At 37.6% G+C, this 54,905-nt stretch overlaps 3 protein-coding genes and 1 pseudogene across 6 annotated transcripts; 2 read left to right on the top strand and 2 right to left on the bottom strand.

Moving 5' to 3' along the window:
- Positions 1 to 15,491: 15,491 nt before the first annotated feature.
- Positions 15,492 to 24,016, top strand: LOC113347412 (K(+) efflux antiporter 3, chloroplastic-like). The gene is made up of 19 exons (XM_026591060.1): positions 15,492 to 15,742; positions 16,782 to 17,174; positions 17,484 to 17,585; positions 17,754 to 17,834; positions 18,170 to 18,271; positions 18,838 to 18,915; positions 19,340 to 19,408; positions 19,544 to 19,594; positions 20,259 to 20,372; positions 20,462 to 20,563; positions 20,649 to 20,783; positions 21,403 to 21,584; positions 21,691 to 21,826; positions 21,990 to 22,058; positions 22,150 to 22,251; positions 22,489 to 22,650; positions 22,888 to 22,977; positions 23,070 to 23,231; positions 23,445 to 24,016. The coding sequence occupies exons 1-19, from the start codon at positions 15,707 to 15,709 to the stop codon at positions 23,739 to 23,741; spliced, it is 2,463 nt and encodes an 820-aa protein (XP_026446845.1). The 5' UTR covers positions 15,492 to 15,706; the 3' UTR covers positions 23,742 to 24,016.
- A 296-nt stretch (positions 24,017 to 24,312) lies between these two features.
- On the bottom strand, positions 24,313 to 26,218 carry LOC113347411 (ubiquitin-fold modifier-conjugating enzyme 1). Its single transcript, XM_026591059.1, has 3 exons — positions 25,730 to 26,218; positions 25,567 to 25,628; positions 24,313 to 24,619 (listed from the first exon to the last, which is right to left on the bottom strand). The coding sequence occupies exons 1-3, from the start codon at positions 26,060 to 26,062 to the stop codon at positions 24,490 to 24,492; spliced, it is 525 nt and encodes a 174-aa protein (XP_026446844.1). The 5' UTR covers positions 26,063 to 26,218; the 3' UTR covers positions 24,313 to 24,489.
- A 3,909-nt stretch (positions 26,219 to 30,127) lies between these two features.
- Positions 30,128 to 34,687, bottom strand: LOC113347410. Of its 4 annotated transcripts, XM_026591058.1 has the most exons (9): positions 34,440 to 34,687; positions 33,915 to 33,977; positions 33,662 to 33,824; positions 33,286 to 33,353; positions 33,058 to 33,198; positions 32,485 to 32,526; positions 32,093 to 32,232; positions 31,083 to 31,184; positions 30,128 to 30,582 (listed from the first exon to the last, which is right to left on the bottom strand). In XM_026591058.1, the coding sequence occupies exons 4-9, from the start codon at positions 33,347 to 33,349 to the stop codon at positions 30,451 to 30,453; spliced, it is 621 nt and encodes a 206-aa protein (XP_026446843.1). In that variant the 5' UTR covers positions 33,350 to 33,353; positions 33,662 to 33,824; positions 33,915 to 33,977; positions 34,440 to 34,687; the 3' UTR covers positions 30,128 to 30,450. The 4 variants fall into 4 exon arrangements, with proteins under 4 accessions (XP_026446843.1, XP_026446841.1, XP_026446840.1 ...); XM_026591056.1 differs by lacking the exon at positions 33,662 to 33,824 and having other exon boundaries at positions 33,883 to 33,977; positions 34,385 to 34,687; XM_026591055.1 differs by lacking the exon at positions 33,662 to 33,824 and having other exon boundaries at positions 33,883 to 33,977.
- Positions 34,688 to 46,382: 11,695 nt separating this feature from the next.
- On the top strand, positions 46,383 to 46,482 carry LOC113354607 (annotated as a pseudogene).
- The last annotated feature ends 8,423 nt before the right edge of the window (positions 46,483 to 54,905 follow it).

The following is a 54,905-nucleotide window of genomic DNA, read 5'->3' as shown; positions in this document are numbered from 1 at the left end:
TCCTTGAGTGTACGGGGTTCTCCCATTGTTTCTGGTTGTTGATCTGGACTGTCTCCCTCAGAACTTAGAATTTTGATAGGTTCGTCTGGGTTAATTCTAACAAGTCTGTTTGTTTGGTCTCTGTAGGTCACAATCATGTCCTAGCAGGTACCTTAACTAACATTTTAGTCAGAGCAATCGGAAACAATTTTGGACCACAAAAAAGGCCCAATATTTTGGTTTAAAATGGGTTTTGATGATTTGGTTTTGAGTGGGTTTTGGTTTTAATAAGGGATTTTGTTTTTGGTTTAAAATTGGGCTTTGGAATTTTTTTTTTTTTTTTTGAACTAAACCTAGCATAAATTAGCACAACCCAAAAGAAAATAAAAACAATAATAATAATTAAGACAAGCCCATAAAAGAAAAGAAAAAAAAAAAGAAAAAAAGAAAAATAAAGACAAAAAAATAATTACAATCCCAAATAAAAAAAAAGAAAAAGAAAATAAAGGAAAATAAAAATTATTACAATCCCAAATAAATAATTAAATTAATTATTACAAGCCCGAATTTGAATTTAAATGAGGCCCAAGTGGGTTAACTCATGGGTTAGGCTTACTTGATTTTTGGAGGGAAGCCCAAAAATAGGCTTTTGGTCCCCTTTTAGTTGCACAGCCCAGTTGGGATTTAGGATCGTCCTAAGTAGCTCACGCCCAAGCCCAGCAACAGTTGGAGTTGGTTCAGCAACACGAGCCCAGGAGGATCAGCTGCGAAGCCCAGGAGCAGAAGATCACGAGCCCAGCAACAGAAAAAGGCAGAGCCCAGCAGCAGCAGGTGACTAAGCCCAGTTGCAAAGTTTGGCGAAGCCCAGCTCAGGTGGCCAGCAACACAGCTCTGCAGCAACTCAGTGGCACCTGCAATGATAGTGAAGAAGCTCAGACAACTCAGTGCAATGATCACAGTGCAATCATTGTAGTGCAATGATAGCAAGGCAGAACTGCAATGATTGCACAAGCAGTGTGCAATGATAGTGAAGAGGCTAAACAGAAGTTGCAATCATTGCAGTGCAATGATTGCAGAGGTTATGCTGCAATGATCTGGTGCAAGTATGCAATGATTTGCTGCAATGATTGCAGGTCAGGACAGCAAAGGAAATCAGCAGCAGCAAGCACCGCTCCCCGGCAGCGGCGCCAAAAACTTGGTGTGCTTGGGAACGACACACAAAAGACTTGCAAGTATACAAGGTCAAGTTTTAGTATAGAAAGTAAGAATGGGATCAGTCCACAGGGAGTGGGAGCATACAAGAAATTATCCTAAGCTATCAATGGGTGCAAAGCACTATGGCAGTGAGCAAGGCAAGGTAATATGGCAGATGCAAAGAACCAAAACAGTTAACAAACCAAAGCAGTTAACACAAGATGGCAAAACAGCAAAGATTAAATGGCAGAGGATATAAAATAAAAATAGCAGGGAACCAAGGCTGTAAGCCAAGGGCAGTGGGAGTTTGTGCACTGATTTCAGTGCACAACAGCTTCAAAATGCAAGAAAAACAGTGAAGGAAAGTAAATTTAGCAAGGAACAAAATAGAACTGAAAGTATAAGTGATTGTAAAGGATTTGTGGTTAAGCCAAGGCTTAGAATCCACCTTGTGTCCTAATCAAACAACATATTTCTAGGTTGAGTTGAATATCCTATGCATACATCTAGAAATGGAAGAGAACTAACTTGCTCATTAGTTTTCCCCTAGTATTGACTGTCTTTTGACAGAACAGTCAATCACAGGCACTATGAGCATTAGTTTCTTCCAATTTCTCAAGCAAAACAGGGCATGGAGTTAACTATCCTAGCAACTTGTCATTTGACAGTGCATAAGGCTTCAACTGAGCCTTAGATTAATGCTACTTAGCTCATGCTCAACATATTACATACACAAGCATTCATCATACAAGATAATTCAAACACAACACACAACATTCAAAAATCAACTGTGATAAAGGGACTGAATTTGAAATTTAATGAAAATTTCTTCAAATGTCTACTGGCTAGTCCAGAGATGCCGAATTTTACAACCCCTAACACCCTTTTATAGTTACAACAAAAAAATTCCAAAATCCCCAAATCAGTGAAATTAGGGTTTTACAAAAAAATCCTTACCTAATCTCTGAAAACGATTGATAGCTCTCACCCATGCTTCCTTGTCGTCTGCTGATGCTACCCATGCCTTCGATTTATCCTCTAACCTCACCTATTTCATCAACTCCTAACCTAGGGTTCCTGTGAGATGAAACGATTAGGAGGTGATGTAATAAGTGGCTAGAAAAGTATGTCTTGGTTGTTAGAAGTGATGATGGCTCGAGTGGTGGTGGTTGAGTGATTTGGGGGGAGAAGATGGTGGTGATTGAGTGATTTGGGGGAGAAGATGGTGGTGATGGAGACAGCGTCGCTGTTGCAGAAGAGGGGAAGAAGGAGATGGCTCAATGGGTTTTGGTCTAGGGTGTGTTTGTTTTGGGTATAGGGTTAGGTTGTTCGAGTATGAGGCGGGTACAACAAATCTTGATGTCTTGCGAAGCTGAGCCGTGGGATAATATCTTCTGGGACGGATCTAACGGCGAGATGGAGACAGATCAAGAGCGACCGTTGGATGCCTGATGCAACGAAACTGACGGCTCAAGATGGAGTTAGGTGTTGTAGTGTTAGACAGGATCTTCAGACTTTGATGTAATGGCGATGCTGCGACCGTAGGATGCTGAGATGATCCAATCTGACGGCTAGAAAGGGAAACGGGTATGGATATAGGAAATGGACTTGGGTGAGGGTTTTGGGCATTGGGTATGCCAAGCCCATATCTTCTTTAAGAACAATTCTTCCTCTTCAAGCCCACTTCTAGCCTTTTGGTCTTGTGCACAACATTCTTCGCGGCTTCCTTGTGTAATTCCTCCCGGCTTTTCACTACTTTTCTGCTCTTTTCGCTCCGCTATTCATCCAAACTTTATTTATTACCTAAAAATGCAAAATTAATTAATAAAAATATTTATTCTTGAAAACAATGAAAATACAGAATATGGGATAAAATGTAGAATTAATGCACAAAAGATGAGTTAAATGCCAAGAAAAATATATAGAAATATGCACTTTTTAGCACTCATCACAAGACGACAGTAACATCGCAAAAATAAATAGCCGAGTACCTGGAACAAAACTATCACGTGGTAAAAGAGGATAATCATTGCCGCGTGAATAACCCATATCCCGGGCACGTCCGGGAATATGCATACCCCAAAGATTACACATCTTCGAAGTTCAAAATGTATGAAGTCCAAGGGAATGCGCGAGAGCACCTCAGCCGATTCCTATAAGCAATGAACGACAAGGATACTGATGGAAAACTATGCCTGAAAGAATTCCCTAAGTCACTCACGGGCATAACGTTCACTTGGTATGACATCCTAAAGGAGGAAAGTGTGGACTCCTGGAAAACTCTGTCTGCGCTCTTTCTCGGGAAGTTTTACTCGGCTAAAAGGAAGATCACGACGATAGATCTGAGCAAGAGTGGGCAACGAATAGGTGAGGAAGTAGGAAAATACATTTCACGGTTCCGACGCTTGATATTGGACTTCCATGAAAAAATCAACGAGGAGGCGCTTGTCGAAATATGCGTATAAGGAATGATCCTAACTTTTAAAGGGATCTTAATCAATTTCAGATTCCATACGTTCGTGGAATTAGAAGAAGAAGCTGAGAGGATCGTCGATTGCATAGAAGAGGCACCCATAGATTCTGCTTGGCGCATTACGGTCAGTACCGCGTCAGGAGCCCCACGCAATGTAATACCTAATATTAGCAAGGAAAATAGAGACCAACCACAGATTGATGGCAGAAGCCGAGGGAGAAACGGGGGAAGTAGACGCGATTATAAAACGCCGCCCCCTCTTCCTTGCGGCAAAGAACGCGCAATTAGATTCTTGAATCAATGGATCGCCGAAGGAGAAATTCAGCTACCCCCGACCAAAGTGGATATCAATAAGATGGATAAAAACTCGGCCAAGTACTGCCACTATCACCGAAGGATGGGGCACCCGACGGAGGAATGTTTCGCCATTCAGAGCATATTCGAACGCAAACGGACAGCTGGAGAACTCGAGACAACAAGACAAACAATTACATACGAACCGTTCCCTCGCCACTAACCCTAAAAAAAAAAGAGAGAAAAGATGCGGAATACGGACCCGCAAGTTGTAAACACTTCTGTTTAGTAAGAAATTCTTCTTTCTCAAATTTTGACGAGCAAATATATCAAAAGGTCCTGGGAACGCCAAAGGCGCCTGGTCGACTGACAAAAGGTCTCGGAAAGCCGAAGGCGCCAGATTGAATGACAAATTCACAAAATCTTCTGGGAATGCCAAAGGCGCCTGGTCGACTGATAAAAGATCTCGGAAAGCCAAAGGCGCCCGATCGACTGACAAATTCACAAAAGGTCCTTTGAATGCCAAAGGCGCCTGGTCGACTGAAAAAAGGTCTCGGAAAGCCAAAGGCGCCCGATCGAATGACAACTTCACAAAAGGTCCTGGGAATGCCAAAGGAGCCTGGTCGTCTGACAAAAAGTCTCGGAAAGCCAAAGGCGCCCGATTGACTGAAAAATTCACAAAGGGTCCTGGGAATGCCAAAGGCGCCTGGTACACTGACAAAAGGTCTCGGAAATCCAAAGGCGCCCGATCGACTGAAAAATTCACAAAAGGTCCCGGGAATGCCAAAGGCGCCTGGTCGACTGACAAAAGGTCTCGGAAAGCCAAAGGCGCCCGATCGACTGACAAATCCACTGGGAATGCCAAAGGTGCCTGGTCGACTGACAAAAGGTCTCGGAAAGCCAAAGGCGCCCGATCGACTGACAAATTCACAAAAGGTCTTGGGAATGCCAAAGGGCGCCTGGTCGACTGACAAAACGTCTCGGAAAGCCAAAGGCGCCCGATCGACTGACAAATTCACAAAAGGTCATGGGAATGCCAAAGGCGCCTAGTCGACTGACAAAAGGTCTCGGAAAGCCAAAGGCGCCCGATCGACTGACAAACTCACAAAAGGTCCTGGGAATTCCAAAGCCGCCCGATTGACTGATAAAAGGTCTCGGAAAGACAAAGGCGCCCGATCGACTGACAAATTCACAAAGGTCCTGGGAATGCCAAAGGTGCCTCGTTGACTGACAAAAGGTCTCGAAAATCAAAAGGCGCCCGATCGACTGACAAATTCACAAAAGGTTTTGGGAATGCCAAAGGCGCTAGGTTGACTAACAAAAGGTCCTGGAAAGCCGAAGGCGCCCAATTAACTGACAAATTCACAAAAGTCCCACATAAGTCTCCGGAACGTCAAAGGCGCCTAGTCGACAGGCGTTGCACAAAGGAACCAAAAGAAGCTGAAGGCCCTCGTATATTTTCTCAACCCCCTTGAACTAAAATAAAAGAATAGGCATGGCTTCTCCTCGCTCGCCCTCTAAAAAACGACTGATCGACCAGTGGATATACAAGGGCCATGGCCATGCCAAAGGCGCCTGATCGACCACCAAACCGTAAGAATCCCTTGAAAACACTCAAGATGGCTAATCGGCTGACAAAGCGCATCTGGATCCCAGGGATACCTGGCGTGTTTCACCGAATAAACAGACGCGTATCGTTCTTACCTACTACGAGCAATACCCCGCTGAGTAAATTGGCAGGGATTAGGTACAATTGACAATGTTTGGCTTACCCGGTTAAACATATATATAAGATCCTAATAATAAATATGATCATGAAGGGAAGAAGTATAATCATCTAACGATCGGCGTACCCAATAAATACGCTAATGAAATAGTCAAATACCATAATATCCCACAACATAAAAGACAGACAAACAACAATCACGGTGCTTTAAGAGCAATCCAAACAAAGGAAGACAAAGAAGTGGCACAGGGATGGAGCGCTTCAAGCTGATCAAAGTCGCTTTAGCTCTTGACGTTTCTCCTCAAGTGCAGCTCGAACAGTTGCCTCAGCGGCTTCTGCCCGCAACACCTCATCAGTAGCCGTTTCGACATCAGCAAGCAATAAATTCAATGCCTCATTCTTGCTTGAAGTTGTCCCTGAGCGACTCTTCAACTCCTCCTCCAACTGAGAAATTTGAATCGTAAGCCGACCACGAGGATCATTCCGGCCCTTCACCAGCAACTCCTCTAACCACTGCACTGGGAACTTAACATTAAGTTCAGATTGCACAACAGCCTCCCAGATGCGTAAGGTTGTTGCGTCAATAGGATCACCGCCCACACGAGTAAGGCAGTCCGCGACCTCCAAGAAGTTTCTAGTCATGTAGCACAAAAAGGGAACAGCCAAGAGACCCTCTTTCGCCATATGACCGCCACCATGCTCAACAATATCCCTGTAAGCGGAAGCATAAAATGTCGGCACCCAAAAGCCGTGAACCAGAGTATGGGTAGCAGGGTCTACCCCAGCCTCGGTAGCGCTCACTACCAAAGGAAAACGAAACCGTACATCCTCGGAATATTCCGTTACAGCAGGAAGTTGGTATATCAATCGTAGGAGCATTGGCATGCTTCTCCGAGTGAATGGACGAGTCGCCGCCATCCACTTTAGTTCGCTTAGTGGATTCCTCGCCGCTGGGGATCACGCGCCTGGTACCATCCATATCGGGCCTTGTGGTTTCTTTTCGTTTCTTACCCATATCATAATACCAGCGACATCATGTCAAAAAAAAGGGGGTGGGGGGAAACGAAAAAAAAAAAGGAAAACCAACCTCGGGAATCGACAAACCCAACGTAGTATCAGCAGCCTTAGGACGAGATTCAGAGGAACTAGAAGACGATTCAGAGCTACCAGCGGAACCTGACAAATGAGAAATGAGCACCATTGCAAAGACAACTTAAATTTATAAGAAAGAAAACGAGAGAAAGGCAAAGAGAGAGTAATACCAAAAACAAACACGTATTAAATAGGGAATCACCTGTAGGATCATCAACAGTTAATGCCACGTGGGATGAGGACCCACCAAAACTGACCGGCTAGATCCAGAAGGGTTCATCGATTGCAACACGTCACTAGGAGATACTGGGGGCTGCCCCCTCCCACGAACGATTTCATCCCTAAGGGGGTGAACTGATGTTACACGAAGGCGCGGCGACACCCAACCGGACCCCGAGGGAAGACTAACCCCTAGACTCCTCAAATGATCCACGAATGAAGGAGTCGGGCTGGCACTCACATCCTCAGGAGGTTGCGACGAGGCTGCAAGGGTGCGGTGTTAGCAGAGGAACAAGGACGTGGGGCAGGCGATTGGTTTTCCTCCCGCCTAGCTTTCTTCTTTCGACTACTTTCATTCCAATCACACTCAGGCATGTTCAAATATTCCTCTATCACATAAGAGAAGGGCTTCCACCCTAGGCGAATGGCAGGGGGAGTCTCCCTTTCACGCCTGTTGTTCTGCCAGTTACTTGGTCCAGTTTGTCTCAACGCTTCTTCGATGAAGCGATTGCTTTCGTAGCGGTGATTCGGCCCACGATCCTTAGTAGCCTGCCTTTCGGGTGATCTATGTCTCCTGTCGCGATCATTCCGACCCTTTCGTGCTCGCCAATCCTCATGTGAAGGTCGTGCATGTTGGTGCGGAGTGACACTTTCTTAATGCTGGGTGCTACTAGTTTGTGGTCTCTTTCAGTAGTGTGTTTTCTTTATCTAACTCTTGCGATCTTTCTCGCAAAGTCAAATCTACGGGTGTTTCCACTGCCCTATCGGCTAGCACAATACGCGAGGCCAAACGAAGGCCCCTATTGGCGAGGGAGTTCGGACGCGAGTTTAGCATATTGGTTTAGGATTGGTTACCACCCCTAGGAGATACATTAAGATTGGCAGCATCACTTAAAGGTGGAGTTTAGATACGTACCCATCGATTTCCTCTACTTATCCCTTGGGGATAAGGGACACCTTGACGCTGTTGTTGCTGGTGACGTTTCGACTCCTTCCTGAAATGGGTGATCGACGTCGCTATGATTCCCTCGGACTCTGATGTCGATATTGACATTCCCATCATTTGGATTTGCCCGTGATGTTGCCATGAATCTTGATATGTTTGTTTTTGAAGAATCCTTCTCTCCCAGGCAACGACGCCAAAAGATGTTGTAGCAAAAGTGTTTCTACAACAATCCTCGAGATTCGTGTATGAAGATGAAATTTAAGCCGTTAGATGACTCAAAAATATTCTTCGTGATACACTCACCTTAGATGAAGAGATTCTGCTACTTGTTGAATCGGCTCCTTATCTTCAATAATTGTTGATAGGTGAAAGTGGCGGGTACCTGCAAAAGACACTCCGATGCCTCAATGAGTAAAAGCTCTAAGAAGGTTTTATGGAGAGAAAATGATTAGAAAATGTGTACTTCTCTAGTTGAAATCCCTATTCTATTTATAGGTAGTGGAGGAATTGTATCCAGCCCAGTTTCCGTCTAGATACATTTTGACTATGTATCTGGACAAAATGCGCTCCAGGTTCATCCTGGTCAAAACTGATTTCCTTATTTTTTAGGATCTATAACCTCCAGGTTATACCTGGTCTTCTTCTGTTTCCCCCCCTTTTTCTGAGGATCTGTAACCTCCAGGGTTTGAATGTACCTGGTCTCTAACTAATCCCTCCTTTTTCTGGGGATCAACAACCTCCAGGTTTTGAATGTTTACCTGGTCTTTAGAAGCTAACAAATTAGGTTAGTAGCTTCCAGTGGGCTTAGACATCAACCCATGAACCAAAAAAATTCTTACTTGGGCTGAAGAGTTATTGAGCCCACTCAATATGAATGGATTGAAGAACTTTTTAGCCTACTTAATGCAAATGGGTTGAAGAGTTGTTTAGCCCACTTAATGTAAATGGTCCAAACAGATACCTCAACGTGGAAAAGCATAAACGACATGGAACTGTAGCCAGAAAGAAAATATACCCAACCAATATTTATTGTTATTGTAAATATAGCTTTAAATTATTTTTATTTTATTTTTCTGAAGTATGAAATTCTATTAATAATCAAGTAGCAATTACTTAAGAGTATAATTTACCCGAAGAGTCGCCTGATATAATTAGGTCAATGAAAAAATGGGGTTGTGGGATCCCATATCGACGTTGAGAAGTTTCCCAACAGGCGCAGCAAAATTCGCTAGTCCATGCGTCGCTTGATTTCCTTCCCTGTAGTTATGCTAGACGGTGCACGATGGGATTTGACTCATGTTCGGCTTGATGTTCATGATCATTCCCGAAATGTAACATGGTGGTTCTGCGTCTGAAGTTAGAAATAGAACTAAATTTTTCCGAGTCAATTTTAAACTGAACTTTTTGCCAGCTCCATTCGTTTGCCCTGTTTGATACTATGAGCATGGCCAAGGATTCGACTGTCATGGTAGTGGTGATTCCAACGGTTGCCCTACCGCTAGCATGGTTCTAGATGCCGCATCTATGCATTTGAATATTGCTCATGTTATTTTAGGGTGTCCTCACACAGCTCCATCCATATTGACCTTGATCTAGTATATGCTAGTTTGATCTATCCCACCAAATTTTTGTAGACGATCGTGCTCCATTTGTAGGGTTTACATGAGCTAGCATTTCAAGAAATACAGGAGGGAGGTTTTTCTGAGCCTAAGGAAATTTTTGTTCAAGGGTGAGAGTTATTTGTGTTATGTTTCCTGGGTTTGGCTGCTTTTGAAGATATATGAATTCAATCTTGGCTATCCATAAGGACCAAAAAAAGAAGCAAAAAGAAACACTGATAGGGGAGTGTGGCTTTATTTGTAGAATTTGTGCGATTGTTGTGCGCGGGTCAAAATGTTGGGTAGTTTCTGAACTGTGTGTGAGTGATTCGGTAGCCCCATTAGGAGAATGTTCCATGTGGCTATAACAACTTAACAGTGAAGGAGTATGTGGCCAGCAGTTTCAGGATCAAAATGGTAATGTGGAAAAATATTGAGTCGGTGAGGTGAATATGGTTTAAAATTTATAGGTTCGTGAGGCCTTTGTTGCACAAGAAAATCTAAAAATTTTGGGGACATGAAAGTGCAGGAACTTAGTCGTTGGTAAGGTGTTTTGATGCAATTGATCCAATGTGTTGATTAAGCACTCGTATCCGAATATCATGGTGTATCTTCCATACTTGGTGAAAGGTCATATGAGTGTGTCAATAAGGTTGTCTTGGAGAAGGTGGATATTAACGATTCGACGAACTTCGAGGGAATGAAGGAGGTTTAGCTTATCATGGTTCATGTTATGGGTTAGAGAATTGAATATGTGTTTTCTTCTTTCGGAATCTTCATAAGGTTAGGGTTAATGGTTAGAAGTTAAATTATATAAAGGTAAAGAAGACAATCATTTATGTGGTTCAGTCATGAATGACCTACGTCCATTAAGGTTTTAGGTTATTTTCCATTGATGGAGGTTTGGATTTAAAGAGATAAAGTTTTACATGGTTTCTCTCAGTAGAGAGAAAACTCTAGAAATAATAAGTTAGAGAAGAAATGAGAAGATATCTCACTTGTTTTTAAAAGTGGGTTGTTATATTAAATACAAAGTGGTTATCTTAAGGCAGTGAACTATAAAATTAAATTTATGTCCTTAGCTTCCATGCCTTGATTCATGCTGATGATATCATTCAAACTTTCTCGTCAAGTAATCTTTACGACCTAGAATTGATATATGTCATTATCTGGGTATCAATTGATGGAGATCAATCTCATAAGTGGAGATCGAGCTATCGGTTATTGGTATATGTTGTATTTTGTCAGGATCAAGAATTCCCAAACCATTAAATAGTAGTGATTAGTTTTTGAATTTGAAGATTAAAACCTTTTGAAGTAATGCTCGGTTGAACCCCACAAGTTTTGCTATCTCAAGCTTGTTATCAATGTTAGATGATCAAAACTGTTTTTTAGTTTCTAGTCTACTAAGTCAAGGCTCGGACTAAGTTAAAAATTGATAGTTGAGTATGAGACATCACCCCTGATGACTGAAGATCTACGAAGACATTTGAAGAACTTCTATATCAGGTATGTGAAGACTGAACTATTCTATTTTACTCACTAACTTATCATTCTATCTATTGAGACTGTCGTATGACTTCTAGTAGATTTACAAAAGAGAAATTTTGAGTCAAGCTTGTATCGTTAAACATGTCGAAATATGATTCTAGCATAGATGTTCAAAGGTCATTAACAATATTAGTTTGAAACAATTTATTGTTTGAGAATTAATTTGTGGACTAACTGAAAATCGGCAAATATAAGTGATTTTGTCATTTGGGAATGTTTCAAACATCATAAGAGATTAATTTATGAACTTTTGATATTTATGTTTAGGGTAGGTTGGAAAACCAGTTGCAAGTCATGGATATCTGATTTCAGTAATACAGGGAAGGTTGGCGAACCAGTTCGCAAACCACAAGTTCAGTTGGCACGAACCATGGGAACTAATTTTTTTGGTGTTGGTATAAAAGGCTTAAGGTTGGCGAATCTGGTTGGTGAACTGTGTCCATCTAAGTTTATAAACCAAGTACGGTTGGTGAACCCAGTTCGCGAACAATGTACATCTGAGTTCTCGAGCCGAGTAAGGGTTGGCGAACCCGGTTCACGAACCGTAGCTCCTTGACTCGTGACTAGATTTATGGTTCACGAACCGTCCCACCAATTGTGCCAGTAAAATCTAGTAGATGCTCAAGGAGTTATTTTTTAAATATGTTTAACATTGCTATGACTCTCTTAAACACTCCTAAGACTTCATTGATCACTTAAACATTGCATCATGATTAAAATTTTAGGTGCTTTAATGAATATCAATTTTCTTATTGTTCACATGGCATATTTGCCAAACCATAGTAACGCAACTCCTATTTGGATTGAAAAAGGGAGCTGGATTCACGTCAAATAACGCGTTCTTCACAATATAATACTAGTCTATTACTAGCATGAAAAGTCAAAGTTAAATAGTTCCCAATATCTGGTATAAAAACAAACAGTAGCAGCAAAGCAAGTAAACTAAATACTATTTTTAACCAGTCATTATACATGACCTAAAGTGTTTGCTTGATTCTCAAGTTATCTTAGCTTGAATTCTAAGCAACCCTCAGTCTTGAAAATCAATAAATAGAGATGCTCTTTCAACTGGAAAATTTAATCCCTGACACTTTGTGTCCTAGTTGATAGCTAGAGTCGTCCTCTATGAACATATGTTTCCTCTAGGAAACATAATTAGGTATAAGACTAAAGACTTCTCTTTGGGGTTCGTGAAGCTAGGTACGACTATCTGTACCTTCATAGTTCGTGTATCCTGATCTTTCTTTTCTGTTATCGAGGTTTTCATATTCTCTTTCAGGCAAGATAAATAGAAATCGCAAAGTTCTCTTCGTCTCAGACTTTGTGATTCCTCAAGATAGATATCTGAAAATTGATCTTAAGTGATCTTTTGAAGATTGTTCTTGAGAGGTGGTTAAGAATCTAGGATGCACTTTAGGATTCGTAAGTTCCGGATTTGTGAGGTTTGCTGGCTTGTATATTGCAAACAAATTTCCACATCTTAATATCTCGATCTAAATGAAAATCAAATAGGCTTATTTGTTAGAGGAAGATTGGTATTAAAAGTCTTCACTGAGGCTGGAACATCTCTTAGGTTGTAAAGAACCTCATCTAAGGGAATCAAGTATGTAGAGCCTGGCGAGGTTTAAATGACGTAAGAACCGCGATTATAACTAAATTGCTTGAAGGGTTGCTTCGGTCTCATATACATTCCAGTCCGAAGTCTGATAGTAGGATAATATCTGAAGTTGGTTAATACAACTAAGTATTCAAATCCGGACGAGGTCCCAGGTTTTTCTACAATTGCGGTTTCCGCGTAAACAAAACTTCCAGTGTCTTGTGTTTTTCCTTTTCCTCATTATATTGTTTATCTTTATAATTGGGTTTACGCAAGTTGTACGTATTTAATCTTATTAGATACGTCCATCTAATTATAATCGATTACGAGTCTTGTTGTAGAATTTGTATCTTGAAACATATATAACAAGTTTAATTACTTGGCAAAATTCCAATTGGATTATTTGGATACGACTAGATTGATCTTGGATATTGATTTTTGATATCGTCCACGTACTCTTCTTAAAATAAGGTTCACGGGATCATTGTCTTATATAAACTGATTGAGAAGAGGTATAGATATAAACTTTATTTACATATTGTCAAGGATCATTAAGTTGGTCTACTTGGAATTGTATTAGGTATTTTCCATGTAGGTTGCCGAACGAAAAAGTTGGTGGTATTTTTAATACCTACGCATTTTCAAAACCAATTTATAACCCAACCCAATGACGAACAAGAACCTTAAATATTAATTAAAATACAGAAAATGAGTAGATTCTCTATGGAAGAATAAAGTTGGTACTTTAAATTAAAAATCATCCTAAATTATTTTTGCATTTAAATATTGCCTAAAAAAATTTAGATAACCACCTGTTTTAAGAATATACTCCCTCCCTCCCACTATTAAGTGACCTATTTACTTTTAGATTTTGTCTCACTATTAAGTGACATATATCACTAAACAAGGAGATATTTCTAAATTATCCTTTTAATTGATTATAAGAAATATAAGAAATATGCATAATTTGATAGGCATGTTTATATTCGTTACATAGGTGTTTTAAAATGCTTTTCAATGGTATGAAGTTTGCGAACATCCTTGGTGTAGTTTGAGAGATAAATCATTTCAAAATTTCGCTAGTTATTATCCATAAGCGTATAATTGTAAAAAATGCTTAAATATACTCTTTTCCCTTGCTTGCCTTAAAATTGTGCAAACTTGAACTAGGTCACTTAATAGCGGGACGGTGGGAGTATATATGAGAAAATAAACGTCTAACGTAAGGATAACGATTGTATTTTATAGTGTTTCTTTCTTTAGATTTGTTCGTGGTTTGTTATCTTGGATACAAGTGCATCGGCGATTCAACGTGGCCAAGATCAAGTACCCCTTCAACAGAAAAATGGATCTTGGGAGTGTTTATATGTTGAGCTAGTTTACTCTCTTGGATTGGTTCTTCACGAAACACTTCATAAAATTCATGTTCCAAAGGTGTTGGTTCCACAAAAACTTGCAATTGTGAGTTGTTTTCATTGACTGAAGATTCAAGATATGCTCCTTGTTGTAGTTGAGCTAAAGATTCAGCAGCATTAATTCTCTCTTCACAATCATCCTCCATTTTCACCAAGATAATTTCCCTCTCAAATTTTCTTTCCCTCCTTCTACTCTCACCCAAACACAAATAATAACACATACTAATCATTTATCAAAAATCTTAAGATTTTACTAATTATTATTAATCACTAATCCTGATTAGAGAGGAGTAGATTAGTAATTACATAAAATACTTAGATAAGGGATGACCCTGATTTGATATTTGGATCCTGTTTTTGTCTTTTTCATATATCCCTCAATCGCGCGTTCTTCAAAAGATAAAGGATTTTATTTCGGGGATACTTTATATTAGGAAGTTATATAAACTAAATTGATTCCCGATTGTGGATTAACTTCCCGATTATAAAGTTATCTACCTTTGACCATTAAAAAAAAGGAGATAAGGGATGTCTAAATTTTACGTTTGGGTGACCATTTTTTGTCTTTTGTGTTGCCCCTAATTCTTTTGGGGTCGCCCTTAAAAATGCTAGGAAAAAAATAGGTGTATTCCTAGATGTATAACACCTTTATCTACTACTTTGGAAATGGGTTATTAAAGTAAGATTGGTAGATTGTGAGGTTTAATATTTTGGAATGCATTCATTTTCTACAGGTATGTAGAGATTTGTAAAAGAAACAAACCACCAAAATACTAGCATCTTATACAATTTGGTTTTTATTCACATAAAAAGAACCTTTAAATAGTGAAATAGCGTGAGAATAAAAGTGTGAAACGATCTCTCTCAATAAATATAATGTAATTCTCACATTATCTCATGAGAGATTTGAAGTTAATATTTTAGGTATATGTTCCTCTTACAAAACTCTATATACTTATCAACAATGGGCATATTTCGAGACATATAACACTAACATCTACTACTTCGAAAATCATTTTTGATAAGTACAATATTGATCTTTGTGAGAATAGCATATCGTATAATATTAACTTCAAATCGATCGCAGTTTAGATGTTAATTCTCAAAAAAAACACATTCCAAATAGTGATAGTGTGAGAATAAAAGTGAGTGAAACTCCCTCTTTAAATTTTTAATTTTTGTTTTTGAAGCATTTAAATTTTTAATAACATGGTCGTTATCACATTATCCGCAAAAGAATAACAGGCGCCCATTTTCATTGGACGTTAAACTCAACACAGTTTTCTCTGGAAGAAAAAAACAAAATAAAGTCTGTTCGAATTTTCTCCACGCAAGCTTCCCAAGTCTTAACGTTTCTCTCAAACAACACTAAAAACATGTGGTCTACTCTCTCCCTTCTCTTCCACCCATACAAATTTGAATATACATATTACAATTCTACCGATTTCATCCTCTTTTTGTTTTAGGGTATTCAAACAAGGAACAAATGCTCTTCATTTTTCCTTGAAAAATGAAATATTGTAGCTTCAGTAATAAACAATTCGATTCTGAAGTAGTTGTTTCTAATCAGTGATTATATTCAGTCCATTCGAGGATTTGGCAACAACATATTGCTTGGAGCTATGGCAGCTTCATTGGCTTCTCCACAATTTCTTGAGGTAAATTTTCAACTTCTTTGTAAAGGATCATTGATTTTCTTCTATTGTTTTAAGTTCACTTCTTGAATACTTGGATTAGCTCAGGTTATGTCTGTGGAGGGGTTGAGCAATACTTCTTTACTGTGTTTTGGTGTCTGAAAAAATCTCAGTCTAGTATGTAGATATGTCAAATGTGGTACAGGAAATCATAAACTAAGGTGTTGTATGTAGAGTCTAATGTGCGGAAGCTTTGCTAACAACTCTTGACAATGAGTAGAGATTAGGGAAGAATTTCGGCACAGCAACAGTTTATTTAACTCATTGCAAAATTTCTATTGCATACTTAAGCTCCAGACACACTTGCTCACTAAACACTCGTGCATTCCACTCTCTCACACCACCACTTTCACTTACACAACTCAGGGTGAGGAAAGCTATTGGATCTCACTCTTACTTGACGAGGAGTCAACTCTACTTGATGCTTGAGTGATAACAAATGAGAACATTTCCCTATAGTCTTAACCGAATAAGAACTATTGAGAGAACCGATTTCCCAAGGCTAGATATTTCCAGCTCCTAACCTGCCTTTGCACTCTAATAATTCTTGAGATTTACTAACCCGGCTTAGATTTTGTTGGCTTCTCTTAATTGGTGTTGCATCTCAATATTGTACAACCAGAGTTGAGAATAGAAAATTCGACATGATGACATTGAGAGCCTATCCTGCTTATAGTGATAGTGGGGCAATTCACTCAAGAGCCAACTGGCTTTGAGTTGGATGGAGACCAACTTTGCAAGCAGCAAAAATGCCATATTAATTTTTGGCAGCAAATCGTGCAGAGCAGGTGGAGTCTATTAGCTTATTAATGTATTTGGTATTGACAATGTAAGTGAAGGAGGCAGGTAGTACTAATTCATGGTAGCTGTATTCTTATGTAACCTGTACATACATATGGATTTACTTTGTCCCGCAAGAAATTTGATATGATATTGTTTTCCATGTTATTCCCCGTGCTTCAGGACATATCTGTTCTTACAAATGCTGATTTATATCTTGCAGGGGCATGCCACTATGGATCAAATTAGCTTGACGAGGAAATACCCTAAGGCCTTTTCAAGTTCGAGCAGGCATTCCTTTTATGTCCAATCTTCTTATAACCAGCAAGTTGGTCATCTGTCGTACAAAATAAACAACAGAAAGAATCATTCCTCATTTATCCCAGGGAGTAGCTCTGGGGGCATAGCATTTTTAACTCCATATGTTTTTGGTAGGAGAGGTAGTTATAGTTGCCGACGCCTTAAAAAGGTCCAGAAGGAAAAATTCAAGATATGTGCTCAATATGATGTCGCCAGTGCTGTTGATGTCATTAATGATTTAGGATTCGACACTTTAACGTTCCTGGGCGTGACTGTTCTGATTGTTCCTGCATTCAAGCTCATTAAATCTAGCCCCGTAAGCCAGCTTTAACCTTTCCAAATTTTTTCTTTGTGTTTTTCTTGTAACTATGAGCAGACACTTCACACTGGTATGTGCTCTTGAATTGTCTTACATGGTTTGTTCATGTGCATGATCCATCATCATCAATATAACCCACACAATATTACCCAATCTTAGTTTCTGGTCCGTCAAAATTCGGTTACACGTATACAGCGTTTCGGCCCCTTAAATCATCCATCACAATTTCAAATTATCATGGTTTGAAGTTGTAAGTTCTGTTTATAATTGCACATCCCTCAATATATCACTGTTTTTAATTTGCAGATTCTTGGTTTCTTTTTTGCTGGAGTTGTGTTGAATCAGTTTGGCTTAATTAGAAACCTCACAGATGTCAAGGTTCTTTCAGAATGGGGAATTCTTTTCCTGGTGAGTTAAAGTTCTTTCATAGTTTTTACCCTTACATGGTTTAATCTTTTGTGGATCTCTTCATTTCGAAAACTAAACCTCCTCAAAACGGGATTATCTCCATAATATTCTTCATATTATCAAATCCTATTATGAAGCATGTGAATTTTGTTATGACGTTTTTTTCAGCTATTTGAGATGGGTTTGGAGCTTTCGTTTGCAAGGTTAAAAGCCCTTGCGAAATTTGCCTTTGGGATGGGATTGTCGCAGGTATATCATATCTTAACTACTAATTGTAGTGTGGACTAGAATTATGCACAAGTTGATACTACTGGCCTTGCACGCGTTAGGCCTGTTTCACTTTAGCTCATCTAGATCAGAAATACTGAGAATGCTGCTTGAAGATTGGTTAGATTAACTTGTTGTTGGTTTTCTGAAAAGGTTACCTTGATTTATGTGCTCACAATTTGTTTAAGAATTTTTGCCTTTGAGAGCTTTCGTGTGTATGTGAAGAAATAAGCTAATATCTTCTTCCATCATTTTTTGCGAGTTTCTTAACTTAAAACATTCTCTTATCTCTTTTTTTTTTTACTTTTAATGTGAAGGTTGTCCTGTCTACCCTTGCTTTTACATCATTTGAACTTCCACCAAATGGGGCTATTGGAACACAAATTTTACAGTTTCTATTCCACTCGAGATCGGATCTGGTAAGATAGAACTATCCTCTCTAGAATGATATTTCCCAATTTGTAAAGCATCATAGAACTGGGATCTTTGAATAAGATAACAGCAAGAAGCAAGCAATTCTATAAAGTCTCTTCGGACTAGTTAAAAGTTTTGTAGGTTGGCAGAGGAAAATTATAATGGATGTGTGATATAATCTGCTGAGTTCAGGCAATAAGTGATAGACATACACCTGCGTCAGAGTGTCCATTTTTTGTGCGTGTATTTTTAATATGTATTAATATGAGTTGTCGTGTGAAAGTTGTGAGTTTTTTGGAATATGAATAATAGATACTAGATACCCACCTTGACATCAAACCTCCAAACCATTGGACCAGGTACGGGATCTTTTTATGTTTTCTGCTACTGATGTCGAATGATTAATACTTCTCGAGGACAGGCGTCATCATATGTGGTTAATTAGTTGTCTTAGACAGAAGGTCGTGCATGCTACTGCATTAAGGTGTTGCACCTTAAAATTTCTTTTTTGATAGTTGTGACGAACTATGACACATATTTTTTCACTTACCATGGTTTGTAAAAAATACAGGTCAATATCAGAACAATCGATGAAGCTATAGTGATTGGGGCTGCTCTCTCATTGTCGTCTTCTGCTTTCGTGCTTCAGGTATATAGATTCAGCCAGTGAGATTGATTTTGTAAAGCAATTAATGTTCAGTTTAACTTAGCCCGCTGGCAATGATTTTCGGGATATGAAAGCACTATCAATTTTTCGCTGGAAGGGGAATGACTGCCTTTATGTTTATTCTTATTTCTCTTTATGCATCACCGTGGAAGAAGCAGAAATACCAACTGACAAAATTGAGATTACAATAGATGCCGGTAGATCCAGAGTACTGTATGCATCTTCAACCTTCTGCTTCAGTCAGAAGATCACGACATATTCCTTGATCATGATTATTTTGATCCAAAGTTGTCCATCCATATTAACATAGATATCTTTTCATTCACTTATATTGCAGAGATAGTAATAATGTGAGCAAGATTAGCTGTATCTCTTGTATAGATATCTCACTGTATTCACTTTATAGCTTCTTGCAGAAAGAGGTGAGCTCCCAACAAGATTCGGCTCAGCAACTCTGGGAATACTTTTGCTGCAGGTTCTTGCCAAAATAAATACATTCATTCTTGTTTGTTAATTATATTTCTAGATTGAGTTATGGATGATGCAAAGTGCTGAATTATAAAACAACAAGTCAATGACTGTTTGCGAACCAACTTGTTGATATTTGCAGGATATAGCTGTTGTTCCTCTCTTAGTCATCCTTCCAGTGCTAGAGACTCAGGTATGCAAACTACGTGCTAGTAATGTCACCTAACTGAACTATTGGTGCAGATAGATAGATAGATAGATAGATATATTCAGTGTACATTAACATGAGCATATTATGCCGTTTAGAACTCCATTTCACTTATTCCTCTTCTGTTCTCTTATTTGTAATATTGGTTATTTCATGAGACAGTCTTGTTTAGTAGCAGTTGAACTGTGACCACGTTAGTTCGCAATTTCTAAGTGAGCTTAGTCATCTAATTTGGATTACTAGTTCCTCAAATCTACTTCACCATCGTTCATGATTCCGCTTCCTAGACTTGCCGTTCATCTAGAGCAGCATTATCATCCAAACACATTCTTCTACAGCTTCTAGTTGGTTATGAAACCTCAGCAAACAAATGCACTGTATTTCTTATCCAATATATTTGGTGACCAGAATAGGAGTCTCTCTTCATTTTTCAGGTGTGACCATCAAACCGTTTCTTTTTCACCGAAGTCACCACCAACCCTCAACATAAACATTTTGCAGAATAAAATCTATGTACACTGAGCTATTACTTCTTTGTTATTATTTGATAAAGAACTGAATACCTTTTTGCTCTATGGTACCCCTTGCTTGCTCTTCATATTCGTCAGTTAAACCACACAATCTGATGTTATTTTTTTGGTATATGTAGAATCTGGTAGGGGAAAGCATTTTGCCGCAGCTTGCTGCTGAAAGCTTGAAAGCTTTACTAGGACTTGGTTTGCTTTCTCTTGGAGGGAAATTAGTTCTCCGGCGTATATTTGAAGTTCGTACACCTTACTTAGTTAGCTGCACACATAAACGTTGGTCAAGACTCTTCATACGAGATATTCAGGTCACATTTTTTTATTACAGGTGGTTGCAGAAACAAGGAGCTCAGAAGCTTTTGTTGCTCTCTGTTTGCTTACAGTGGCTGGGACTTCACTTCTTACCCAAAAGTTGGGCTTCAGTGACACGGTTAGCAATATGTTTATCTGGAAGGGAATATAGGATAAACATGTTTACATGTGGAAATAACTTAGAACTGGTTTTCACTGTACAGCTAGGAGCCTTTTTGGCTGGGGCACTTCTAGCAGAGACAAATTTTAGGACGCAGATTGAAGCTGATATAAGACCTTTTAGAGGGTTACTTCTTGGGTTGTTTTTTGTGACAACAGGGACGTCCATTGACACGCAGGTATTATACAACTCCATATGCATGTTGTTATGTGTACAAGATCTCATTTTCTTGTTCTCGTGCATTTTGTTTATGTCTTTATTACAAATTTAGCTATTAAAATGTGAAGAAGTGAGAATCATAAAAGAGAGCATAGGTTATATCGGACTATCCTATCCATATGTGTAGTGAATTGTCCATTTTTCTGCAGCAGCTATAGGGGAGTCGAATATAAACCACCACAAACTTTGAAAGTTTAACACCGTGCCTCTGCATTATCTGTGGTATACTGAAGGGTGACGTATTTCCCTTTTGACATCTTCGGACTTTGAGTCAACTAGGTGCCTCGGACCCTTCGTTTCAGGACTTCCACTTATTAGGATCTACTGTTCAAGTAGATAACTGTCAGCGCATACGAATGTGGAAAATTGTTAATAAAATCCGTTAGATAATACACATGCGCATAAAAGTGGGCCTTTCTGCTACTGATGTGGGAGAAGAAAAAATGTCCTCCAACTCTTCTTTGAGGTTGATTTCATTACAAAACAAAGATTATGCGTAGCGTGTCTTCCTATAAAATGAGCTATATACCTCCCAAACTTAATTAATATGTGTTCTTTCGTGGTTATCTGTGATGCAGGTTCTGATCCGAGAATGGCCAAATATACTTTCGCTCTTGGCAGGTCTGATCGCCATCAAGACATTCATTATAACAGCGCTTGGCCCCCGTTTCGGACTAACTTGGCAAGAAAGTATTCGGACAGGATTACTTCTTTCCCAAGGGGGAGAGTTTGGATTTGTGGTATTCTCGCTGGCAAATAGGTCTGTCAGAAATAAGCAGCAATCCCTGGATAGTAAATGTACTCGCTGATCAATCAATCAATACCAAGTTTTAGTGTGTTTGTCTCATAATTGTTTTATTGTGTAGGCTTGGAGTACTGCCGCTTGAGCTGAACAAATTGCTCATAATTGTCGTTGTCTTGTCAATGGCGTTAACTCCCCTGCTCAATGATCTTGGAAGGAAAGCTTCTGATTTCCTTGATGAGAAGCTTGACGCGAAGGATGTATGTATCTAAAATAACATATATTCAGGAAGCATAATATTTTGGAGAAATCTAGGCTTATCATGTGAAAATTAATACTCACTGCGTTTGAGTTTCCTCATTTTTGTTTCCCCGAACACCAAATTGGTATATACTCTGAGATGCAATTGTTTGGTCTCATCAGAAAGTTGCTGAAGTGGACTTCAATGTTACTGAACCTGTCGTAATTTTAGGATTTGGACAAATGGGTCAGGTACAAAAGTTATTTATGCTAAACTAGCTTGTGAATTTGACTAGTGCTTTTATTTTCCATATTCAAGGCTTTTAATCTTTTTCCCACATAGGTTCTTGCAAATTTCTTATCAACACCATTGGCATCTGAAATGTATGGAGACCTTGTGGGGTGGCCTTACGTAGCTTTTGATATTGATCCTCGAGTGGTTAAGGTGAGAGCAAAAAAATTCTAATAATGCTGTTATCCTTCAAATTTAAATATGATGTTCGAGACTCCATTTTCTTGTTTCCATGAACTTAGATATCTATCCAGTTGAGTTGCATAATGTTGAAACTTGATGTACATGTGTTCTTGTTTTTCTGAAATCCGCATGTTCTTGTATTGCCAACCCATTCTTGGGAGACTACTCTTTTATATTAAGATTTGTATACAAGATTTTCTTGTGCAGAATCAACGGAAAATGGGATTCCCAATCCTATACGGCGATGGATCGCGTCCAGCTGTTTTGCAATCAGCTGGCATTTCTACTCCAAAAGCTGTGATGGTTATGTATACAGGAAAACAAAAGACCGTTGACTCTGTTCAAAGAATTCGCCTTGCCTTCCCAGCGGTACTGGAAACTCTTTTTGTTGCCCAGAGCTACATACTTATTAGAGGCCAGTTAATTACAATGCTTAATGCTTTCTTGAAGTAAGATTAATTCTAGATAAGCAAACTGAAGGTGTAAAGGCCTTAGAAACCCCATTGTAAAATAGCATTATCTCAGGACAGCTTGTGTCAACCTGTGAGGTCTGCAGTTATCTATTGAAAAGTGAAAACACTTATAATTTCTCTAAAATTGAAACAGATCCCAATATATGCCAGAGCACAGGATTCTGCGCATCTCATAGAATTGAAGAAAGCAGGTGCAACAGACGCCATTCTCGAAAATGCAGAGGTAGCAAACAAATCTGTCTTTCCTTTCTTCTTGGTGGTTCTTAAGCTTGTTAATTCTCTCTTCACTGCATATTAACTGATTTATGTTTCCAGACCAGTCTCCAACTGGGATCTAAATTATTGAAAGGGCTCGGCATCATGTCAGATGACGTGAACTTTTTGAGTAACATTGTTCGAGATTCCATGGAACTTCAAGCTCAAGACGATTTGAGCCGAGATGTTGACCGAGAATTTGGTGTCATGAAGCCTATACAGGTAATTGTGTGACGAACGAGTCAAATTTTTGATTGTACAGTAATTACAACTATAGAAAACCTATAATTGCAACTTCTGAGGAATCACCATCTGCAAATGAAGTCATTTTCTAGGAAAAGTTCCATATACTTAGTAAACAATGACGACTATCTTTCAGTTGTATATTTTTTAGAACGATACTAACCGGAGAAGGCACTGTTTGATTTGTATCAGGTAAGAGTTACGGACTTGATGGGTTCCAGAACAACTAACTCATCAATCCCGCTTAAAAAAGGAACACAGAAGCAGCAGAACCAAGAACAGACGGAGACAGAGCCACCTTACATTTCAGATGAACCATCAGACATACGGGCCATGTCTGGTCTAACTTACCCTAAATCTATTACAGATGTATCTGAGGATGCTGAAGATGGAAAAGGTGTAACATACTGTGAGTTGGATGTAGATGACGGTGCGTCTAACAAAGATAAAGAAGAAAATAAAATACCAACCACAATTGATCGATCTTAGGATCTTTGTTGTATTTTTCCAGTAAACAAAATTATTTGGTACATAAATGTTTTTGTTTTACAGGGCTATCAACAGTTTTAGGAAGATCCTAAATGAGTTTATTTTGTTGTTTCTGTAGTAAATGGGCACCGGAATGAGTTTATTTTGTTTCTGTTGTAAATGGGCACCGGAAGTTGCTGATAGAGTTTGTAACTTGGACGTGGCCATACATTTGTACATTCTTCTGTATATTTATTGATGAAATAAATTAACTGATCCGATCATTTGCATTTTTATGCCAAACCCAGAGCAAGAACCCTGCATCATGATGACTGGTTATCATGTTTTGCTTGCAGTAAGAATTGTAAGGCTAATAAAACCCAGGGGCCACTGAAAACGGTAGCAATTTTGTGATAAGAAAAGAAATTTCTAGGCATCAAGGCAACTAATGGACATCGAGTTTTGTGATAACAAAATGCGCAGGTACTATATGGATTGTGTTCAAGACTAGGTGCAACCAAAGATGCATTCCCAGCTGACTTCTATGAAATACCCATATGCAACCTAAAAATCAGCAACTCGGCGATGAATGTAAGAAGAGTAAAAAGTCTAAAAAGACATTACTTTGGAATACTGGCTTAATACATAATATTGTTTCAAAGGGAGATAGATCCCGATAATGCACATCGACATTTATTTATTTCTCATGTAGGTAAAGGGACTTTTTAAGTTGATTGTGATCATTGCAGTTTTAGTACCAGACGAAATACTATGATTCACCAGAGGATGAAGCATCATCCTTGTGCTTGATCATGCCAGAGTCGACGAGTATAGGAATCTCTGCTGCAAGCCACGGAGCAAGACCTAGACAAAGAGCATGTGCAATACCAAACCGAGGACTGCAAAGAAGAAAGAATCTGATATCAAATGGATGATCAAGGAGGGAATGCCATATGTAGAAAATGAAAACCAATACAATACCATGGTCAATAGAAAATAAGCTTTCAAGTCTGAACCTAGATGTCATTTAAACTATGCATGAGTGAAGGGTATTTTTCTTGATAACGAAAAAATATTACGTACTCATCCAACATATGCTTTGCCCAGGATAACAGACAGCGCAGATGCAAGATTAAGAAGAGAAAAATGGATCGACATTCTAACATTCTATGATAGCAATGTAAAAGAAATCACACAACAATAGGTTCCCTTGACCCCTAGTCATTGTGGTGGGTTTCTGAGATCCTACACATCCTTTCAGGGGTATGAAGCTCAAGCTAGAGCACCATGTGCGTTTGTGATTTATGCAAGACACTTCTCCTACAGTTTACCTCTCATTTTCCTTCTACGGAGTCCTAGGTTTTTGTCTGTTACGCTATTCCAAATCATAATGTAGAGGTATCCACAAAACACTGCAATTTAACCAACTTACCAACAACCGATCAAATGAACTTTCCTCCAACATCACAATCCTACAGAATCAGACTGACATCTAAATCATTCAGAATCTAGAAATTTCGTGAAAGTATATTTCCCATCTAATAATTGAATTAGTATACCAATTCAGAGTCCCAAATTTCATCCAGCCAAACTAGAGGATTAAAAAATAAAAAACACTATCACTTCTACTGCTAGGCAATCTCAAACAAGCTTGAGGTCAAACTATTACAGCAACAAAGAATTGCAGCATCAGAAAACAAGAAATTCAACATGTCATTAAACAAAAATACTTCAAAACGCAACAAATTCACAAACAAACTGAGAACTTAAGAGTAAAACCATCCAATTCAAAAACAACAACCTTCATGCACTAGGGGAACCAAGTAATTAAGATAATCCCACTCACCAATTTTTTGCCCAAAGTGGCTTGAAGTGAACAGTCAAACAAATCTTACCACCTCTATACATCTGAAGATATAGGAAAAAAACCCAGAAAATTAGATAACAAAAAAAAACAAAAAAAAAACAAAGAATTCAACAAAGTGCGAGAGACATGGAGTCATTATTACCTTGTGGGTTTTTCCATCAAGTTGCGGAAGTTCAAGTTCAGGAGCGGTAGATGGATAAGTAACAGGAATATCAAATTGAAGATCAAATTCATATTTCAACAGATTATGAACATACCAACATTTACCAACCCATCTTGTCCCTTCAGGATTAGCAGCTGAAATCCTAAACCAATCATTATCATTAGATTTATTCATACCTGTATATGCTATCAATGATTTGTATTCTTCTTTCAATCTTGCTGTCCAAGCTGCTCCATCTCTTGGACCTGCTTTTGTTGTCAATAGAGGGATTTTTGTCAGTGCTGATTTCGTATTTGGATCCCATCCTTCCATTTTCTTCTTCTTCTTCCCTTGGTTGGTTGTCTCTCTTTCCCCTTCTGCAGCACAATTATAAAACCCTAGCCTAATTGAGAATCACCCTAGCCTAATTGAGAATCTTCAAAAAGAGAGAGATGGGGCATGGGATTATGTTCTTTTGGCAAGTTGATGCTTCCGCGTCTGACTAGTCAATTGCGAATACATTCTCTTCCAAAGGGCTTTTAACAGCCCATAGGGTCCGAATCTGGAAGCACTCACACGGGCTAAACACATGACACAACAAGCCGCAATAGTTTCGACTATTAAAAATAAAAAAGTCCAAAGTTAGTTTCGGTATACAGAAACAGAAAAGCTAGATACACTTCGGGCTTATCCCTAAGAATACACCGAGCAGAAACAAAAATAGCTGGACCCACCTAACCTCTACCCATCCCAATGTTTAGAGTTTGACAAGGAGCATATAGATGCCCTTTCGGTGACCTTTCCGATGTGTTCCTCGGCGTGTCTAGCACCTCTCATACAAAAATGACTTCAATTGGTATAAACTTTTGTGAAGCAATACTCCTAACTGGATATTGTTTCGGAATATTAATTTCCGCTTCTGGTATCTTAATACTCCTAATTGGATAGCGCTTAGAAAGTTAAATTCTAGAAATAAAAAACCAAAAATTAATTTAGGGCCACATTTTTTTTTTTTTGATGCAAAACACCACTCATTACTTAAGTTGATTTAACTTAAGCTGACACTTTGATTGATCATCCCTGATAATTTTACTTAATTTTTCAGGCATGTTACAACTGTAATCAAAAGAAGCTCTGTCAGCTCTAGATGTTTTAGCTATTACATGGGCAGCATTGTTAGTTGTTCTTTTAACATGGTTTACATTAAAACAAGAAACAGAAGATGACATATGCCTTATTTCATTTATAATTCCTTGGATAATCCACTGAACTGAAGGATTGGCATTCTTGATAGAACTAATTACATTCAAACTGTCACTTTCTAAAGTCACTTCTGCACTCTCTAGCCCATAGTATTGCTTCCTTCATGGCTAGACATTCAGCTCGTTCTGGATCTATTCCTCCGTTGAAGTATTTGCCCCTGATGCCCCAGCATTTACCTTTTGAATCACGAATTATCAGACCAATTCCAAAGTTTGAGGTAATATAATCAAAAGAAGCATCCGTGTTAATCTTAAATTCTTGAGCTGGTGGGGGAGACCAAGGCTGACACAATTTCTGCTGCATCAAAGAGTTCTCCACATCACATTAGTTTACCATGTTTTTTTAATAGAATGAACTGTGAAGAGCAGATTTTTGTTTTCAAAAACTTTTGAACATCTATTCTTCCATAGAAACCAAGCAGTAACCATAAGAGTTAAAATCCAGTAATTCCTATCCACTGAATTTGAATTAGGAAAGGCATGAAACCGGCTAGATATCCAGTCTGTAACTTCAGTCTGCTGGTTTTGTAACACTGATACATTGACATTCAAAGCTAACCAAACCGACCGAGAATGATCACATTCAATTAGCATATGTTGAAGTGTTTCTTCTGCTTGATGGCATCCAGGACACAAGGTTTCTATGTTGCTTTTATAACTGCTGAGTTTAACTCTAGTAAGCACAACATTACTAAGGCATTTCCAAATGAATAACTTGACTTTATGTGGAGCTTTTGATTTCCGCGACTGTCGCCAGTTAACATTAGAATCATTTATCCTTCTTTGATCTGCCCTAGTTGTCAGATTTGTTAAAGCTTTATAAGTTTTTTTAATTAAAAATTCCCTATTCCTACTTGGTTCCCAAAGGAGCTTGTCTATACCATATTGAACTAGATGCATTCTTAGTATTGCTTCTGTTGTTTCTGCTGTAAAAAGATCTTGAACCAGTTGAGAATTCCACCTTCTTGGATGTTCCAACATTAAGTCAGACACATAAACTATTTTAGCTGGTTCTTGCAAAGTATCATTTGGTTTTGGAGGAGTATCTAAGCCGATAACCCATTTATCAAACCAAACCAAATTTTTAGTTCCACCCCTAACATCCCATCTATGAAACTTTCTCACATAGTGGAGCCCAACTTCTAGACCTTTCCAGATCCACGAGGAGTTGTAAGGGGACTCTTGAAGATGAAGAAAGCTACAATATGGAGAGTAATTAGCTTTCATTATTTGTATCCAAGGTTTGTCCTCCTCTGTGTATAGTCTCCAGGCCAACTTAGTAATTAAAGCAATGTTAAATGTCTCTAAGTTCCTAAAACCCAATCCACATTCAGTTTTAGAACTACAAAGAGAATTCCATGCTACCATATTCAAACCCACCTAAAATATATGTATTGTAAATTATCCCTCCTTGGAAAAAAAAAATTCTGGCTCCGTCAAACCTTTATTAGATTTATGACCCCATCAAAATCTTCTTTGAGTTGAGTCTAACTTGTTAATTATATTTTTCGGCAGCCTAAAGTTACTCATGTAGTGAGCAGGAATAGAATTTAGAACTGATTTGACCAATGTTGTTCTAGCAGCTTGGTTTAGAGTTTTACAACACCAGCCTTGGAATCTGTTTTCATAAGAGCTTGGATAAAACTAAAAGAGCTTTTTTTCGATTTCCCAAGTAAAATAGGAAAACCTAAGTATTTATCTGAAGTAGAAAGTTGTTTAACTCCAAGATTATCTCGAATGGCTATCTTAGCACTATGAGATAAATCACCTGTAATGAAAGCCGATGATTTCGTAAAATTTATTAATTGACCAGAGATGTTGCTGAAATTTTACAGACATGCTTTAACTTTATTAATGCTCCAGTGGTCTGCATGAAAGAACAGAATACAATCATCCGCGAATAGTAGATAATTAACAAATATAGAGTTCTCCACAACTTGTATACCACGCAGCTTATTAAGAGCTTCTGCATTCATCAAGGATCTGGCAAGATATTCCATAGAAATTATGAATAGATAAGGGGATAATGGATCCCCTTGTCTAAGACCTCTGGAAGGAGTATAAGACTGAAAAGATATTGTCATTTAAACGAATAGAAACTGTTGTTGTTGATATGCATTGAAAAATAATGGTATGCCAATCTTCGCAGAATCCTACATAAAAAAACATCTTATCAATGAATGCCTACTCAACCCCATCGAAGGCCTTCGACATATCTAACTCAGAGCTACTAGTCCTTGTTTTTTCTTAGACTTCTTCATGGAGTGAATTAATTCATGAGCCATGCCAATATTGTCATTTATATATCTCCTAGGAACATATGCAGCTTGTGTTGGAGAAATTATTTTCTCCATTAAAGGTTTCATTTTTGTCACTAATAGCTTTGAAATTATTTTGTAAGTTATATTACATAAGCCAATTGGCCTGTAATCATAAGGTGTCGATGGGTGATGGGTTTTTGGTATCAAACAAGTAACTGTCTGATTTATAGAACGAGGCATTCTCTTAGTGATGAAAAATTGTTGTACCATATTAACAATATCTTTTTCAACAGTAAGCCATTGTGTTTGGAAGAAGCCAGCAGGGAATCCATCTGGTCCCAGTGAATTCCAGCTAGGCATACCTTTAAGAACATTAAATATTTCTTCCTCCGGTGGAATCAACATTAAGAATTCATTTTCGGCTTGAGAGATAGTTGAAGTTATTATATTAAAAGAGTCATCTTGAAAGCAAGGATTAGAAGACTGAGCGATAGCAGAGAAATGCTTGGTAAGGAGAGATTCTAAATCTTTATGTGAATGATGTCACTGACCTCTATCATCTCTTAGAGCAGAAATATGATTTCCGGATCTTCTTCTATTCGCTATAGAGTGAAAATAAGATGTGTTATTTTCTGAGTTTCTAATCCAATGACCTCCAAATTTTTGGTGCCAAAAGTCAGCTTCCACTTTCTTCCAGTGATTCAACCTCTGGATAGCTACATGAATCCTTTGAGAAGTTTCAACACCCTATGTTATTTCTTTTGAAGTGTGGGCTATGTGGGTTATCCTTCAAATTCGGAACATTATGCAAATTTTAGGCCACCATGTTGATCTTAATGTGAATTTGAGGACCAGTAAAATTTTGGAGCACAAAAAACAATAAATTCCAAGGGAATTTTTTTCAAAATGAAAGATAAGGAAAGTTAACTCTTCATTAAAAAAAAATCAAAATCGGGAACTCCGTGCTCATCTAGAAACGGGTCCAAGAGCATAGCTCAGTGATATCCCATCAACTCCAGTAAGGAGGAAGTCAGAGGTTCAATCCCCGCCGCCGTAAAGATTTGTGGTAGATTAGTTGTATAGTGGGTTGAGCGGTGTTGGATCTGGCAGTGGGGCAATTAAGATAGCAGGGTTTCGATATGATACTAGGCACAAGGGTTATACCCTAGTAGTATATATACAGTAACGACTCTGTATGTCAGGTAATGAGTTTCCAAGCCTCCGAGATGATTTCATCCTGTATGTAGGGCCGCAAAGTCCACATTGTTGAATAGCTCCCCAATTCCTCTGATGATGGATGGCAGATTTCTATAGAGGAAGTAATCTTTTCCTGAAAAACAAAAAACAACAAACTAGGATAAACATAAAAGCAAACTTTTATTCTTTGTTATAATATACTGTTGCTCAAATCTGCTGACACTTAGGCTAGCGTTTTCGAGTACTTCACAAAAGGGGCATGTTCCGCTTACTTTATTGCAGAACTCTGTTCCTGCCTGCCCCTGCTCCTAGTTAATGTGAGACAATGATATTCAGACATCATGTCTCTGGCCGCCAAAACCAGACCTCTCTAGGTCCTACAACTCACACCGCCAAAGGTGGGAATAGGCGGATAGAGTAGCATAGCTCATCAATATTTATAAACTAGAGAAAAATGTGGTTGAGTAATCTTTCTTAAATAACCAGAAGCAGACTTAAATGATCATCCAAGTAGCTTCCTTTTCCATCTGTTTTAGTTTAGCAGTTTAGTTGTATGTTTACAAAGTGTCGACAACTCTCCTAAAATGTAGACATGATATATCGACAAGGACAGTACAGCATTTCGACTTATACCTGCATTGCGTAGTCTTGCTTCAACATATTATAAATGGAACACATTATAGTGGCATAATCTGATATACTGGGTCTTCTTGGACGAATAGACTCCATTTCTTCCTGAGAGAACCGGCAAAAAGAGAAGAGTTGGTCAGTTTAATAGCGGCAAATCACTTAATAAAATATCTGAAATTGGATACCATATTTAAATGCAGATAATAATCAGAAAGGAACCATGTTTGCATAGGATTCATTAATTGGGATTGCTGCCTCTCAATATATCCCATATCTAGTAGGTTGGAAGCAGAGACAATTGACGGACCCTATCCCTACTTGGTAATAATCCGGATTCATTGTAGCCGGCATGTTAAAGCTCAAGACCCTCTATGAATTTTCCACTCCAGAAAACAGGCACAAAGGGCACAAAGAGGTGGACTAGAACACATATTTTTCCCGAGTTCGGCATATGTCATGTATTCCTCGAGGTGCATATCTCTTGCTACAATTTAGAATTCCACTTAGCCGGAAATTGAATGCTGGTCGAGAAAGTAAGGAAGGGGTCATGATGGAAGAAGGTAACCAGATGACTTTGAAGAAACAAAAACACACCATAAACTGAGAGAAAGAAACCAACTGAGAATAGAAATATCAGATATGGTTTTGATCAATGTTCAGAAGGACAAATTATTGAGAGGCTCTAGACAAACAAACAAACATCTCTTTTATGTCACCTTTGCAAACATCAATGTGCAAACCTCTAACCCATGCAAAACGTAGTTGCTCTCCCCTGCCCCAATTTACCCGCACACACCATGAGGTATTTCAGAAATGAAAGGATCAAACATTCTACAGCCCATCTCGTTCTATATTAACCAGAACAAGCACCAGAATGCTAAGACAAACGAAAATTTCAAGCACATAGGTCGACATTTCAAGACATGGTAGTATTTTTAGATACACATGAATTATCAATTATGTAAAATCATGTATATCCTACTAAAACCACGGAACTTTTTAAGCACACAAACCTTTTCAACTTCATCTCGATGAATCAAAAAACCACCAACAGCATGCTGACCCTTGTAACTAAATTTATTTTCACTGATAGACCTTAATACTTCTTGTACAGCAGTCATTAGGCTTTCAACTTCGCTAAGCAATACTCTCACTGTGACCAAATGCAAATTAAAACGAATAAGTCAAACCTCGAACTAAGCAGCTATATGAGTTCGAGAGGACATATATCAAGAAAGAAATAGTAGGCACTAAAAAAGCATGCATACTGCAAAGATGAAAAACATAAATTTTATCTCTCTCTCGAACAAACAACTATGAAGCACTGATTTCACATCCTTTTTTGTAACAATTATCTGTCATCTAGAACGAGAAAGAACTTGGGAAACGATGGAGATGGATATACATTTGCTCATATGCTCCTGGAGTCCTTTTTGGCATTCATTTACTTCCATGTTCACATGCACCACAAAATAAAATTTAATTATCGTCATACAAAAGATATACCAACTGATCACGAGAAACACTAACACTGAAGTTCAAAGTTAAAACAAAAACTGTTGAAGACAAAATAATACTAAAGTTGCGAAAGTGAGCCAATGGTCCTTTTCCAAAAGGATAAGAAAAAACTGCAAGTAGTGTAGCTTGTTTACTAGATCTATTTGTGATACACTTCTCGGCAAGAAAATTAAATTTTTGTTCATTTATTTCATTATTTGATTTGAGCAAAAAGTATTATTTAATTTGATCTTCCATGATATAATCTTTCTGCAAGTGATATATAAAGTTCCAAGAGCCCCGGATCTTCCATCTTGCATCACGGCAGGAATTTAAGAAGTCTCATTGTTATGGAATCATTTCAAACATGATTTGACACATCAATTCGTTTTGCTACCAGAGTCAACTTTATTAGCAAAGGTGTGGCAAATGTTGATTTTGGTTATGATGCAAAATTTATAAGTAGTGACAGGATTCTTACACTTGTTTACACTTTGGACACCTTCATCAACATTTATGCAACCAGATTTAAGATATGCCTTCAACCTTTTGGTCTCATTAGCCTTTATGATACCATCGACCACATCAGACGTTTTATATATTGGATGTCTTCGAAGAAACTCTGCTCTCGCAAAAGAATCATACCAGTAAGTTTTCAAAGTACATATTAGATAATGAAAATTACACCCTTTGAGTTGAAAGCACTCACCTAAGTGTTGGTGCAACCCAACAAGAAAGCTACTTCCTAGTGAAACCAATTCCTCAAACTTCATAACTCTGTAATAATACAACTTATTAGTTGCAGCACTGAGATAAAAAAATCTTATTTGCAGGTCGATTTGATAGGAAATAATCAAAACTATATATGGATCAGGTTTGATAGCCGTATACAGTTAACGCCGAGCAAGCTGTCGAACTGGCTTTATCACGTAGCATGATAGATACAAGCATTTCACAATGATATGGTAACAAACTAGTTCACACGATGATGTACAAACCAAGGAAAATGAAATTCTTAAAAGAATCATGTGGCAAAAAGTTATGAAGTAAACAAACTACTACACTAGTCTACTGACATCACTAACCTCGCTCATATAGTCCAGACCAACTACAATTAAGTATCAGCACATGTTGCAATTTCTGTATGAAATAAGATACTTGCACACTTGCACCAAAGAAGCTCCTAAAGAACCTTGATTTTTTTGTTACAACTGATTGGTGTCACATCACCTCGAAGATGTTTCCATTCTGAAGCAGTAAAAAATGACAGTATAGCATTGAGCACATGGTAATTAAAGTTTTATACCTCATCATGAAATCTGAAAATATTTGATATACTTTTTTATCCAAATCCAACATCACATCATCCTTCTCCATAAAATCAATTTCCCGCGATGTCAACTAACAATTAAAACATCAATGGTAATTAGATTGTGTAACCATCTGTCAGACAGTAGTATCAAATAAATTAGTGACAATAATCAACCCCACTCAATGTTTTGCTCAGTACTCTAAAGTGTTCAAATATATTGGCAAAAGTTTGGAAGTATTTTCCATTTAGGCATTTCTACAAACATGATAGAGGACAAGCTTAAAACTCAAGGTTTTATAACATTTCTTTGAAACCCAGATTTTAGTGGGGTTCATAGAGACATAAAACAAACAATTTGATGTAATTCCATATACAAAAATCCATTTCATTTTTTAGCTATAGCGAGAAGCAACAATCAATGGAATCAAATACCAAAAAACAATACACATATGCTTGTTTTTAGGATACAAAATCAATAAAAGTTTTGAACATTTACATCTCTAAATTACTTTTCTTTTCAAATGGCAGGTATTTCTTTGTAGCTATCATACCTACACTTACGCTCCCCTTTCGAGGAAGGTTTACGAATTCTGTGTCTGTATGAAGTTTAGCGGAAAATTATAGTGAGAAATCCATAGAGAATCAAACAAGTTGTAGAGCGACTAACAATGAAAGGATGAAAATCAATTAATGAAAAAGATACAGCCCTGGTCAATTAGTTGAAGTTTCTCGATTAATGAAAAAAAAAACCAAACCCCTAATATCGGGAGAAAGTGAGACAGATACAGATACAGCCCTGGTTAATAAAATAAGTTTGGTCCGAGGGAGATAAAGGGTTATGTATGGTACTTATATGCGTTTGAAAACCATAGCATAACGCCGGTTCCTATGGGCATGGCTAACCCTCATCTTTGTCACCTTTGCATCCATTATGAGCATGGCAATGTGGCAAACAGGCCTGGCTAAGTGGCAAAGTGGCTAGGTCAAGGCTACACCGTTCGGTGTTGTTTAGACCGATAACGGCTTAGACTAGGCCGTTTGGTGGATACAAGACCGTTCATTAGATCTTCAGCGGATATAATCCCATCTGTCTATAAAACCCAATTCTAATTTCATTTCAACTCAAACCTTATTCCTGTTTTCTTAGATTTTTCAATTGCTCAAAATATGTTTATGGCTCAGTTCATAGAAGAGCAACATGCGGCCGAAAATCAAAGAGTTGAACTTCGAGCTAATGTGCAAAATGAAATAAGAAGTGGAAGAGTTACACAACAACACAAATTTAGCACATTGGAAGATGAATGCATCTGCAGGAATTATGTTTTCTTCACTAATCATCCAATCGTTGAAGGCGCATTATATGCCATTCCGTTTTGGGGATGCGTTTTACTGAAATTTGAAGAAGAAACACAAACCTCAACAATCGTGATTCGATGTTGTTGAGTGCTCAGTTCTCCATAATTTCTAAGAATGTTAACAAGTATTATATTGGTATGATGAGGGAAGCAGCTCGAAATATGAGAAGTGGTGAAACCCTGATAGAGATTGATCAAAGGTGTCGTGCAAAGTGGCTCCGTGACAACGGAAAGGAGTTCCGATATGGAAGTTGGTATGAAATCTTAAAAGTGTTACCCAAATTTAATCTAATTTATATGTTTTAAGTTCTCAATTTTAACTTAAATAGAAAACTTTAAAATAAGAATATTATTTGTCAAACAAAAGTGCAATTACATTAACGATTCAAACCACGATTCAAATTAACGATTAATATTTATCTATCAAACTAACGATTACCAAATATATATTCCCCTAAGCCTGTTTGATCCTCTGAAAACTCACTATTTTGAATGTAAGATGTTGGTTGAGTAGCATCAGGCGATTCATAACCTGGATATGGTACCTGAGATGGTTGAATTGGAGGTGCTTGGAATCGGTGAAATGCTGAAGTTGGGTTGTAAATTGCTGATTGCCTAAATGCATCCATATTTACGCCACTACTAGGAGTAAGTACAATACCTTGGGGCATGAAACCAATAGGAGACTGGAACTTTTTCATCTCCACGTCTATTGTATTTGTTGCTCCTTTTGTTGTTACTCTTGTTGTTGTTGGTAGTTGAGTCTGAAAATGCGGGGGTCTAAGAACCACACCCAACGATTCGTATGGCAATCTGAGAGGACTTACTCCAATACACTTTCTAGAGAATCAACTAGACAGTCAGACTCAATATAGAGTAAAGTATATCAAAGAGTTTAGTATCTCTGTTTCACAATGTAATCAACAAATCAAACAGATAGAAATCCGCGAGCCTGATTATTATGTGAAACAACTTGAACGGTACCAATTACCAATGTTCAAGTGTCAATCAATGTAAATCAACAACCAAAGATTGGATATTATAATTGATTAATCTTAACGCACAACCTGTGATATTTCAATTATATAACAAAATATAATGTGGAAAAGAAATAACACAGACACCATAATTTTGTTAACGAGGAAACCTCAAATGCAGAAAAACCCCGGGACCTAGTCCAGATTGAACCTCATATTGTATTAAGCCGCTACAGACTCTAGCCTACTACCAATTAACTTCGGACTGGACTGTAGCTGAACCCTAATCAATCTCACACTGATTCAAGGTACAGTTGCATTACTTACGTCTCTGATCCCAGCAGGATACTACGCACTTGATTCCCTTAGTTGATCTCACCCAAAACCAAGAGTTGCTACGACCCAAAGTCGAAGACTTGATAAACAAATTTGTCTCACACAGAAAAGTCTATAGATTGAATAAATCTGTCTCCCACAAAAATACCCAAGAGTTTTTGTTTCGTCTTCTGATAAATCAAGGTAAACAGAAACCAATTGATAAACCGAACTTATATTCCCGAAGAACAGCCTAGTATTATCAATCACCTCACAATAATCTTAATCGACTAGCGAAACAAGATATTGTGGAATCACGAACGATGAGACGAAGATGTATGTGATTACTTTTATTTTTCCTGTCGGAGAAATTAATCTCGAGTCAATTATTTCAATTATACTCAATACGATATAATCGGGCAAGATCATAACATGCAACTAGAAAGAAAATAGTTTATTCTGGCTTCACACTACCAATGAAGTCTTTGAAGTCGTTAACCTACATGGTCTTGATAGAAACCTAAGGTTAAAGGATAATCGAATCTAGTTATGCAACTACTAACACACAGGAGGTGTGGGGATTAGATTACCCAGTTACTATAGTTCTCCTTTATATAGTTTTCAAATCAGGGTTTGCAATCCTAGTTACCTTGACAACAAAGCATTCAATATTCACTGTTAAATGAAAAACCCAATTCAACCAAGCTAATATCTTTCAACTGTTAGATCGAACTTAGCTTGTTTCACACAAATGAAATGTACTTTCATTTGGGTTTATGTAACCGCACCCAAACGTGTACACCATGTTGGTTCACAAATAGTTAACCGAGGTTAGCCATATGATCACTCTCATATCAACCTTATTCATCTTAACCATAACTAGTTCAAATGACTCAAATAAAACTTGTTAGAGCATTGCTCGGTCGAACTCGCATGCGTTGTTATCTCAAGCATGTTTGTCAATGTTAGTGATCAAAACTATAAGTCTTGATTTCTAGTATATTATAGCTAAGTCATGGACTAGGATATAAAGTGTAGTTGAGCTCAAGGACTTCATGGCGATTCATCATACAAGTAGAAGAACTACTCAAGGAACCGGTGGAACTTCTCGACAAAAAGGTATGTGAAGACTTGAACTTATCTGTGACTCAAAAGTCTATATACTCTATCTCCTACTCTTTGAGACAAGAATTCGTAAGCTATATATATATATATAGACTTTGATTATACACATTTGGTATTTCGAGCCGAGTATACCCCGCCTATCTATATCTCGAAATATGTGTTGGTAAGCTTTTCGCTTCGATCAAGTTTATCTTTATCATGTGACGAAAGTCATGATATGTTTCAATCATCTTGAAAATTGCTTTGACGAGAAATGGTGTAACAACTATATAACATCCTCTAAGAATGTTTCAATGATTGAAATGAGAGTTTAGATTACATAACCAATGATGGACATAAGCATTGTTGTGGAAACACATTTATGTATAAGTCTTATTCCTTGAACCAAAGTTTGCGAACTTTGTTGATCAAGAGAACCGGAAGAATGGCGTGAGCCAAGTCCGCGAACTGCCGAAGTTCTCAAACCCGAGATTTTCTGCTGGAGTTGACAAACTACTTGCGTGAAGCTAAGTCCGCGAACTCAGTCCGCGAACCGGCGAAGTTCTCATACCCGAGAATTTATGTTGGATTTTGTAAACTCTGCCCGGTAACTTAAGTCTGCGAACCTAGTATGCGAACTTGAGAAGGTTATATATCTGAAGATGATTTCTGAACTTAAACTTAAAAAGACTAAGGAATGTAGTTTGCAAACCGTGGCTATAAAAGTTCATAAACCGATTCAAGTGAATCAAATCATCTTTGCTTCAATTGTGTCTTGTGTAGTATATAAGATTTCCTTGCAATTGAACAACTCTCTAACTAGTTCATTTGAAGTCATTTGAACTATTTATGGTGAAGAAGAACGTGGTTGATATGAAATGCTCATATGGCTAACCTTTTGGTTAACTATTGTTGAACCAACAAGTGCTTATGTTTGGGTACGGTTAACAAACCTAGAAGCGTGCATTGTCAAGTGTCTGTAACAAGCTAAGTTTTCGATCTAACGGTTGAAAAATATTAGCTTGAATCTAAATCAGGTTTTCATCTAACGGTGAATATTGAATGCTTTGTTACTAAGCTAACATTGATTTCAAACCCCGATTTGAAAGACTATATAAAGGAGACGTCTAGTATTGTGCAAAACTAATCCCCACACCTTAAGTGTGATACTAGTTTGCGTGCTAGAGTCGATTCTCCTTTAACCTTTGGTTTTCTTCTTCTAAAACCAGGTTAACGACTGAAAGACTTCGTTGATATTGTGAAGCTAGACCGATACTACTTTTATCGTAGTTGTGTGATCTGATCTTGCATCTTATATCGTACGAGTACAATCAGATTGATTGGCTTGAGATTGATATCTCCGATAGGAAAGATATAAAAAGTAATCACAAACGTCTTCGTCTCATTGTTTGTGATTCCACAACATCTTGTTTCGCCACCATACGATTAAGATTCTTGTGAGGTGATTGATAACTCTAGGTTGTTCTTCGGGAAGATAAGACCGGATTATCAATTGGTTCTTGTTCACCTTGATTATTATCAAAAGACGGAACAAAACCTTTAAGGTTTATCTGTGGGAGACAGATTGATCCTTTGATAGACTTGTATGTGGGAGACAGATTTGTTTATTGTCAAAGCCTGCGATTTTGGGTCGTAGCAACTCTTAGTTGTGGGTGAGATCAGCTAAGGGAATCAAGTGCGAAGTATCCTGCTGGGATCAGAGGCGTAGGGAGTACAATTGTACCTTGGATCGGTGAGAGACTGATTGGGGTTCAACTACAGTCCAGTCCGAAGTTAGCTTGGAGTAGGCTAGTGTCTGTAGCGGCTTAATACAGTGTGTGTTCAATCTGGACTAGGTCCCGGGGGTTTTCTGCATTTGCGGTTTCCTTGTTAACAAAATTTCTGGTGTATGTGTTATTTCTATTTCCTCGTTATATTGTTTTATCTTTATAATTGAAATAATACAGGTTGTGTGTTATATCATCAATTGGAGTAATCCAACCCTTGGTTGTTGATTTTCATTGATTGATCCTTGGATATTGGTCTTTGGTACCATCCAAGTTATTCCTTATGTTTGATTAAAGACTCGCTGATTTCTATTAGCTCGAGTAAATCAAAACAAGAGAGAGATATTAACTCCTTGAGATACTTTTACCTAGATTGAGTCTGACTGTCTAATTGATTCTCTAGAAAGTATTTTGGAGTTAGTCCATAAAGATTGCTAAGCGAAATATTGGGTGGTGTTGTTAGACCCTCGCCTTTTCAATTGGTATCAGAGCAGGCAAACACGTTAAAGTCCTTATAAGTCTGTGTTTGTAGTGATCTGATTATGGACGAGTCTGTCTCTAATAACGTACCAGTTCAGAAATTACCAGATGATTCTAAAAGCTTTGATTCACCTGAGAGAACTATCACATCTAAGTTAATATCTAAACATTCTCTTGATGTAAAAACTGTTGATTGGGAAACTCTCCTAGAAGAACAGTTGGATGAACTTTCTGATTAAGGTGATTCAGATATTGATAGAGATGTTGATGAGGAAGTCTCAGAGTATATTAAGTTTTTGGATTCGTGGAAGATGAAGAAGATTACAACTTCTCATGTCTCACCTCTTCTGACTCCTTTCTGTCGAGAAAACAAGAAATTGAGAAGATGTTACGCAGGTGTTTATTTTTCGAATCGTTCTAACGAATCGATCCTCAAGGATTCTGAGGAAAACCTACGTATGAAGTCACTTGAATGTGATAATCTTTATCAAAAGTACTTTTTGTTGGAAGAGAAACTTGCAGAATCTGAAGCAAGGTTTAACTCTCAACAAATTAATTTTGATGACGGAGAAAGTGCTTGTCTCGCTCGAGAAAAATGCCTTGAGGCTGATTTAGCTGCTGCTCTTGATAAAATCAAGATGTTGGAAGATGACTTGAAAAGGTTCAATACTATTTCAAGCAAATTAACCACTATGCTAGGAGCAATTATCGTGATACACGAGGATTGGGCTATAAGGGAATAAATGCTCCAAGTATTAGAAAAGAGGTAAAATTTGTCAAGGCTAGTGATTCTTCTCAACAAAAGGTTTCCGCTGATGGCAAAAGTGAAATACCTTTACCGGCAATTAAGGTTCGAAAGAGCAAAGAATATCAACCTCCAAAGTCAGCACATACGGATCGAGGTAAGAACATTCCTTATGTTTGCCATTATTGCGGAAATAAAGGTCATCTGGAAAGAAGATGTCGTTTTCGTATAAGGAATAAGAAACTTCATGATGTTATTGTCTGGGCATCACAAGAAGTTGTGAAACCAAGATCATATGTTAAGGCTAATCCCCTTAACATTACAGGTTGTAAGTTTCCAACCTTTAGGCAAAGGAATCGTTGGTGTGATAAACCTAGATTTTCCTATAAACGTTATACGAAGCCTTTTCACAATCGTAATAGTTATCAAAAGGATAACTTCGTAAAGACGAAGACAAGATCCGATGCTCCCAATTGGAGAAAGACTAACTTGCAAAAGAATAGTCAATCCAGTTCTCTTCCGAGAAATCTTGAAGAGAGTAATGGGAAGAAGGTTCCGGTTGTTCCTAAACGCACTCAGAAGTGGGTACCAAAGAAATCTAACAATGCTTTGAGTGTGAAAAGGAATGATCTTCCAGAAAATTCCATGACTATGGAGAAGGCAGTATCCATGATGTTGGAACTTAACAAGCTTTTTGGAAAAATGGAATTGGATGTAAAAGGCTCTAAAAGTGATCCCTTTCATGATAATCTAAAGGTCAATTGTGGTGAACAAGACATTGTTCACCCCAACACAACTTGATTGTGTTGTAAGTGCATCCTCACCAAGGATTGCCCTGCCATGTATACGGTGAGGGAAGCACGGAAATTGGGGCGCACAGATTATGTTCGGTAAGGCTGTAGAATTCAATTAGATTCATCTAAAAAGGTATGTCTATAAAATTGAGAAATATTTGTGATTTTATTTGTTTACAGAACTTATAATGATTCATGTACCTTTCTTATCGTTTTTTTCTACCTAACTTGATTTATGTTTAAGGTTCTTAAACGTTTAGGTTTGAAAATAGTAGTTCGGGATGTTTGGACTTCATGGTACACCTACCAGGTATGCATAACATCTTTTAAAATCAAATTCCAGGGGTTTAAGTCCGCGGACTTGAAATTTCATTTGCAAACCCGTATGTATACTTGACGTCGATATTCAGTAAACTTTTTTTGGTCGTGACTTCTTCGCCCGAACTAGGAATGACCTCATTCTTTTTGCATTCTCTTCCTCTTTGAATTCTCTTCAAAATGGATATGAGAATTATTGTATTTGGATGAGTTAAGATTGGTATTTGTCATGTCTCTTGTTTTTGAGTGTTTTGCTCAGTTTCGTTGCACTTGTTCCACTTCTCTTGGACTTGGCACTTATATTCGTGGAGTACTACTCTTCTAATCTCATTGTATCTTTTACAAGAATGTTGTTGGTGAATCACAAAGAAGGAAGTTCAAGAACAGGCAGTAGTATGCATTACTATGAGATTATTGAATGTTCACAATCATCTTATGTGAACTGTAGTGCATGGTCGTCAATGACTTTGTATGTTCTTATTTGTTAAGAAAATTTGTTTATACGCCTTTGGTATCTATTCTTGGTGTAAATCCGTGCAAAAAATATTGATTCTACCCTCAAAAGACAAATCATCTTATATGTGCATTACGAGTTTGTTCTGATGCCTAGGAAACTTCTTATGAGAATTTATTCTTCTTTTGAGAAGGATTAATAGAGTTTGGAATAGCCATTATTGTGATTACACATAGCTATGTCCAACATTTTCATCTTCATGTTTTTAGGTTTATTTAGTTGAAGTTCTAAAAACTATTTGGAAGATGATGTTTTTGCAGTATCAATCTTTATGATTTGACGTATTGCAATTTGTTATGGGATATTGGTGTTTACGTCCGTGAACTAAGTTTGTCCCATACTTTGTCAAACGTAAAGTCGTTCGTGTTCGGTATTCACGTACTGGTAAAAGAATTAATATACTTTTGACAAATATAAAAGTTAAGCCTATATTGTCAATTATTTGATGAAAGATAGGTTAAAATCTTTTGTTTTCAAGGATTATGTCTATTAATTGTCATTATGCAAATAGTGATTGAAGATAGAATGAATCCTTGTGTATTCCGTAATATTGATCATCCCTGATCCATATTTTTATGTATTACTGTGAGGCTCTGTAATGTATCTTATGTTGAGAATTATACAACCAAGTTGATTTTCTTAGCTTAGTTGTTGTTCCGTGAGATATGTTATGTCGAGCATATTGAACTAAATTAATCATCTTGTTTGGTTATTTAGTTATTGCTCCGTAAGTATTCTTATGTCGAGCAAAACAAATGACAATTAAATTGATTACTTTTGTAACTAGTTTGGTTGTGTATTCCAGTTAGATTAATTATGGGTTCTCTTGTAATTAATCTAGTTGAGTATTTTCGTGACTCCATAAGGTTTTCTTGTGTTGAGTATATGAACGGTTAGTGATGTGATTTGTAGATAGTGGTAAAAAGTGATTCGATTCTCGAACTTGTGAAGGATAACTTTAGATTTAAATTCAAAACTAAATAGAAAACTCGCTAATAATTATAACAAACACCGACAAAGTTGGTATCAATATTAAAAGAACACCGAGGCTAAGATTCCACTATTTTCCAAGTTCAAAGTGATTTGGTCCAAATATTTATATTCATGCAATTTTCTCGTTTAATTTGATTCTAAAATATTGCAACTAATAGATTTTCAAAAATAATAATTGTAAATACCAACTATGAAGCATCAAGAGTCTATAAACTAAGCATACTTCAACAAAATAGATCACAATCACTCAAATAAAAATCATATTCAATAATAGTTCAAGGCAAATAATCATAATAATTGCAATAAATTAAATAAAATAGATTGTACCGCTTTTTGTTGGAAAAATGGCTTCCTCTATCGCCTCAGCAGTGGGGTTTAGCTCCTCATACTATTCACGTTCTCAAAATAGGTGTTTATAGCTCAAAAGTGTGAAAAACAAGAGAAAACTAATAAAGCAGACAGTTTGCAACGCTAGAAAGGCGTTACAAACAGACTGTTACAATGGGTTTCGAACTGTTACAGAGAAAAGATGACAAGCTTGTGATATATGAGATCTGTTGAACATCGATACTTCTATTGCGTTGTTTGAATAAGACTGCCTCTGCGACTGTCCTCCTCTATCCAATGTTCTTCAGCTTCTCTTTTTCACCAGCAGCAGGTGGATATTCCTGCAACTTCACCTACGCTTCTCTGCTCCGATTCTATCGACCCCAAACTCTAGACACCCTTTGTGAACTCCCAACAACTCTTATATACACCTCTAGACCAGTAAAATCTCCCGTGAATCTTTTGTTTCTTCCCTTGTTTTCTTTGATGCCAAGTTGCTATTAATCCTCTCCAATGTTTACGAGTCTTTTAGTCAAATCTTACGTCCCAGAATCTCTTAAGGATAAAACCAAATCAACACAGCTCTCTATTCTTTTCACGTAACTTCCAAATATAAAACCAATTTCCCTGTTTTGAAAGATATCTTTCCCTGTTTTACTTTCACGACTTTATCGAATCTGAGAACTTTACCATTCCTGTTTGGATTAAACAGGCCATTAAGTGTCCAATCCCGTCGATCTCTCCCATCAAATCTCTTCCTCTATATCTTCCCAGAAAAGCCGAGAATATTTCTCGTCCCCTGTTATGTCGAGAATTGGTTACCCAGCCCAATTAGATGGACTCAAATGTATGTACCTTCCCTGTTTGTTGTTAACAGGCCCAAAGAAATAAAAATCCACGATTAAGTCTCAATAAAACTTGTACGAATTTGATGAAGAAAGTTCCGCAGGCGGCTGGATATTTTTCCCGCCTAAAAAATTTTCTTCTTTAAACGTGGAGAAGGTGAAGTTCCCTTATCGTAGTCTGGGGTGCCTTTAACATATGTGGTGTAAATAGCAGGTGGTTACCCATTATCAACTGGGCGACCCTTATCCATTTTAGGGGTGCCTTTGGTAATGACTTCTGAACTAAGGCTTTTATCATGTTCACCTCTTCAACACATGTGTCATCTAGCTCATAAGGTAGCTTACTGACATTAAAAATGTTCATCTCTATAGTCATATTACCAAAAGATAAATTCATCACACCATTTCGACAGTTAATGATCGCATTCGACGTAGCTAAAAACGGGAGACCTAAAATCACAGGTATCTGGTTCTCTGGGTCAGGGACAGGTTGAGTATCTAGGACCACGAAATCAATTGGATAGATAAACTTGTCGACCTCAATAAGGACATCCTCAATAACACCTCGAGGAATTTTAACAAACCTATCAGCTAACTGCAATGTTATCTGAGTAGGTTTCATTTCACCAAGTCCTAGCTGTAAGTACACATGGTACGGAAGTAGGTTCACACTGGCTCCTAAGTCAAGTAAAGCTTTTTCTACCCGGTGTTTACCTATTGTACAAGCAATGGTAGGGGAACCTGGGTCTTTGTACTTTGGAGTTGTAGTGTTTTGAATAATTGAACTTACGTGACTAGCTAAAAAGGCTTTCTTATGGACGCTAAGTTTTCGCTTTCGCGTACACATATCCTTAAGGAACTTGGCATAAGCAGGAATTTTCCTAATTGCATCTAATAAAGTAAGGTTTATGGTAACTTTCTTAAAAACCTCCAATATGTCATTAAAGTTCGATTTCTTCTTTGTTGGTACTAATAGCTGAGGAAATGGGGCTCTAGGCACAGAATCAGGCCTCTCAGGAACTGAGTTGGCATCATCAGAAATTTTATCAGTTTCCTTAGCTAGTTTTCCTGAGGGGTGAACTACAGTATGTTCACTATCGGGCATGGTTACCTGATTGTCTACTATTCTACCACTCCTAAGGGTTCTAATAGCATTCAATTGATTCGATGGTTTTGTACCTACTTCATGAACTCCTCTAGGATTGGGATTAGTCTGACTAGGGAACCTACCATTATCTCTCTCACTTAAGGTCTTAGCTATTTGACCGACTTGAAGTTTTAAATTAGCAAGGCTCTGAGCATTAGTTTGAAAATTCTGCTTAGTTTCCTGTTGAAAACTAACATGGCTCTGTGCTAACATTTCCTGAGTTTTTGCTAACATCTTAATAGATTCCTCTGAGCTAGTCGTTTTATTTTCTGGGCCTGATGTATTCCTAGTGTAGCCAAAACCTGGGGGAGCATTAGAATTATTAGACTGACCCTGACTCTGGCCCTTAGACCATGAAAAGTTCGGATGGTTTCTCCAACCAGGATTATAGGTTTCTGAATATGGGTCAAACTTCTGACGATTATCAAACCTAGTGTTATTATATAGAGCATTGGCTTGCTATTCATTATTCTGGCCTTCCCAAAAAGGCTCCACTCTACCACTAGTGTTACCCACTTCTAAAGCTTCTAACCTTTTCACTATAGCAATAATTTTGGCATCTGATTCATAGCCTCCTTCTACCCTATTAACGTTTCCTCTGCCGAGAAGAATTATTTTCTGGGGTCCCCTACTACTTTCCCATTGTTGGGTCTTTTCGGTGACTTCATGCAAATATGTTATCGCCTCATCAACTGTTTGGTTCTCAAATCCACCAGTACACATAGATTCTACTGTGGTTGTGGTGGGATAATATAAACCCTCATAAAGGATATGAACTAACCTAACCTTCTCTAAACCATGATGAGGACATTGGGCTAATAAATCATTGAACCTTTCCAAATACCTATACAAAGTTTCTCCCTCCTGTTGAGAAAACGTGCAGATTTGCGTCCTAATAGACGATGTTTTGTGCCTAGGTAAAAACTTGTTCAAAAAGGCAGATATAAGTTGTTCATACGTTTCGATTGACCCGGAAGCCAAACTATATAGCCACGATTTAGCTTTATCTTTCAGGGAAAAGGGGAATAACCTAAGTTTCAAAGCATCGTCATCTAGGTTTCTAATTCTGAGGGTACTACAAATTTCCTCAAAGTCCCTAACATGGAAATAGGGGTTTTCATTTTCTTTCCCTAAAAAGATTGGGAGCAGCTCTAAGGTCCCAAGTTTAAGTTCATAAGTTGCTTCCGTCTCAGCTAACCTGATACATGAGGGGCGAGTAGTCCTAGTTGGATTGAACAAAGCTTTCAAAGTTTCCTTTTCTGGCGCTATCGGAGCAACATGGATTTTCTCCTCAGTCAAAGGACGTTCAAAAACAGACTCTTCAAAAGTCGGACTCTCTAGATTAAGGTAATCGAGACGCTTCGAACTACTAGGTTTCTCTTTAACAAATCTACCTAGTGCGTCTCTTTTACGTTCAGGCATACAATAGAATTTTCTAAATTGGAAGGGTAAGCAAACACAGATCAAGGCCTACTCAACCAAACCAAACCTATTGATTTCTAGCAAACAAAAAGCATGATGGTTCCACTTATATTGTTTCTAGACCAGCTTCTAATCCTTCGAACGGGAATTCGTTACAATTTAATCAAACCCCTCTGGAATCAATCCGAGTTAAAGTAAGTTGAATAGAGGCGAGGGAAGCTCGGTGGAGCTTTGATACCCAAGGCCTCACCGGTATTACAAGGCGGCGTAATCACGCATTCAACTTACAGAAACCATCAAGAACTTCGAAGTATGCTTAAAAGAGTAACCAATATTTTTCGAATGACTTTTCTGTTAAGCTCGTTACCCTATCGGTATCGTTCTAGTCAAAATTTTAGGCTTAGGTTCGCGTAGGTTACGTGTTCCTAAAGCGGGCAAGAAGAGAACGATGATGAAATCCGAACCCTTATCTTGTATGGCCAGACCTTTCCCTTTACTAGAAAAATAAATGTCCGTATTCAGTCCTCAACGCATATGAATACGAAGGAGTCCAGTAACTCGCTGACAGGGGATTCGCGAGTGTTTAGAATCTTACCTCCCGTTCTAGACGGGGATGAATCGGTTGTAGTCGACTCGGGACACTGACTCCGATGTCAAGTGTACGAACCCAAGGTGCAGAGACAATATCGTAATTGTCCTCCTTCTTTGCAAACAGTTTATATTTAAAGTACCCTTCCGTAGGGTGATAAAAAAAATAATGTCCCAAAGTCCAAAAGTCCAAAAAGAAAAGAAAAATTACAAAAATAATAAACCCTAATACAGTTTTTTTTTTCTAAAAGAAAATAAACAAACCCTAAACTAAAATTGTCTAAAATAAAATTGTCTTCTTTTCTGTTCTTTTTGCTTTAATCTTTAGTTCCAAGTCTTTATGAAATCACCAAGCTCTTTGGCTCAATTTTCTTTATGAAATCACACAAGATAAATACCTAAAAACATAAAAAAGAACAAAAATAAATAAAAAAATAAAAATAAAATAAATCTAAAACCCTAAAAACAAGTCCGCGTCGGCAGCGCCAAAAATTGATGTGATTTGTAGATAGTGGTAAAAATTGATTCGATTCTCGAACTTGTGAAGGATAACTTTAGACTTAAATTCAAAACTAAATAGAAAACTCGCTAATAATTATAACAAACACCGACAAAGTTGGTATCAATATTAAAAGAACACTGAAGCTAAGATTCCACTATTTTCCAAGTTCAAAGTGATTTGGTCCAAATATTTATATTCATCCAATTTTCTCGTTGAATTTGATTCTAATATATTGCAACTAATAGATTTTCAAAAGTAATAATTGTAAATACCAAGTATGAAGAATCAAGAGTCTATAAACTAAGCATACTCCATCAAAATAGATCACAATCACTCAAATAAAAATCATATTCAATAATAGTTCAAGGAAAATAATCATAATAATAATTGCAATAAATTAAATAAAATAGATTGTACCGCTTTTTGTTGGAAAAATAGCTTCCTCTATCGCCTCAGCAATGGGGTTTAGCTCCTCATATTATTCACGTTCTCAAAATAGGTGTTTATAGATCAAAAGTGTGAAAAACAAGAGAAAACTAATAAAGCAGACAGTTTGCAACGCTAGAAAGGTGTTACAAACAGACTGTTACAATGGGTTTTGAACTGTTACAGAGAAAAGATGACAAGCTTGTGATATATGTGATCTGTTGAACAACGATACTTCTGTTGTGTTGTTTGAATAAGACTTCCTCTGCGACTGTCCTCCTCTGTCCAATGTTTTTCAGCTTCTCTTCTTCACCAGCAGCAGGTGAATATTCCTGCAACTTCACCTACGCTTCTCTGCTCCGATTCTATCGACCCCAAACTCTAGACACCCTTTGTGAACTCCCAGCAGCTCTTATATACACCTCTCGACCAGTAAAATCTCCCGTGAATCTTTTGTTTCTTCCCTTATTTTCTTCGATGCCAAGTTGCGATTAATCCTTTCCAAGTTTTGTTTTGTTTACGAGTCTTTTAGTCAAATCTTACGTCCCAGAATCTCTTAAGGATAAAACCAAATCAACACAGTTCTCTATTCTTTTCACGTAACTTCCAAATATAAAACCAATTCCCCTGTTTTGAAAGATATCTTTCCCTGTTTTACTTTCATGACTTTATCGAATCTGAGAACTTTACCATTCCTGTTTGGATTAAACAGGCCGTTAGGTATCCAATCCCTTCGATCTCTCCCATTAAATCTCTTCCTCTGTATCTTCCCAGAAAAGCCGAGAATATTTCCCGTCCCCTGTTATGTCGAGAATTGGTTACCCAGCCCAATTAGATGGACTCAAACGCCTGTACCTTCCCTGTTTGTTGTTAACAGGCCCAAAGAAATAAAAATCCACGATTAAGTCTGAATAAAACTTGTCCGAATTTGATGAAGAAAGTTCCGCAGGCGGCTGGATATTTTTCCCGCCTAAAAAATTTTCTTTTTTAAACGTGAAGAAGGTGAAGTGCCCTTAGCGTAGTCTGGGGTGCCTTTAACATCTGTGGTGTAAATAGCAGGTGGTTACCCATTATCAACTGGGTGAACCTTATCCATTTTAGGGGTGCCTTTAGTAATTTTCTCCCACGAGCGCAAAAAACACTTTTCGAGCCAATTTCGCCGCAAAAGCTTATTTCTCCAAAAACACCTAGAAAGACATAGAAATCCAAATAAATACAAAATTGAGCATTAAAAATACATAGAATTGAGATCATATCAGACACGAAAATGTGTCTATCAGTTAAGATAATCATTATCTTATGGTTAACTTAGTCGTAGCTCCGTAAGTTATCTTATGTTGAGTACAATCAACTGAATTGATCACTTTTTGTGTTTAATTTGGTTGCGTATTCTGATTAAATTAATCATGGGTTTACTTGTGATTAATTTGATTGAGTTTTGGATATAGAAAATCATTCTCATGGTTTTTGGTGTCCAATCAAAATCCTTCTTTTCTTTTGAAATTAAGGTCGCTCTTGTTGTTCTTTCGGAAATGACATCAAATGGGGGAGAGTTCTTTTGAAGTTGTGCTTAATGGTCATATCTTGAGGGGTGTGCAGCTGTGGAATTTTAGAGGAGTTATCTTGTATCTTTAAACTCCTTGATGAATGCATTTAGCTTCGGCTTTATGATTGCATCTAAATTAGTTGGTATGTATTTTTTCTTTTAGTCATGAAATGCCTCTTTCAGAAATTTCATTATGATCCCGTTATTGTACCTTTGCCAATTTTATTGACAAAAATGGGGAGAATTAATATGTAGTTCACACTACAAATACATATGGTTTTTGGATCATTGTGTAAGGGGGAGTGGTTTCCATGTGAGATGGAGTATTGACTAAGGAGGAGTGATACATATCACCATAGTATTATTGTTGAAGTTGTGATACACTTGGAATTTGACACTGTGTAATAATACTATGACACTGTATAACAATGATCGAGACCGATGCTTTCTAATTGTTATAGCTACGGATCTTCAACAGCGGTGATGCTAAACTTACAACCTTTGGGATCATTGGAGTACTTGGAAGTGACGAACATTTCGAGGAATGTTGAAGATTAGACATGTGGAATAGGAGCTACTAAAGTTTCTTTATCTTTTTTGTATTCCATATGTATTGATAGTTTTGTCACTAAAATTGACAAAGGGGGAGATTGGTAGAGCATTGCTCGGTCGAACTCGCATGCGTTACTATCTCAAGCATGTTTGTCAGTGTTAGTGATCAAAACTATAAGTCTTGATTTTTAGTCTATTATAGCTAAGTCTCAGACTAGGGTATAAAGTGTAGTTGAGCTCAAGGACTTCATGGCGATTCATCATACAAGTAGAAGAACTACTCAAGGAACCAGTGGAACTTCTCGATAAAAAGGTATGTGAAGACTTGAACTTATCTGTCACTCAAAAGTATATCTACTCTATCTGCTACTCTTTGAGACAAGAATTCGTATGCTATATATATAGACTTGGATTATACACATTTGGTATTTCGAGCCGAGTATACCTCGCCTATCTATATCTCAAAATATGTGTTGGTAAGATTTTTGCTTCGATCAAGTTTATCTTTACCTAGTGACGAAAGTCATGATATGTTTCAATCACTTTAAAAATAGCTTTGACGAGAAATGGTGTAACAACTGTATAACGTCCTCTAAGAATGTTTCAATGATTGGAATGAGAGTTTAGATTACATAACCAATGGTGGACATAAGCATTGTTGTGGAAACACATTTATGTATAAGTCCTATTCCTTGAACCAAAGTTTGCGAACTTTGTTGATCCAGAGAACCGGAAGAATGGCGTGAGCCAAGTCCGCGAACTGCCGAAGTTCTCAAACCCGAGAATTTCTGCTGGAGTTGACAAACTACTTGCATGAAGCTAAGTCCGCGAGCTCAGTCCGCGAACCGGCGAAGTTCTAATACTCGATAATTTCTGCTGGAGTTTGTAAACTCTGCCCGGTAACTTAAGTCTGCGAACCTAGTCTGCAAACTTGAGAAGGTTATATATTTGAAGATGATTTCTGAACTTAAACTTAAAAATACTAAGGAATGCAGTTTGCAAACCGTGTCTATAAAAGTTCATGAACCGATTCAGGTGAATCAAATCATCTTTGCTTCAATTGTGTCTTGTGTAGTACATAAGATTTCCTTGCAATTGAAAAACTCTCTAACTAGTTCATTTGAAGTCATTTGAACTAGTTATGGTGAAGAAGAACGTGGTTGATATGAAATGCTCATATGGCTAACCTTTTGGTTAACTATTGTTGAACCAACAAGTGCATACGTTTGGGTATGGTTAACAAACCTAGAAGCGTGCATTGTCAAGTGTGTGTAACAAGCTAAGTTTTCGATCTAACGGTTGAGAAATATTAGCTTGAATCTAAATCAGGTTTTCATCTAACGATGAATATTGAATGCTTTGTTACTAAGCTAACATTGATTTCAAACCTTGACTTGAAAAACTATATAAATAAGAAATCTAGTATTGTGCAAAACTAATCCCCACACCTTACGTGTGATACGAGTTTGCATGCTAGAGTCGATTCTCCTTTAACCTTTGCTTTTCTTCTTCTGAAACTAGGTTAACGACTTAAAGACTTCATTGGGATTGTGAAGCCAGAACGACACTACTTTTATCGTAGTTGTGTGATCTGATCTTGCATCTTCTATCGTACGAGTACAATCATATTGATTGGCTTGAGATTGATATCTCCGATAGGCAAGATATAAAAAGTAATCACAAACATCTTCGTCTCATTATTTGTGATTCCACAACATCTTGTTTCGCTATCATACGATTAAGATTTTTGTGAGGTGATTGATAACTCTAGGCTGTTCTTCGGGAATATAAGACTGGATTATCAATTGGTTCCTGTTCACCTTGATTATTATCAAAAGACGGAACAAAACCTTTAGGGTTTATCTGTGGTAGACATATTGATCCTTTGATAGACACGTCTGTGGGAGACATATTTGTTTATTGTCAAAGCCTGCGATTTTGGGTAGTAGCAACTCTTAGTTGTGGGTGAGATCAGCTAAGGGAATCAAGTGCGCAGTATCCTGCTGGGATCAGAGGCGTATGGAGTACAACTGTACCTTGGGTCGGTGGGAGACTAATTTGGGTTCAACTACAGTCCAGGACGAAGTTAGCTTTGAGTAGGCTAGTGTCTGTAGCGGCTTAATACAGTGTGTGTTCAATCTGGACTAAGTCCCGAGGTTTTTCTGCATTTGCGGTTTCCTCGTTAACAAAATTTATGGTGTCTGTGTTATTTCTATTTCCGCATTATATTGTTTTATATTTATAATTGAAATGATACAGGTTGTGCGTTAGATCATCAATTAGAGTCATCCAACCTTTGGTTGTTGATTGTCGTTGATTGATCCTTGGATATTGGTCTTTGGTACCATGCAAGTTATTCCTTGTGTTTTATTAAAGATTCGCTGATTTCTATTAGCTCGAGTAAATAAAAACAAGAGAGAGATATTAACTCCTTGAGATACTTTTACCTAGATTGAGTCTGACTGTCTAGTTGATTCTCTAGAAAGTATTCGGATTTAGTCCATACATATTGCTAAGCGAAATATAGGGTGGTGTTGTTAGACCCCCGCTTTTTCAAAACTAGTTTAAGAGTTGTTCAATTGCTATATTCTCATAGAATTATACAAGAACACAATTAAAGCGAAATCGGTTTGATTCACTCGAATCAATCATGAACATTATAGCCACGGTTTCCAAAGATTGCATTCCTTGTTATATAAATGTCTATGTTCATGTTCATAACCGATTTTAGAACTTTACCTTCAAGTATGCAAACGGGTACGCATACTTAAAATACCCGGACTACGATTGGGTTTCGCCAGTACGCAAACGGGTACGCGAACTTTAAATCCCAGCAGAAATTCTCGGACATGAACCTGTACGCCAGTACGCAAACGGGTACCCATACTTAGGTTCTCGGATTTCTCAAACCAACAGGTACGCAAACGGCTGCGCATACTATGGTTCCCGGACATGAATTACATATGTGTAAGAGTACACAACATGGCATATCCAATAATGGTTAAGTGTTCTAAACTCTTATTCTAATCATTGAAACTTTCTTAGAGGATGACAATAGACGTTTTCACACACTATTAGCATCAAATCAATTTTCAAGTTATTGAAATAATCATTACGAAACATTCCAAGATTACACCAAATGATTGTATCACACAAACTATGTAAGATGTTACTCGGAAATTTTCACATGATATAAGATGAACTTGGTCGAAGCGAAAGCTTGCCAACACATATTTCGAGAAATATGTAAGCGAGATAAACTCAACCCGAAATCTCAAATGTGTATATATAAAACTATATCGTAATACGACTTATGTCTCAATATTGGAGATAAAGTATAAATAGACTTTCCAAGTGATAGATGAGTTTAAGTCTCCACATACCTTTTGCCAATGAAATTCCACAATCTCCCCTTAGTAGTTCTTCGTCTTCAAATGACGAATGCCGTGAAAACTAAGCTCAACTACACAATCTATATCCTAGTCCTAGACATCTATAAATAGGCTAGAAATCAAGACTTATAGTTTTGATCACTACCATTTACAAACATGCTTGAGATAGCAACGCATGCGAGTTTGACCGAGCAGTGCTCTAACAATTTCCCCCTTTGTCAATTTTAGTGACAAAACTATCAATACATATGGATTATAAAATAAATAAAAATTTGTAGCTTCTCATCGAAATGCTTGATCTCCTTGGCATCTTCAACACGACTCGAAAACTTCGTCACTTCCAAGTACTCCATGATTCTAAACGTGTTCAACTCAAAATCATAGTTGTTGAAGATCCGTAGCGATAACAATGAGAAAACAAATCCTCTCTTTCATTTTTATACAGTGTTATAGTATTATTACACAACATCAAAGTTCAATTGTATCACAAGTTTGACAATAATACTATGGTGATATGTATCACTCCCCCTTAGTCAATACCTCATCTCAACATGAAAACCATTCCCCCTTACATAATGATCCGTAAACCATATGTATTTGTAGTATGAATCTATACACTAATTCTCCCCCTTTTTGTCAATATAAATTGGCAAAAGATACGAAAACTAGTGGGATCCTCGTGAAATTTTTATAGAGATATTTCATGACCAATAAAGAATAACATACCAACTTATTTAGATGCAATCATAAAGCCGAAGCTAAATGCATTTATCAAGGAGTTTATAAAGATACAACATAACCGCTATAATATTCCACAGCCGCACTCCCCACAAAGATTTGGCAATTAAGCACAAGTTCAATTAAGAACTCTCCCCCATAAAATGTCAT

Source organism: Papaver somniferum, chromosome 2, assembly GCF_003573695.1.
Source record: "Papaver somniferum cultivar HN1 chromosome 2, ASM357369v1, whole genome shotgun sequence".
NCBI lineage: Eukaryota > Viridiplantae > Streptophyta > Magnoliopsida > Ranunculales > Papaveraceae > Papaver > Papaver somniferum.
The sequence above is the reverse complement of the archived record's forward strand: the minus strand, read 5'-3'. Positions and strand labels throughout refer to the sequence as shown.

Bases quoted from the DNA above. Each gene is read 5' to 3' on its own strand.
- LOC113347411 (XM_026591059.1), bottom strand. From the start codon at position 26,062: ATGGAAGGATGGGATCCAAATACGAAATCAGCACTGACAAAAATCCCT. The intron at 25,629-25,729 runs GTAATAATGACT...CTATATCTTCAG, and splicing joins TTGATGGAAAAACCCACAAG to ATGTATAGAGGTGGTAAGAT. The intron at 24,620-25,566 runs GTGAGTGGGATT...TCTTCTTTGCAG, and splicing joins CCACTTTGGGCAAAAAATTG to TCCTCGGTTTGGTATTGCAC.
- LOC113347412 (XM_026591060.1), top strand. From the start codon at position 15,707: ATGGCAGCTTCATTGGCTTCTCCACAATTTCTTGAG. The intron at 19,595-20,258 runs GTATGCAAACTA...TGGTATATGTAG, and splicing joins TTCCAGTGCTAGAGACTCAG to AATCTGGTAGGGGAAAGCAT. The intron at 20,564-20,648 runs GTTAGCAATATG...TTCACTGTACAG, and splicing joins AGTTGGGCTTCAGTGACACG to CTAGGAGCCTTTTTGGCTGG.
- LOC113347410 (XM_026591056.1), bottom strand. From the start codon at position 33,953: ATGGAGAAGGATGATGTGATGTTGGATTTGGATAAAAAAGTATATCAA. The intron at 33,199-33,285 runs GTGAGTGCTTTC...TTGCGAGAGCAG, and splicing joins TGGGTTGCACCAACACTTAG to AGTTTCTTCGAAGACATCCA. The intron at 30,583-31,082 runs GTATAAGTCGAA...TTTGTTTTTCAG, and splicing joins AGCAAGACTACGCAATGCAG to GAAAAGATTACTTCCTCTAT.